Source organism: Bacillus rossius, chromosome 17 (assembly GCF_032445375.1).
Source record: "Bacillus rossius redtenbacheri isolate Brsri chromosome 17, Brsri_v3, whole genome shotgun sequence".
NCBI classification, from domain to species: domain Eukaryota; kingdom Metazoa; phylum Arthropoda; class Insecta; order Phasmatodea; family Bacillidae; genus Bacillus; species Bacillus rossius.
The window spans coordinates 4,953,452-5,025,540 of record NC_086344.1 but is presented as its reverse complement, the minus strand read 5'-3'; the positions used below and the strand labels follow the sequence as shown (position 1 = coordinate 5,025,540).

The window sequence follows — 72,089 nt, the reverse complement described above, 5'->3', positions numbered from 1 at the left end:
TATGCTTCCCTGAGCAAAGATTGGAGCGAATGTCACACCTGTCCACCAACAATTTGATGTTATTCTGAAGAACAGTCTGTTTTCAGTAAAAAAAACTTACAATTCCACTTTTTGTTTTTTTAAATATTTCCTCACATTTACATTTCCTTAAAATCATACTTTCAGAACATTCTATTACACCTTATGAACCTACACAAATATTAGTGTAAATGGTGAGATGAGTTGGTTACATTGGCCATGTCAACAAATCATGAATACAAGTGAACAGTTGGTTAGCTATGTTAACAATGCTATACATTAGAAAGAATGGATAGTATGAGGTTTAAGTTCTGTATCACATAACCAAGTTTTTCCTTTGATCCTGATGGCAGGATCCTGTATGTGTATACATTGGTCCTCAGATAATTGAAGTTTGCTGTTTTAAATTACTATGTCACTAGGTAATGGACAAAAAAAAACACTTGTCATGTAACAATTAATTATGATCTATTTTACATATATATATGTGTGTGTGTGTATGTATCAACACACATAAAAAAGGCATTTCCACAAGACCAGAGACATAATTTGTTTGTATAGCAAAATTCTAGGTTTAATGTCAAGGATCTTTTGACAGTAAAACAGCATTATGTACCACATGATGAATTCAGAGCCAAGGAATGAACTTGGTAAGGTGATATGGAATAATTACCATGTAGGTGACCTAACCAATAACTATTTCCAGGTTATTTACATGTACCTAACCTTGCAAAACAGACCTTTTTCTTAATATCATACACACATCCTTACAACTTGTAAAAGCTATAAAATACTCAAAGCTACTTAAGGTATCAATTTAATTCGATAATACAAAAATGTCAGTTAATTGACACAATAATTTGAGGATTTTAATTTTACATAATAAAGGGTGGCTTTTAGAATTACCAGATTCAAGAAAACTCTCTTGACAAATTGAAATACATTACAATCAAGCTACATGAAAGAACTATGTGCTAACATGAATATTGTATTAAATATTGAAATAAATACAAACTAGACAAATTATTACAATTTATCTCACAGTTCACATATCATATTAAGGTCTGTCACGAAACATGTTTCAAAATGCCTTAACAATGTTTACCTACCTACCTGTATACTTCCCCCCGAGCACCGCCGGGGGTCTTGATTTTAATGTGGGTGCAGTCACTCCTGTAACACCGGGAAAGTGTTAAAATCGTAGCTTGTTCAATCGAAATTCATCGCCAGTGGGAAACCGTATCAGATGTCGTGCATGTTGCGCTAAACCGACAGAGATACGTCTGATCATTCGGGAAACTGTGGACTCGCTACCGTCTGTCACCATCTGTAAATAGTATTTCACATTGCACCGATATGTGCCTATGCAAACCACAAATTAAACACCACATACTAAAGTGCACAATAGGCTAACCTAGGCAAAGAGTGAGAGATGGTATTATTGTAAACAAAAGGTATTGGTTAGTAACTATAATTTCTACTGCTTACCTGGAAACTGCCTGTTGCGTAAAATCGCAAGGCAATTAGCAGCTGCAGGAAAGGCGGTAGCGGTAATCCTCGACGACTCCGTGGTTCTTCAAACACTAGCAAAGGCAGAATGTGATGCCGAACAACATCCTTGGTAAAACGATATCGTCGTTTGAACTGCACGTCACTAAACCACTCTCGTGAATTTTCAAAATCCCTCAAATACCGACGTGGATCCCTGGCAACGTTTCTTTCTTCATTTTCTGGAAATACTTCATCAATTAAATCAAGAAATTCCACAACAATTGGTTCTAATAACGCAGCCATCTTGAATTTTTTTCCATATTTCACTCCGAGGGCCCTCGGAGTGTGGCTGAGCGTACACTCCAATATTCCTTCGTTTTTACTCGGTTTCATTCGGATATTACTTCGTTTTTACTCCGTTCTCGACTGTGCAATGAAAATTCCTCCACTCAAACTCCACTCGCACTCGGAGAATTCTCGGAACGACTCTGCAAGCCGCCCTGAATGTTGGTGAAAATGACTCGTAATCCTGCACTGGGGTGCTGAGGTATTAGAAACAGCCTGCACTGAGAGCTTGTAGGACATAGCAGTTCTTGTCACGGCTCGGAGGCGAATTACAGGCGACATTCGTGCGCCAAGGTGGGAATAAAAGGATACACCGACTGACTGGCAGAAGTCTCGGAAAAATTGGATCGAGGGCTGGGAAAACTTGGGGAGACAGGTCTGACAAAGATTGAACGGGAGTATACAGACGGTGGAAAAAATTTAAGATCTTGCAGAAAACAAGTAAACTGACTGGCGACAAAAATATGCAAATATTTAAATTTAGAATTGTGCCAAAAAAAATACTGATAGGCGGCTCAGAAGCACGGAAGAAAAGCACATAAAACATAATTTTTGTGATATCATTATTTCTAAACCATTCCTATACTCGTTATACCTATATTTAAATATGAATTCATATAGATCACAAAAGTGTAGTATGCAGAATAAATATGCATTATCTACTATGAAATTGAAATTTCTTGGATTCACAGATAGTTCTATTTGTAGTAATTTTTTTTTGTGTAATTAACTATCGCTGTTTTCCAGCCTAGGAATCAAATGGAGATAAACATCCAGAATAAAAAGACCAAAAAATTGACACGAGCAGCACAGAAACAGCTCAATTTAGATGAGCGAAAAAAGAAAAGAATGAAAAACATAAAGTCTCCTCTCCTCAAGTGCTCAATAAGTGAGAGTGAAGAAAATCAAGATGACGATGCGGAGTGCCTGTACTGCAATGACTTTTATTCTAAGTCAAATGAAGAATGTATAAATTGTTCAAGATGTTTAAAGTTGGCTCACAATTCGTGTGCTGGTGTTGACAGTGATGATGACGAAGTGGTTCACATCTGTGAATCCTGTGCACACAAACTGCAATAAATTTTTGTCTTTTCATTCAACATAATTGTATGCTCATATTCAATGCTTAATGTTAACTATATATTAAACTTATTTAGAAAATTCAAATTATTGGTTTCAAAATTTATTATAACTATACCCCATTTTGCCCCATACTAGGGGCAAAATGGGGTAAAATGCACTTTCTTATTTAAATGCTGGTTATTAAAATCAATATTAATTTTTAATTTTCAATTTATGATTTAGTTATTCTTCATAGACTAAAGTATCCTTTTTACATCAAATTTATCAATTTGTAACATTTCTAACTACTTATATTACCTTCCAACCATTAGATACCCCATTTTGCCCCAGGTTCCCCTACGTTGAAGTTTAGAAATGAGTAAAGCTAAGGTGTTGGAGCAACAAATTTTGTTGTGAGCTTTAAGAGTTATATGGAGATTAGTCCAGTTATGACACATTTGCAAACAATATATTATATGTATTTCACATTATTTAGTTTAATCACACTTGCAGCTTTAAAAATACTGTTAATGTTATTATGAAATATGTCATACCTCTGCTCTGCATCTGTACGTGAACAGGTATGGCAACTGTGGGTAAACACTGTCTTCCAGCAGCAGTCCCTGCACAAGCCCATCTTCGAATTTGGCTTTCACCCCACTGTTGTTAAATATTCGACTATCATGTGCGCTGCCAGGCCAGCGACACACGATATCGAATATTTCCATGGAAGCCTCTGCAACAACTTGCACATTAAGAGAGAAGTATCCTTTTCTATTCCTAAAACTTGTTTAAAAAACAGACAGTTTATTTCATTACATACATTAAAGTCAAGTAGCATATAATATATATTCAAAATATTTATTTAAAATCTCAAAGTGTTCTTTATAGTTTTTTCATTCATTCCCTGATGTGATTTGGACAATTATAAAATATATCAAAAAACGTTAATTTTTACTAGTGTATTTAGTTATTTTTTTAAGAATGTTCATATTTTTGACGAAAGTTTTTATTTTCATAACAAGTTGTGTATTTCTTTACGTTTAATTTATTGATTGAATGTTGTGTACTGTACAAAGTTAACACTGGATCCTAGTGAAAGCATTTTAACTAGGATGGACGCATAACCTAGATGCACACATTACAGGGGCAAAATGTAGAACTATCTGAAACACACTACCTAATATCAATAATTATGTTTCAGCATTATGTACCACATGATGAATTCAGAGCCAAGGAAGTAACTTGGTAAGGTGATATGGAATAATTACCATGTAGGTGACATAACCAATAACACTATATTTCCAGGTTATTTACATGTACCTAACCTTGCAAAACAGACCTTTTGATTTTAATGTGAGTGCAGTCACTCCTGTAACACCGGGAAAGTGTTAAAATCCTAGTTTGTTCAATCGAAATTCATCGCCAGTGGGAAACCGTATCAGATGTGTACGTTGCGCTAAACCGACAGAGATAGGTCTGATAATTCGGAAAACTGTGGACTCGCTACCGCCTGTCACCATCCGTAAATATTATTTCACATTGCACCGATATGTGCATATGCAAACCACAAATTAAACACCACATACTGAAGTGCACAATAGGCTAACCTAGGCAAAGAGTGAGAGATGGTATTATTGTAAACAAAAGGTATTGGTTAGTAACTATGATTTTTGACTGCTTACCTGGAAACTGCCTGTTGCGTAAAATCGCAAGGCAATTAGCAGCTGCAGGACAGGCGGTAGCGGTAATCCTCGACGACTCCGTGGTTCTTCAAACACTAGCAAAGGCAGAATGTGATGCCGAACAACATCCTTGGTAAAACGATATCGTCATTTGAACTGCACGTCACTAAACCACTCCAGTGTATTTTTAAAATCCCTCAAATACCGACGTGGGTCCCAGGCATACTTCATCAATTAAATCAAGAAATTCCACAACAATTGGTTCTAATAACGCAGCCATCTTGAATTTTTTTTTCCATATTTCACTCCGAGGGCCCTCGGAGTGTGGCTGAGCGTACACTCCAATATTCCTTCGTTTTTACTCGGTTTCATTCGGATATTACTTCGATTTTACTCCGTTCTCGACTGTGCAATGAAAATTCCTCGGCTCAAACTCCACTCGCACTCGGAGAATTCTCGGAACGACTCTGCAAGCCGCCCTTAAGCTGATGTTTGAGCTTGTCTCGGGTCGTTCGGTTGTGGTCGGAAGTAGTATAGGAAAGTATTTCCGGGCGCACGGGTTCTGGGTGAGGAGCCGAGGAGACGGTCCGCCATATTGGATTGTGACGTCACGGCGGCCATCTTGGAAGGTTGTGACCTTGACCTTTGACCTTGACCTTGAATTTGATCCTCAAAATGTGTCAAAATCCGCCAAAATTGGGCAAAATTTGCCCAAAAATCCTCAAAATTTCCATTTCTGTGGAAAAACATTCCGCCAAAAAATCTCAAAAAATTCCACAATTCAAAAATTCCCGTTTTCGAGAGAAAAATTCCCGTTTCGAGGGAAAATTTCCCGTTTTTAGTCCTTAAAAATCCCAGCGGCTAGAAATGTCCATATGTAGGCTTAAGCATCCATGTCTACAGCCTACGATAAGCCTCTGACGTCATCATGGATTATGACGTCACCGTTGCAATTTCCGTTACGGCCGCCATCTTTAACTTTTTTATTTATTATCCGATTTTAATGAAATTTTTTTTAAAAATTAATAAAAAATTTACTTAATAAAATTTTAATAAAATACTTATAAAAAACAAACATTTACGACACGGAGTTCGAAGTCCTCGGTTCGAACCCGACGAGTGCAAAAAAAAATTAAAAATGGCGACCGATCCTTCCCCCGTGGTGGGTGCTAGCAGACTGACTCCCACCACTTTTTTTCAAAGCATATATATCGTCACCTAGTATGACGTCATGTCCGCCATCTTGTCTTCGATGCTGGAAGCCATCATCAATGTATCGTCGGCTAGAGTGCGCTGACGCCATGTTAGTTTAACTCTTACCCGCTAGAGTGCAGTAATCATTTATTATTGCTGTGACACCCGCCATCTTGTCATTTGGCCGCCATCTTGGAATCGTGTAATTATTTAGCTAGAAATTCGGGAAAAGTTCCAAAATTCATTAAATAAATCACTCATTAATTTACATATTGATTCGATCGATTCCTGTCCTCGGTTCGATACCCGATCGATGCAAATAATCTTAATTTTTATGTAAAAATACCTAAAAAATGACAGGTTCGAAAATAAAAACACTGCAAGTTCTTTTACAAACATAATATTTATTACATAATTTCTATTTTACTACAGGATCACCTGCGAAGGTTAGCAATCTTACAAACATTTAGGTCCGCATAGGCGTGAAATGACTAATTCTTAGCTCCAATCGGTTTATACAAGACAGAGTCCAGCCAGATCCTTTACAGACATAGTCCTCCTCTTCTTGACAGAGTTTCTGGATACCTTGTTTAACAGTTTGCTCGATATCGTTAGAACTGTAAATTACTGCAGCCGATGTCTTGAATGCACACTTCTTCACTTTGTCATCGAACGGATAAGGCTTTCCATATATACAGTCCAACCACAAGTTATATTTCAAAGGTCCGTTTGTTGCTACGTCATCAGTAAGCTGATTGATTATGTCCTGTCTGATATCATAAAGAAAATTACAAATGTCCTTTGACTCACTTAACGTACTTGGATAATAGTAGTCTTTCAATGTTCCACGAAATGCAGACTGCGCCAAGTAGAAGCCATTATCGTTCACTTGTAATGCTCCGATCACAGTCTTATGTTTATTTTCATGTTCAGATGCCACAACAATCGGTTGCTGCACATCAGTTTTTTTACTTGTACGCTCACGAGTCACCAATCTAAACTCAGGAGTCGTAATTGCTGCAGGTAGTTCAGCAGTAGGCGCACGGACTTCACCTTTACAGTATATCGAATGTTGGCGCAAATTATCAATTCGAGTAAACCATTTATGACACTCGTCACAGCGAAACGTCATGCGAGAAGGACTCTTCGTACATTTACTCCTCTCATGTCTCCGTACATCATGTGCAAATGCAAACGTCATGTCGCAGTAGCCACAAGGATGCCTAGTTGAAGACAAACCCGAACCAGATGTCGCTGTAACTACAACTGAATCATTTCCAGGCATACTCTTATGCACATCAATGCATCGTTGTTGTATAGAAACCTTTACTTTCTGCCGCACTGCAGGTCCTTTACATGTCTCCAAGTGATGCTTCAAATTAGCATTTCTTGTAAATTGCTTGCGACACTTAATACAACCAAACATTTTACGATAAGGGTTCTTGGCACATTCTCTCTTCTCGTGTCGACGAGCATTGCTGATGTTTGAGAAAATCTTGTCACAGTAACGACATCGATGTTCGTTAGTTGACGATTCGCCATCCATTGAAGTCTCCATCGAGGGCGAAACAGCGTTCGTCGAGGTTTCCTGTACAGTCAGCACTACCGGCATTAAAGTCTCTTCTGCTGGTGGTATCACATCTGTTGAAATCCCCTCCAATGTTGACGTCATCGTTACCAACGGGATCTGCTCCTTCTCCATCGTAGCTGTCGATAAGGTTCCCGTAGTCGATGGTACAACCTCCGAGTTCAACGTTAAAGACGGTAAAGATGCCATCGAGTTCGCAAGAACAGGTAATTACGCGATTTATGCACCAGATTAAACAATCTAGGTGATCCTTACACCGCCGTCGTCAGAAACAAACTGAGCGTCCTGCTGTCTAGGACTCGCTTATATACATGCACCGTATGGAATAATACGCTAGTCAAATCAAGAACAATTTATTATAATACTAGAGTCAAAACAACATTTAAAAAATAGAAGCTCCATCAAAAAAAAAAAAAAAAAAAAAGGAAGCACACTTGGAAGCACCGACAACGAAAAGGCAGCACATTTGGAAGCACCGACAACGAAAAAGGCAGCACCATCATCGAAAAGACCGCACATTTGTCATTGGCTCCAATATTCATTGGCTCCAATATTCATTGGTTCCATCAGTCTATTGATTCTATCAGTCTAGTGACTCCAACAGTCATTGACAACAACGGCCTTTTTCTTCATCAGCTCCAATTATATTTGGCTAGAATGCTACGAGTCTAAGAGACCATGAGGCTACAATTCTACGAGTGTACAAGACTCCTCCAACTACCTTCAAGTGTATAAAGCTCCAAATGCTCCAACAGCTCCAACACGCAATGTACGCGCAATACATGTAATTTACACACAATAAATGTAATGATTACACAGTACACACAGGAAACGGAACGTACACACAGTACACACAGGAAACGGAACGTACACACAGTACACACAGGAAACGGAACGTACACACAGTACACACAGGAAACGGAACGTACACACAGTACACACAGGAAACGGAACGTACACACAGTACACACACAGGGAACGGAACGTACACACAGTACACACAGGAAACGGAACGTACACACAGTACACACAGGGAACGGAACGTACACACAGTACACACAGGAAACGGAACGTACACACAGTACACACAGGAAACGGAACGTACACACAGTACACACAGGAAACGGAACGAACACGTAATATTCACGCAATTGACACACAGTACACGCAGAGTACACGCAATTTACGCAAAGTACACCCAATGTACGCAATGTACGCAATATATATGTAATGTACACACAATGACTACGCTTCGTTCGCGCAGGACAAGCATTTAATGAAAACGAAGCACGTTTGGACGGAAATTTTATAAAACGAAAGCTCATTTAACGAAAAGGAGGTGCATTCTCTCGTTCATTCAACTTGGTAGGATACGATCTTCAATGATAAGTTAGGATATAATCTCTCCATCAGTCTATGAATCCAACAGTTTATATTTCCATTAGCCATCGACTCCAACAGTCATTGACTCCAACAGTCATTGGTTCCAACAGTCATTGCCTCCAACAGTCATTGTCTCCAACGTCCTTTTGGTTCATCAGCTCCAATGATATTTGGTTAGAATGCTACGACTCTAAGAGACTATGAGACTACAATTCTACGAGGGTACAAGACTCCTCCAACTACCTTCAAGCGTACAAAGCTCCAACTACTTCAGCAGCATTATGTTATAATAGTACAAGGCTACTTGACTACGAAGCTACAAGTCTACATGGTTCCAATTGCGGCATCTGTCTTCGTCTGAATTTTCTCTTTGACTCCAACTCCGCCCGCCAGCATCTCTTCGATCTGCACCTCAATTATGTTATAATAGTACAAGGCTACTTGACTACGAAGCTACAAGTCTACATGGCTCCAATTACGGCATCTGTCTTCGGCTGAATTTTCTCTTTGGCTCCAACTGCTACAGCAGCATTATGTTATAATAGTACAAGGCTACTTGACTACGAAGCTACACATCTACAAGGCTCCAATTATCATATCTGTCTTCGTCAGCATTTTCTCTTTTGCTCCCACTGCTCCAACAGCATTATGTTATATGATTCCATGGATACTTTGTTACGTAGCTACAGGTCTACGAGGTTCCAATGCATCATGTTTACGAAGCTTCCAGAACACAGGGTTACGAGACTGCGAGGCTACAGGACTACGAAGCTTCCAGGACACGAGACTACATGGCTACGAGACTACATGACTCTAACTGATTACAATAGCACCACTCAGTGGTGAGAGTTAGGTTATCTCATGCAAAAGTACTTTATGCATGTAGTTCTGCTTTTCAACAACAGATGTCGCCACATGTTGCTTGCAGGTAAATAATATTTAGTTCTTTTATGCGGGATGCGGGATGCTCACTAACGATCGCAAAAGAAGGATGGCTTCGCTAGACTCCAAGGAAAAGGAAGTTCGTCTTGCATGTTGGTGTTCCACAGATGTCTCAAGGCGTAATATTAATTTGACTGAGTAATGATATTTGTCAATTCCACCTGATAAAAATATTGCAAGTTTTGATTTAGTAGCAGAAATTATCGAATTAAATGTAACTCCAATTAAAATGACATGTCTCAATAGACAAAAAAAAATCCATGCAGAGAGTGGTTCCTCAGAATAGTCAGAAACACTTGAAGAAACCACAGGAATGATTGCAAGAACACGGGAAAAACCATCAAATTATTGACATTAATAATCAGGAGCACACGGAGAAAACCATCATAATATTGGCAAGAATAATCAGGAGCACACGGAGAAAACCATCATAATATTGACCAGATTAATCAGAAGTACTCGGAGAAAACCACCACATGTTTTCCTTGATATCATAAAATAACAGGAAAAAAATATTTAAAAACAAAAATAAATTAATTAAAAAATAAAAAAAATTGCATAAACAGTTTCTGCTAGCTTGTAAACTTATCATTGTTGAGCAAAAGTACTTTATGCATGTAGTTCTGCTTTTCAACAACAGATGTCGCCACATGTTGCTTGCAGGTAAATAATATTTAGTTCTTTTATGCGGGATGCGGGATGCTCACTAACGATCGCAAAAGAAGGATGGCTTCGCTAGACTCCAAGGAAAAGGAAGTTCGTCTTGCATGTTGGTGCTCCACAGATGTCTCATGGCGTAATATTAATTTGACTGAGTAATGATATTTGTCAATTCCACCTGATAAAAATATTGCAAGTTTTGATTTAGTAGCAGAAATTATCGAATTAAATGTAACTCCAATTAAAATGACATGTCTCAATAGACAAAAAAAAATCCATGCAGAGAGTGGTTCCTCAGAATAGTCAGAAACACTTGAAGAAACCACAGGAATGATTGCAAGAACACGGGAAAAACCATCAAATTATTGACATTAATAATCAGGAGCACACGGAGAAAACCATCATAATATTGGCAAGAATAATCAGGAGCACACGGAGAAAACCATCATAATATTGACCAGATTAATCAGAAGTACTCGGAGAAAACCACCACATGTTTTCCTTGATATCATAAAATTACAGGAAAAAAATATTTAAAAACAAAAATAAATTAATAAAAAAATAAAAAAATTGCATAAATTTCTGGCTTGTACAAGAACTCTATCTTTGCTCAACAATGATAAGTTTACAAGCTAGCAGAAACTGTTTATGCAATTTTTTTATTTTTTTATTAATTTATTTTTGTTTTTACATATTTTTTTCCTGTAATTTTATGATATCAAGGAAAACATGTGGTGGTTTTCTCCGAGTACTTCTGATTAATCTGGTCAATATTATGATGGTTTTCTCCGTGTGCTCCTGATTATTCTTGCCAATATTATGATGGTTTTCTCCGTGTGCTCCTGATTATTAATGTCAATAATTTGATGGTTTTTCCCGTGTTCTTGCAATCATTCCTGTGGTTTCTTCAAGTGTTTCTGACTATTCTGAGGAACCACTCTCTGCATGGATTTTTTTTTGTCTATTGAGACATGTCATTTTAATTGGAGTTACATTTAATTCGATAATTTCTGCTACTAAATCAAAACTTGCAATATTTTTATCAGGTGGAATTGACAAATATCATTACTCAGTCAAATTAATATTACGCCATGAGACATCTGTGGAACACCAACATGCAAGACGAACTTCCTTTTCCTTGGAGTCTAGCGAAGCCATCCTTCTTTTGCGATCGTTAGTGAGCATCCCGCATCCCGCATAAAAGAACTAAATATTATTTACCTGCAAGCAACATGTGGCGACATCTGTTGTTGAAAAGCAGAACTACATGCATAAAGTACTTTTGCATGAGATAACCTAACTCTCACCACTGAGTGGTGCTATTGTAATCAGTTAGAGTCATGTAGTCTCGTAGCCATGTAGTCTCGTGTCCTGGAAGCTTCGTAGTCCTGTAGCCTCGCAGTCTCGTAACCCTGTGTTCTGGAAGCTTCGTAAACATGATGCATTGGAACCTCGTAGACCTGTAGCTACGTAACAAAGTATCCATGGAATCATATAACATAATGCTGTTGGAGCAGTGGGAGCAAAAGAGAAAATGCTGACGAAGACAGATATGATAATTGGAGCCTTGTAGATGTGTAGCTTCGTAGTCAAGTAGCCTTGTACTATTATAACATAATGCTGCTGTAGCAGTTGGAGCCAAAGAGAAAATTCAGCCGAAGACAGATGCCGTAATTGGAGCCATGTAGACTTGTAGCTTCGTAGTCAAGTAGCCTTGTACTATTATAACATAATCGAGGTGCAGATCGAAGAGATGCTGGCGGGCGGAGTTGGAGTCAAAGAGAAAATTCAGACGAAGACAGATGCCGCAATTGGAACCATGTAGACTTGTAGCTTCGTAGTCAAGTAGCCTTGTACTATTATAACATAATGCTGCTGAAGTAGTTGGAGCTTTGTACGCTTGAAGGTAGTTGGAGGAGTCTTGTACCCTCGTAGAATTGTAGTCTCATAGTCTCTTAGAGTCGTAGCATTCTAACCAAATATCATTGGAGCTGATGAACCAAAAGGACGTTGGAGACAATGACTGTTGGAGGCAATGACTGTTGGAACCAATGACTGTTGGAGTCAATGACTGTTGGAGTCGATGGCTAATGGAAATATAAACTGTTGGATTCATAGACTGATGGAGAGATTATATCCTAACTTATCATTGAAGATCGTATCCTACCAAGTTGAATGAACGAGAGAATGCACCTCCTTTTCGTTAAATGAGCTTTCGTTTTATAGAATTTCCGTCCAAACGTGCTTCGTTTTCATTAAATGCTTGACCTGCGCGAACAAAGCGTAGTCATTGTGTGTACATTACATATATATTGCGTACATTGCGTACATTGGGTGTACTTTGTGTAAATTGCGTGTACTCTGCGTGTACTGTGTGTCAATTGCGTGAATATTACGTGTTCGTTCCGTTTCCTGTGTGTACTGTGTGTACGTTCCGTTCCCTGTGTGTACTGTGTGTACGTTCCGTTTCCTGTGTGTACTGTGTGTACGTTCCGTTCCCTGTGTGTGTACTGTGTGTACGTTCCGTTTCCTGTGTGTACTGTGTGTACGTTCCGTTTCCTGTGTGTACTGTGTGTACGTTCCGTTTCCTGTGTGTACTGTGTGTACGTTCCGTTTCCTGTGTGTACTGTGTGTACGTTCCGTTTCCTGTGTGTACTGTGTAATCATTACATTTATTGTGTGTAAATTACATGTATTGCGCGTACATTGCGTGTTGGAGCTGTTGGAGCATTTGGAGCTTTATACACTTGAAGGTAGTTGGAGGAGTCTTGTACACTCGTAGAATTGTAGCCTCATGGTCTCTTAGACTCGTAGCATTCTAGCCAAATATCATTGGAGCTGATGAAGAAAAAGGCCGTTGGTGTCAATGACTGTTGGAGTCACTAGACTGATAGAATCAATAGACTGATGGAACCAATGAATATTGGAGCCAATGAATATTGGAGCCAATGACAAATGTGCGGTCTTTTCGATGATGGTGCTGCCTTTTTCGTTGTCGGTGCTTCCAAATGTGCTGCCTTTTCGTTGTCGGTGCTTCCAAGTGTGCTTCCTTTTTTTTTTTTTTTTTTTGATGGAGCTTCTATTTTTTAAATGTTGTTTTGACTCTAGTATTATAATAAATTGTTCTTGATTTGACTAGCGTATTATTCCATACGGTGCATGTATATAAGCGAGTCCTAGACAGCAGGACGCTCAGTTTGTTTCTGACGACGGCGGTGTAAGGATCACCTAGATTGTTTAATCTGGTGCATAAATCGCGTAATTACCTGTTCTTGCGAACTCGATGGCATCTTTACCGTCTTTAACGTTGAACTCGGAGGTTGTACCATCGACTACGGGAACCTTATCGACAGCTACGATGGAGAAGGAGCAGATCCCGTTGGTAACGATGACGTCAACATTGGAGGGGATTTCAACAGATGTGATACCACCAGCAGAAGAGACTTTAATGCCGGTAGTGCTGACTGTACAGGAAACCTCGACGAACGCTGTTTCGCCCTCGATGGAGACTTCAATGGATGGCGAATCGTCAACTAACGAACATCGATGTCGTTACTGTGACAAGATTTTCTCAAACATCAGCAATGCTCGTCGACACGAGAAGAGAGAATGTGCCAAGAACCCTTATCGTAAAATGTTTGGTTGTATTAAGTGTCGCAAGCAATTTACAAGAAATGCTAATTTGAAGCATCACTTGGAGACATGTAAAGGACCTGCAGTGCGGCAGAAAGTAAAGGTTTCTATACAACAACGATGCATTGATGTGCATAAGAGTATGCCTGGAAATGATTCAGTTGTAGTAACAGCGACATCTGGTTCGGGTTTGTCTTCAACTAGGCATCCTTGTGGCTACTGCGACATGACGTTTGCATTTGCACATGATGTACGGAGACATGAGAGGAGTAAATGTACGAAGAGTCCTTCTCGCATGACGTTTCGCTGTGACGAGTGTCATAAATGGTTTACTCGAATTGATAATTTGCGCCAACATTCGATATACTGTAAAGGTGAAGTCCGTGCGCCTACTGCTGAACTACCTGCAGCAATTACGACTCCTGAGTTTAGATTGGTGACTCGTGAGCGTACAAGTAAAAAAACTGATGTGCAGCAACCGATTGTTGTGGCATCTGAACATGAAAATAAACATAAGACTGTGATCGGAGCATTACAAGTGAACGATAATGGCTTCTACTTGGCGCAGTCTGCATTTCGTGGAACATTGAAAGACTACTATTATCCAAGTACGTTAAGTGAGTCAAAGGACATTTGTAATTTTCTTTATGATATCAGACAGGACATAATCAATCAGCTTACTGATGACGTAGCAACAAACGGACCTTTGAAATATAACTTGTGGTTGGACTGTATATATGGAAAGCCTTATCCGTTCGATGACAAAGTGAAGAAGTGTGCATTCAAGACATCGGCTGCAGTAATTTACAGTTCTAACGATATCGAGCAAACTGTTAAACAAGGTATCCAGAAACTCTGTCAAGAAGAGGAGGACTATGTCTGTAAAGGATCTGGCTGGACTCTGTCTTGTATAAACCGATTGGAGCTAAGAATTAGTCATTTCACGCCTATGCGGACCTAAATGTTTGTAAGATTGCTAACCTTCGCAGGTGATCCTGTAGTAAAATAGAAATTATGTAATAAATATTATGTTTGTAAAAGAACTTGCAGTGTTTTTATTTTCGAACCTGTCATTTTTTAGGTATTTTTACATAAAAATTAAGATTATTTGCATCGATCGGGTATCGAACCGAGGACAGGAATCGATCGAATCAATATGTAAATTAATGAGTGATTTATTTAATGAATTTTGGAACTTTTCCCGAATTTCTAGCTAAATAATTACACGATTCCAAGATGGCGGCCAAATGACAAGATGGCGGGTGTCACAGCAATAATAAATGATTACTGCACTCTAGCGGGTAAGAGTTAAACTAACATGGCGTCAGCGCACTCTAGCCGACGATACATTGATGATGGCTTCCAGCATCGAAGACAAGATGGCGGACATGACGTCATACTAGGTGACGATATATATGCTTTGAAAAAAAGTGGTGGGAGTCAGTCTGCTAGCACCCACCACGGGGGAAGGATCGGTCGCCATTTTTAATTTTTTTTTGCACTCGTCGGGTTCGAACCGAGGACTTCGAACTCCGTGTCGTAAATGTTTGTTTTTTATAAGTATTTTATTAAAATTTTATTAAGTAAATTTTTTATTAATTTTTAAAAAAAATTTCATTAAAATCGGATAATAAATAAAAAAGTTAAAGATGGCGGCCGTAACGGAAATTGCAACGGTGACGTCATAATCCATGATGACGTCAGAGGCTTATCGTAGGCTGTAGACATGGATGCTTAAGCCTACATATGGACATTTCTAGCCGCTGGGATTTTTAAGGACTAAAAACGGGAAATTTTCCCTCGAAACGGGAATTTTTCTCTCGAAAACGGGAATTTTTGAATTGTGGAATTTTTTGAGATTTTATGGCGGAATGTTTTTCCACAGAAATGGAAATTTTGAGGAATTTTAGGCAAATTTTGCCCAATTTTGGCGGATTTTGACACATTTTGAGGATCAAATTCAAGGTCAAGGTTGTAACGCCCCTCGTGCCTCAAAGTTGAATGATTTTAAATTAATTAAAAGGAGCCTTGGAAACTTGCTGGGTAAGAAAAATGAGACAATTAAGTAATTGACCAGAGGTGGCACGAGGTGGAGAACAAGATAATTTGGATCTCCCTGACACAAGCAACTTGGGAGGAGTATGGATCTTTTAAGGGAAGAAGGTATATCTTAATAAATTAACACTACACAAGTAGCTTGGTCTATAGGTTCCCTGGTTTATTATTAAGGAATTTTGTGTTCGTATTATTCAAACCTGACAATAAAAATCTTAGTAAATAACAAAGTTAAAGGGGGCGCCCCAGGAGTAATTAAAACAGTACATGTTACACCTTAGCAAAAATTATTACATAATTAAAATTTAAAAATTGCACCAAATTTGAATGTCCCAACAATTACATCGCTGATTAGTTTTGTTGATTCTACATATTCTTGAGGAAAGCACTGTTCGCTGGTAGGCTATTCATTTGATTTATGTAGTTCGTAGCTAGAAAGTGGGGGGGGGGGGGGGGATGTTGATTTCACATTACCACCCGGGTCTTCAAAAAATAACGTCGGGTCGCGGAAACCTCTCTTCTAACGTGACCCGCAGTGGAGGTGCGGGACCACGAGCTGGGAGCGATTTCTCTCTCCAGCACTTCGACCCTGTCTGAAACCCAAATCAAATCCAAAACGAATTAGACTTGCTTCCAGACAGTCCTATACCGTCGGCGCAAAAGGCCAACAAACGGGAATGGGGGGGGGGGAAAGGAAAAAAAAATTACTCACCAACCAGGGTGTAGAGTTCGGAGCTCACTAGGTGTCTCGCGCCGACATCAGGATGCCGCGGACCGAGAAATCAGGATGCGCGGACGAAACCGGAATTTTTAGAATTAAATAAGAATAAATAAAAATTTAACTACGCATGACTTTTCTAAAAACTACCTCTGCCTGGCTACTGTACAAACGGGATCACATCCCTTAAGCAAACTGACTACATTCTCGTGCACGCGAAAATCACCGTTCCCGCAAAAAGCCTCTTAGCGCAGAGGACGTAGGTGAGACGAGGTCAGTAGCCGAGGTCAGAGGGCTGAGTGCCCCGCAATCGGCCAAAACCCCTAATTAAATCGGGCGGTAAGGCCCCGGGTCAAAGGAGGGGGTAGGTTCGGTTCTAAGCCGAAAATTTCCGAAGGAGTCCGAGGCGGTCGTGGCAACAACACGACATGCGCGCTCTCTACCGGACCGAAACGAAAACAAAGAACAATCGACTTCTCCGGGCCGCGAGAGGAAAGCATAGTGCCTTATGGCACCGCGACGCTGCCTTCTAGCGGCGTAAGGGGGAACTACTTGAGGTGGTGAGCAGACTTGCCACCAGGTGTCATGAGGGTAAGCTCTGCACGCTGGCGACCAGGCCCGCGGTTACTTTTTTTGCCGCTAGATGTCAGGGATGTGTCTGTCGGACCCGGGAGAAGGTTTTTGCATCAGGTCATCGTCCCGTCCGGTCACTGCTCTTAGCTTAATTTCTCAGAACTAAAGTGAGGAGGAGAGAGAGGAAGGGGGGGCAGAAATAGCCACTAAGGTGGGAACGCAGCTCCACTGGAGACTGCTTCGTGACGAGACATGCTTTTCTCAGCAGGCCTCTACAAGGTAGCAGCTTGCAGCCCAGGAGCTGCTCAAAGCAGTTTTGGTCATGCAGGGAATTAAAATTACAAACTCGGGGCGTGACTGCAGGCGAGAGAAATTTCAACCGGGCTGACCATGTCCACATTAGACAGCAAAATATCAGATTGGTCCCCTGGGAAGGGGCTTCGGTCCACTGGCACCAAGTTTAAATCGGTGGCGTACACCGGCCTAACAAAAAGTAAATCACCCCCATTAACCACCAGACAAATTAAAAAAATGGAAACCCCAAAAAAAAATTTAAAATTATAGAATAAATTAAAAAAGTGACGAAATGCCTAATTTCCGGCACATACTCCCCCGCTTGAATGCGGAGCATATAGGGAAGAAAAAAAAACAACACTTACACTGCTCAGTAAAACTAGTACCAGGTTCGCCTGTATCCTACTACTTATATTCTAACACCTTTGAGACGCGTCCGCCTCTCAGGCACAACATATCGATAACCCTTAAACAAACTTATTAACTAAGAGCTTATTAACTAAGTGGCCACTTAAAACTAATACAACGTAAAGCTAGCATTCTTATTTCTAGTAACATGGATTTTTAAGACCTCGAGGATTTCTGGCATGCCTAATATTAGAGAGTTCCCTATGTTAGGGTAAAGAAATTAAACACATCTACTTTAAGTCAGCATGTGTTTTCTTTAGATGGGAGATGTGCGCTCTGGTCACGAATTCTCCTGAACTGGGGTCAGCTAGGCTAACCGTCACTGGCGTTAAAAATCGCTGTATTTGAAAAGGACCTCTCCAGCGGTACGCCAGCTTGGCGGAAAACTTATCCACTGCCTTGCTGAGTGGGTGTGCCTTACAAAGCACAAAATCGCCTACCCTGTAAGGGTTAGGAGATCGGTTTTCGTTGTATTTCTTTTTTCTGCTCTCATGAGCCAGGTTGAGATTTTTACGAGCTCGTCTCCAAATCTCCCTGATGTCTCTCGGATCATCGGGCAATAGGTCATTCAAAGACCAAAGATTTGAAAGAGGGGTATTAGGTCGGTAAGTGAACATGAGTTCGAAAGGAGTACTTTTGTGTCCTTCATGATGTGCATAATTAAAGGCCATTTGCAGCCACACCAAATTCGAATCCCATTTATCCTGCTCCTGCGCATGGTAAGCTATTAGAGCAGACCGGAGATTGCGGTTGAATCTCTCAGCATGCGAGGGCTGTGGATAATAAGGCGAGGTTGTGACGTGCAGAATGCCATGCGAGAAGCACATGTTCTTAAAAATCCTAGCCGTGAACTGGGTTGCATTATCTGACACTACTATAGACGGGACTCCCGACGTCTTGAAGATCTGATTACGTAGCGCAGATACAGTGTTTTCTGCGGTGGCTTTTCGCATGGGGATGAGCCAGACAAATTTTGTGAAGGCGTCAATACACACCAGCAGCATAGTGTTTCCTGTCTTTGAGCGCGGGAAAGGTCCGACAAAATCTATAAACATCTTTTGCATGGGGCGCTCGGCCACATCTGAAGTTAAATAACCGAAACGAGTATTCTGCGCTGGCTTACTCAGCGCACAGATTTTGCATAGTTTAACCTGCTCGGTGATGTCCTTGTGCATGCCGTCCCACACGAAATGACGTCGGATAGCCTGAATGGTCTTATATATACCGAGGTGTGCGCCCACCGGCGAGGTGTGATAATAATGGAAAATCATATTACGCAGATTTTGTGGGAGCAAAATTTTGTATGTTTTTGATTGGGGGGTGCGTTTTTGCAACAGCCCCTTAGACATCCTAAAGTATTTTGGCGCCGTTCCTAAATTAAAAAGTTTAATAATACTGGAAATGTGGGGATCAGCTTCCTGCTGGCTCTGTAAATCCTGAAATGCCAACGGAAACTCTGTCAATAGGGCTTGACATAAGATTGGTGTTCCTTCGGGCGGAGCCTGAGTTGGACTTTCGAACATGCGCGACAGTGTGTCCGCTACTATGTTCTGTGTGCCACGAATGTGTTGGATTTTGAACTTTAAAGAGGAAATTTTTGCAATCCATCGCCCGAGTTTCCCTAATTGTTTCGGGTGTGCCAAAAGCCAGGCTAATGCCTGATTATCTGTCTCTAACAGGAATTCCCTGTGTTCTATAAATTGGCGGAATTTGTCGATGCCAAATACCACGGCGAGGCATTCTAATTCGTAGATCGAGGAGGCTTTCCTCTCGGCGTGGGTAAGTGTCCGCGACGCAAACGCAATGGGCTGTCTGCAGCCTTCGACTTCCTGTGACAGTACTGCGCCTATAGCCACACTGGACGCATCAGTCTGTAAAATGAAAGGTTTGGTGAAGTCTGCCATGCGGAGTACAGGCGGGGAAGAAATCGCCTGTTTCAGGAAATTAAAAGCTTTTTCTTGTTCCGGACCCCATGTGAAAGGTGTGTTTTTCTTACGCAACGTATTTAGTGGTGCTGCGTGCTCAGCGAAATTAGGAATATATTTTGAGTAAAAATTTGCCATACCAATAAAACGTGAAATACCCTTAGGGTTTGTGGGAGGCGGAAAATCACGAATAGCTTGAGTACGTGAAGGATCAATGGTGACTCCCTTGCTAGAAACCAGGTGTCCTAGAAAAGACAGTTCTTGGACTGCAAACTTAACCTTTTTTGTGTTGACAGTTAACCCTGCTTTACGAAATCTACTTAGGACTTCCTCTAAATGTTTGATGTGTTCTTCAAATGTTTCTGAATATACGACGACATCGTCTAGGTAGTTGTACACTGTTTTGAATTTTAGATCTCCTAGTATCTGATCCAGGAGTCGAGTTAGTACTTGGGCTCCCGTGGCAAGTCCGAAAGGTACTACTGTGTATTGGTACAAGTTCCAAGGGACACAGAAGGCTGTGATGGGTTTTGAATCCGCAGTAAGGGGAATTTGGTGGTAGGCAGAATTTAGATCAAACACACTAAAATATTTGGCTTTACTGAACCAATGAAAAGCAGTGTTTAGGTCTGGCAAAGGTATGTTTTGTATCACTATTTTCTCATTAACTTTTCTATAATCAATTACACATCGTTGTTGATCCTTGCCCTTAGGCACCAGGAAAGCTGGGGAACTGTAGGCGGAGGTCGAGGGTTCGATTACCCCTTTTTCCAAAAGCTCCTGAACATGATTGCGCATCGTCTGCATCTTAGGGCCTAAAAATTGATAAGGGTGAGATTTCACTGGTATTTTATCCGCTAACTCAATTTGGTACTCGACTAATTTTGTGCGACCTAATTTACTAGTCAAGACATCTGGAAAAGTTCTGCATAATTTATCAATGGCGGCCCGCTGCTGTGTATTAAGGTGCTCGTGTGAAGTGGTGTTACCCTGATCCAAGATGGCTGCCGTTGGCTCGGCCGGAGCTGAAACTATTTGTTCAGGGGTCCCACAAGGAATAGGATTACCCATGTTGAATTTGAAAACGAAATTCTTCGCCTGAAGATTAATGATTAGACCTGTCTTGGCAATGAAATCAGACCCGTAGATTAGGTCTGTGGCAAGTTGATCAGACACCAAAAATGGGAAATTCCATGAATATAAATCAATCTTCACCTTGATCACAACTGCTAACGTAATATTTAATGGCTGCTCTGAAGCTGTGAAACATTGTAACTTAGTGGTCTCAGTCTTTAGAATTAATTTGCTCTGTTTTAACTTGTTAAATAACTGCCCAGAAATCAGGCTGCGCGCTGATCCTGTATCAATTAGTCCCGGTACAGTGTGTTCGCCAATCGTTGTTACTGCATACGGAATTACTGTAGGAATATTACCAAAAATTTGGTGGCACTTTCTCTTGCCCTTATTTGTAGGATCAACACACGTTTTACATGAGTACGTGTGCGTTGAATTACCATATCCCTTATTTTTGTTATTTCTCCTGCTATTGTGCTTTCTTTCTTTATGTTTGTGACCTCGCTTGTTACTTTTATTCCTGGACTCCTTGTTGTTAGGATTATTGTTTTTGTGTAATAGTGTTTCTTGTGTACTGCCATTACTTGGCGCAAGTTGAACTTCCCACTTATAAGAAAAATTTTTAACACTTGAATTTTTCGGTGGCCCTGAATAAGGTTGTTCAGGCCACCGCGTTATGCGTTTTTTGGAGTGTCGCCATTTTGTTTGTTGTTTTTGTGGTAACACTGGGACAGGGAATGTCCGTCTCTTTTACAGAAAGTACAATGTGCATTTTGTTGATATCTCCCTTGTGGCCTTGAAGAGAAAAATGTATTGCCCTGATGTTTCTGTGCTGCATTCTTATGTTGCGAATTACTGCGCTCCGTTCCCGCGCTGCTACCTTGTTGACTAGCGAATGTGGCTTGTTTATTTCGCTGAAAATCAGCGTATTCTATGTTTGTGGCGTGTACGCAAAGTTTGTCAAGCTCAGCATAATTTTGGGGGCGCGCCTGGAACACTGAGCGCGAGCGCTCCGCTGGGTTCAAACCGTCTAGGATCGTACTCACGACCTCTCTCTCTGGAACCTTTAGCCTGAGTACCTGGTTGGCTTCGCGTATGTCAGCCACGTAATTTGGCAAGGCTTCATTACGCTGCTGCAGGCGGTTAAACCACTCCAACCGGATGTTTGTGAGTAGCCTACTCGGTATACAAAAATTTAACACGTCTTCATGAAACTCATCGAAAGTGAGGTCATTCTCAATGGCTGCCCTGATCCTCTCACTTAGGGGAGCTTGGGTGTACGGGTAAACAATTACAAAAATTTGTTTGTCGGGAATCCCTCCCTTTTGTCGTAGCTTTAACAAGACTCGAAGGAAATCAATCAGTTTGTGTGCGTCCAGACCCGACGCCTCTGGCAATTCCTTGAGTAGCCTTTCTACAGGATGGGTGATTTTTCCGTATAAACTGTAGCCAGTTTCTGGGGTTGTCGTGCTCCTCAATACTGAGTCGTGGGGCTGAGCCGCGGCTCCTGCCGGCTGAGGTGAAGGCTGGTGTGACACCGGGTGCGACTGAGTCTGTTCCCGAGTCGCACCCAAGGGGCTGATTTGTGGTGGGGTGAGCTGGGGCGTTGTGAGTGGCGGCTGCAGAATACCAGCACTCGGAAGTGGGGTGGTTTGCCATGAAGGAAACTGTGGCTGAAATTGAGCATAAGGGTTAAAATAGCCCTGAGCGATCGGATACGGGAAAAACATGTTTGGTGGGTATGGTTGCGTCATTTGGTGTGCCAAGGTTGGTAATCCCTGTGAAAATGTCACGCTAGTGACGGGGTGGGTTGTCACATGACTCGTTGTAATGTTTGTCGCCGCTGTCGTCGACTGTACAAGCGGCTCTGAATGAGTGGTAGATACGTGTATCGGTTGGTTTGGAAGCGACGTTAGTGGCTGTGAGTCAGGGGCTGCGTCTGGTAATCTGCTCGTTTCCGTCTCCTGTCTGTTTACCGTCGCCCGTACTTCTGATTGTCGCGTGTCGGGTTGCTCTACTCCCAGGGGCAAGCTAGGAGCGTCCCCTTCCGGGAAGGCGGGACAATCGATGCCTAAAGCCTGTGCCCCAGCCACATAATGCTGACTGCGTCGTGTGTCTTCCAAAACGGCTGCTCTCGCCGCCAATTTTGAATGGAAACCTGCCGTCTGTTGCAAACATCGTTCTACCTCTTTTATATAAATTCCATGGAGAAGGTCTGCCGAAAGCTGTTTCAGGTTTTGCAAACGTCGGGTAACATGTTTTAGCCTGACTATATGTCGCTCGACATTGGGTAAATTTTCCTCCACATCTAGATAGCTTACGAAAGCCGATATATCATAAAACTTGGCGCAAGCAAGGTTGAATTCTCCAGTTACATCTAAATCCAAATTCGCTACACTAGTGGGCACACCATCATGAAGGGCGGCCCTGAGCCTCTTCCTGAGGACTTGGACATTGCCACTGGAGGGCAAATTGCGTAGCTGTAACTCATAGGTCAGCTCATCTGACAGCAATAACTCCGGCTTAAACATACTGCTCGGACGTAAATTACTGCTAATTAAAACAAAAATTTAACACACATGTACGATTCAAACGTACACCATAAATACTCCTCTCTTAACAACTATCTTAATTTTAAATACCTCCTAAGGCTTCCTATATTAATATAAACTACCAACTAACCCCAATGCGCGGGGAGTAAGTCACACTTTCAAGGTGGGGGGGTATGTGCCCAAACTTATTTGCGTAAAGAGTCGCCGTACTACTCAGACAACTGCGCGAACGTCCCCTGTCAGGTTGACCTGCACCACCTGTATATGTCCACAAGGGGATTGACCTGCCGCTCGCAAGGTCGTCTCCCACGATGGACAAGGGAGAGGGGTGTGCGGGAGGAACAGGGCCGTGTCGTCGCCCTCAGATAACGGGCGTGTCGCTGGCTCAAGCGGGGTGATGGGGAGGGGGGGGGGGGACGCCAGCTGAGGCGAGAGATAAGACACGTCTCGCTGCCGGCCTGCTAGCGGACCGGACGCCGCGACTTATTGCGCTGCGCGCAGACTAAGTCCGCACGGGACTTTAAAACTCAATCATAACTTTAAAATAGAAAAGCAATATAACTACCGGGTGTACCAGCGATCAGTTCACAATGGTATTATTACAAAATTGCTATCACAAAAATTAATTAATTTAATTTTTAAATTTTTTTTTATATTTTATTTTAGGTATGCCTACTTTATTTAGGTATGCCTATAGACCAAACCACGCTCTGCTACCAATTGTAACGCCCCTCGTGCCTCAAAGTTGAATGATTTTAAATTAATTAAAAGGAGCCTTGGAAACTTGCTGGGTAAGAAAAATGAGACAATTAAGTAATTGACCCGAGGTGGCACGAGGTGGAGAACAAGATAATTTGGAACTCCCTGACACAAGCAACTGGGGAGCTGGTGGATCTTTTAAGGGAACAAGGTATATCATAAATAAATTAACACTACACAAGTAGCTTGGTCTATAGGTTCCCTGGTTTATTATTAAGGAATTTTGTGTTCGTATTATTCAAACCTGACAATAAAAATCTTAGTAAATAACAAAGTTAAAGGGGGCGCCCCAGGAGTAATTAAAACAGTACATGTTACACCTTAGCAAAAATTATTACATAATTAAAATTTAAAAATTGCACCAAATTTGAATGTCCCAACAATTACATCGCTGATTAGTTTTGTTGATTCTACATATTCTTGAGGAAAGCACTGTTCGCTGGTAGGCTATTCATTTGATTTATGTAGTTCGTAGCTAGAAAGTTGGGGGGGGGGGGGATGTTGATTTCACATTACCACCCGGGTCTTCAAAAAATAACGTCGGGTCGCGGAAACCTCTCTTCTAACGTGACCCGCAGTGGAGGTGCGGGACCACGAGCTGGGAGCGATTTCTCTCTCCAGCACTTCGACCCTGTCTGAAACCCAAATCAAATCCAAAACGAATTAGACTTGCTTCCAGACAGTCCTATACCGTCGGCGCAAAAGGCCAACAAACGGGAATGGGGGGGGGGGGGGAAAGGAAAAAAAAATTACTCACCAACCAGGGTGTAGAGTTCGGAGCTCACTAGGTGTCTCGCGCCGACATCAGGATGCCGCGGACCGAGAAATCAGGATGCGCGGACGAAACCGGAATTTTTAGAATTAAATAAGAATAAATAAAAATTTAACTACGCATGACTTTTCTAAAAACTACCTCTGCCTGGCTACTGTACAAACGGGATCACATCCCTTAAGCAAACTGACTACATTCTCGTGCACGCGAAAATCACCGTTCCCGCAAAAAGCCTCTTAGCGCAGAGGACGTAGGTGAGACGAGGTCAGTAGCCGAGGTCAGAGGGCTGAGTGCCCCGCAATCGGCCAAAACCCCTAATTAAATCGGGCGGTAAGGCCCCGGGTCAAAGGAGGGGGTAGGTTCGGTTCTAAGCCGAAAATTTCCGAAGGAGTCCGAGGCGGTCGTGGCAACAACACGACATGCGCGCTGTCTACCGGACCGAAACGAAAACAAAGAACAATCGACTTCTCCGGGCCGCGAGAGGAAAGCATAGTGCCTTATGGCACCGCGACGCTGCCTTCTAGCGGCGTAAGGGGGAACTACTTGAGGTGGTGAGCAGACTTGCCACCAGGTGTCATGAGGGTAAGCTCTGCACGCTGGCGACCAGGCCCGCGGTTACTTTTTTTGCCGCTAGATGTCAGGGATGTGTCTGTCGGACCCGGGAGAAGGTTTTTGCATCAGGTCATCGTCCCGTCCGGTCACTGCTCTTAGCTTAATTTCTCAGAACTAAAGTGAGGAGGAGAGAGAGGAAGGGGGGGCAGAAATAGCCACTAAGGTGGGAACGCAGCTCCACTGGAGACTGCTTCGTGACGAGACATGCTTTTCTCAGCAGGCCTCTACAAGGTAGCAGCTTGCAGCCCAGGAGCTGCTCAAAGCAGTTTTGGTCATGCAGGGAATTAAAATTACAAACTCGGGGCGTGACTGCAGGCGAGAGAAATTTCAACCGGGCTGACCATGTCCACATTAGACAGCAAAATATCAGATTGGTCCCCTGGGAAGGGGCTTCGGTCCACTGGCACCAAGTTTAAATCGGTGGCGTACACCGGCCTAACAAAAAGTAAATCACCCCCATTAACCACCAGACAAATTAAAAAAATGGAAACCCCAAAAAAAAATTTAAAATTATAGAATAAATTAAAAAAGTGACGAAATGCCTAATTTCCGGCACAAGGTCAAAGGTCAAGGTCACAACCATCCAAGATGGCCGCCGTGACGTCACAATCCAATATGGCGGACCGTCTCCTCGGCTCCTCACCCAGAACCCGTGCGCTTGAAATACTTTCCTATACTACTGTCGGAGATGGAGGACGGGTCAGTATCGGCGGTGCCGTTGAGCGAAAACTGTAGATTGTAAGAGTATGCACGATATGGTCGTGCTTTTAATTGGCTATTTTTCATTGCCCGTAGATGTCTTAACGTAATTCGCCATAGCGGTTTGATGCTATTGGGCTGTAAATTCTTGCGCCCCGCCGATCTACCTGCTGTTTTGTTGTGTGGCTTGCATTGCCACTTGTTCGTCTTCCCTTTATAGCATTTCATGCTTTTAATATAATGCGTCCGCAGTTGTATAGGACGCCTAGTTTTTCTGTTGGGCAGTATTGTTAAAATTGTTTTCCTAGTTCTTCTGCCCTGTAATGTTTTCATGTCATGTGCAGCGGGCCGTATACCATGGGCTAGTTTAAGACAACCTACGTCCGCACCGAACCACCATCCCTGTTGTCGACGCGTCGTCAAACTCTATGTAACTTGTAATTAGATTTGGGCATTTGGCCAGCAATGCATGCTACAGTAATTGGACCTTGGTTTCGAGCATGCGTGTGTTCTTTGTTGCTAAATATTTATTTTATGTGGGCTAGGCTTTGGGCTATTTACTCATGCTTGTGCTCAATACTCGTGAACGTTTTCGCATCAAAAATTAGGCCCCTATATTTATTTGTACGCCTGCAATTGGGCAGGTCTTAGCCGTCTTTGTTGTCGGAACGTCGTTTGTGTAAATTGTACATTTGTTACCGGAGATTTGTGTCATCACGTTGTCTGTTAATAATACATATTTTGATGAGATATTTTGTCGGTAATTATTTGGCACAGTTTTAACATACTCTAGGTCACACTCTGTTGATCCCTACCGGAAGGGATTGCCTCTCCTTGTTATCCTCTCACGCGTGAGAGATTGTAGTGTGTTTGAACCTTGATTCAAGCACGCTGCAGGAATTTTAAAGTACACAAAAACAGGGGTCATTATTGTGAATGTGAAAAATACAACAGTTCTCTTCTTGGTGCAGATCACTGCAAGTGAAACTATTGGATCTGGGTCTGACCAAGTATATATACCAGAGCTGTGATATTTCGAACTATTGAGATTTTTTGATGAAAAGGCAAGTGTTACCGAAGGAACAGAGACTTTAGAAGACGAATCAGCACAAGACAATGAAGAGAATGTAAGTAACTGGTTATTGTTTTTATTGTAGAACTATAACCATTTTTTCTTGGAAGGGCACACTCCCCTCATTACTGAAGTAGTTAGTTAAGATTTGGCGCACTTCCTTTCCTTCTTCATACCAATCCCTGGAATTAGACTGAGAAAGTGACACCTTTGGTTCCATTTCTCGCCAATTGCCCGTATGAAATGTACAGTTGTCAGTATCATCTCGATGAAATGATGACTAAGACACATAGAAATTGTTTTTCTTTATCAAGAAATTATTTAAAACACAGCAGGCTATAATTATGTCAACTTTTCCCACGTTTAACGAGATTGTGGTATGGAACACCATAAACCTCGTAGCCAAAATGCCGAAGGCATTCTCTACGTATCTTCTCGCACTAGAGAGTATGTAATTATAAATAAGCTCTTCATAAGAGAGGTTTTTCAACGGATAGGGATTAAGACAATTTTTATTTGAGGCCAAACGCACTGTCGCCCAGGAATACATAGGAAACGTGGTTATACCTTCCCTATGTAGTGAGATAGGAGGCGGTAAGCCTAGTTTTGTTTAAATATTTCCTTGTAGAAAATTGTGTTTTGGATGACTGCTACATCGGAAACACACCCATTAGTATCTGCATGTACATAAAGGAACCCGTATTTTGCGTTGAGAAATTCAAACAGTATTTTACTGAAAAGTTTATTGTTATTGTAGTACAATATTCCGCTTCTTGTTGGCTTTACAATAACAAAATGCTTTCCATGTGCAGCGCCAATAGCAGGACTGAAGTTCCATCTGTTTGAACATGTTCGTTCTATATCTTTCCAACCCATTTTCAGACGATGGTCTCTGAAATTTAATAAAAGAATAACAACAAGGTGTCAATATTTTTTTATGAATATGAATATGAATTGGCAACTAAATATTTTTAACAAGCCCTTTAAAAATGGCAAACCACAACTCAAGCCCAGCTTAATCTAACAGTCATTTTTTTTCTGATTAATAATAATTATATGTTTCGGGTAACTGTTGAGCCAGGTGAAAGGGAAGCTTCCACACCGACATCAACTTATATAACTCCTTTGCAGGAACGAAAAATGCTTCGAAATTCATTGGAAAGAAAGAAAGAGAACCTAGTGCACACGGCTCAAGCTTTGCTAGCTTCCAGAGATGATAAGTAGGAGGTTCCGGCAAGTCTTTAGATGTGCTGTTGAAGGAACTAAGTACCGATCAACAAGACATAGCCCAAAAGTTGATGGAAAAACTAATATTTTATGGGAAACGTGGTCGTTTGACTGATTAAACTTATATTAATTTAAAATCCCTATCATTTAAATAATTTACCCCAACACTTTCCTTCACCTTCCCTTTCTAACAATCAGTACCCGTATTCATCTATGATGACACCATCATATGGAACAGCAGCAACATAACAAACATCTAACGATTCAAACCCCACAGTGGATAAACTATCATTCGGTTATTATTAATTAATTTGATACCTTGGAACACTTTGTACTTATTTCTTAATTCAATTGTGCTAACTATTTAACAACATTCCTACTGTCTGATTTCATAACACATACGTATCAAGGTATTTGTATATATATTTTATTTTAGCTGTAATATTTTTGCATAGCCTTCGTTTTTTGAATAATGTAGCGATTTAATAATGTTGTGAGAACTGAGTTCGTAAGTTATAGCCCAAAGTTTTCCAATTACAGTTTTATTGATTACAAATATTTACACAAATAATAAATAATCTTACTTAAAAAATCCTAATCACCAATTACTCGCACTTAAAAGATATTTATTCTCAGGGTATTTAATATCTGTCAAGATCTGCATTTTGCACTCCTCACTGGAGCTAGGCTCAACAGTGGTTCGCTCCTACCTCGCGCCTGTCCACAGTCGATGCACTGTGCCGACTCACTGATGTGTTCAAGTTATTGTTGCAAATGAAAAAAAACAGCAAGGTTTTTTTTCAAAATACATAATTCTTTTTAGAAAAAAAAATTTGGCCCTAGTTTTTTTTAAATTTTCAGGTTTTTTTTTTATTTTAAAAATAAGTTCCTTTACATCCTTTCTAATAGTCAACGAGACATTAATTAAATATTTAAACATAAGTTTATGTGTGATATAAAGTTTAGACTAAGTAGGCACATGTTTGTTTTATTTAAAAACATAACAATAAAAATAAAAGTGTAATTCTCGAGAAACACACTAATGCATTGTTTAGTATCTATAGTTTCACTGTTTCACAGCACAGAAAACAAAGCAAATAGAATAAGAGTAAGTTCAAACACTATAATTAAATGTTATATGATTGGCAAAAAAAAATCTATCCGCCAATAGTCGTCATAGCCAAAGGTCAGAAAACATTCACAAAATATTTTTTCCAAAACTACAAATAAAAAAACCACAGTCCACAACACAAGACAATAAGGCATACAAGTCCACTCCGTATCCGCAACACACATTTAAAATTCCATCTCTTCTGATTCAGACGCATCCTCCCGAGTATCAGATTCACTCGGTCGCACTCTCTCTCGATCCAGTCGCTCCGCATCTCACTCTCTTCCGAAGTCGCAATTTCCTTCGCTCGCGGAACTTTCAAAACTTCGTGAAAGTCGCCGAACTCGTCGCGGTGCAACCCCGCAACTCTGTCGCCAAACTCACGCGGCAGCCAGCGCGGAACTCTCGCCGCACTCGCGCCACTCACTGATCCTCGCCGTCACGAGACTCGCGCGCCCAAAAAACTCATGCGCCAAAAAAAAAACTGTTGCGGAGGCCAGCGTCGTTGCTTAAGTAGTCTGTGGCGTCCTTCTCGAACAGACGAGAGCAGCAGTGTAGAGTCGCGTCATCCAGGGCCGACCCGACACCGAAGGGTCGAGAATAGAATCGCTTGCTCACGTTAGCGGTCCGCGGAATTCCCAAGGCCGCTCAGCGATAGAAAACGGCACCGAGGCAGGACGAAGTGTCAGGAGCGGGGAGTGTGGGGGTGATAGCGACGACCCTTGTAATCCGGCCAGGCACATGTGGCAAGCGTTACATCAGCGGACCGCATGTGGCCGCCGTGTGGGGCCGCCAGCCAGCTCCAAACCCGGCATCGCAGTCTGGTCTCTCGCGTTCGTAACAATATACCATGTCAAATAACCATATGTGGGTTATTTTTCCATAATACACTACCAGTAAAACTTGACATAATTTACATTACTTTATTATTTCTTTATCATTCGGAAATAGATGTGTTACTGTATATCATTACCTTAATGCATTTCTTTAAGGTGTTGTATATGGATTGGCAAGTTTCGGGAATGATAGATGATATTAGTTCTGGAGATATTGCAGCACTAAACAACAGTCCTTCTAGTGATCTTCCCGTAGATAAATAATGGAGCATTAAAACAAGCCTCTCCTCAGCAGATACGGATTCTCTCATGACCGTATTTTTCTTTTCGATTAAGGGCCTGGCTTTACCATGGAGCTTCATAAACAGTCTTCATCCATCCTCATAAAATTAACGGTAATCGTCTGCATCTAACTCCTTCACAAGTTTCATATGGGTGAAACACTTCATCTTCAGCAACCAGGTCTAAGACCAAACACTTCTCTTCTTTCTAAGTACTTTATCTGTAAGAATCACAACACATAATGCTAAACCTATTTTTTGATGTTTAGATGGATAAGGGGCCATTCAATACCTGAAGCACTTGTTCTAGACTGGTCTGGTGGTAATAGTCGACCCGAGTCACCTTGTCTGGTGGATGCGTGAGTGGCGGAGTCCCCACACGATGGGCGGGACCACTGGTCGCGTCGTGCCGTGTGTAGCCTGCTTAAGGCAACTCGTCCCCCACCAATAATTATCCTAGCCCGGGAGGGGGGGGGGGGGGGAGGTTTGTGTTTGTTTGTCACAACCATATTTTTCCTAGAGTTAGAAGCGTGGATGGACGTTGCCTCCCAGAATCATTCCATCAATACTCCACTCCCACATCGCCATCAGCTACGCGATGTGTGGATGACCTCTAATATGGCGCACAAAGGCAAACAGACTGAAATTGCACACAGAAAAAAAAATATTCTCAACTTTTACATAAAATTCCATTTGGAAATAAGCTGCCAAGAAAGAGCTTGTAATACCACAAGTAAATATTATTACTATGTACAACACGTATACTTGGTTATTAGTAGTATAGGATAGTATTTTCTGGCACAGGCGTCAGGCGGTGGAGCGTGGAGCCGGTCAATGACCGACCAAACTGACGTCACAGCGGCCATCTTGGATGACCTTGACCTTGACCTTTGACCTTGACCTGGAATTTGATCCTCAAAAATCGCCAAAAATGACCAAAATTGGGCAAAAATTGCCCAAAATTCCTCAAAAATAGCCAAAATTTCAATTTTTTTGAAAAACATTTCCGCCAAAAAATCTCAAATAATTCCACAGTTCAAAAATTAGGATTTCGAAATTCCTCAAAAGTCGCTTTGCCCTAGAAAAAACGAAAACTCCTAAAAGCGGCTTAAAACTCCTAAGAGCTAGCCGCTTATAAGCCGCCGACCTTGAAAATAAGGATGTCATGGCAGCCATATTGGATGATGTCACCGTTGCAAATTTTGTTACGGCCGCCATCTTTAACTTTTTTATTTATTATCCGATTTTAATGAAAAAAATTTTAAAAATTATAAAAAATCCATTTAATAAAACTTTAATAAAATATTTAAAAAAAACATACATTTACGACACGGAGTTCGGAGTCCTCGGTTCGAACCCGACGAGCGCAAAAAAAAAATAAAAATGGCGACCGATCCTTCTCCCCGTGGTGACTTTTGGCAGACTGACTCCCACCACTTTTCTTAAAGCATATATATCGTCACCCAGTATGACGTCATGTCCGACATCTTGTCTTCGTTGCTGGAGACCACCATCTTGTATTCGTCGGCGAGAGTGCGCTGATAACATGTTAGTTTAGTTCTTATCCGCTAGAGTGCAGTAATCATTTATTACTGTGACACCTGCCATCTTGAAATTCGGCCGCCATCTTGGAAATCCGTAATTATTTAGCTAGGAATTCGGGAAAAGTTCCAAAACTCATTAAATAAATAGCTCATTAATTTACATATTGATTCGATCCGCTCCTGTCCTTGGTTCGATACCCGATCGATGCAATAATGTTTAATTTTATGTAAAAAATAATAATTGCAATAAACCATGTTCAACATATATTTAAAGAACCTCTAAATCCTCTACGACCACCATCCTATCAGACATCAAGACCACCATATTGGAAATTCGTAATTTTAATGCTAGAGATTCGGGAAAAAATTCAAAATTCATTTAATAAATTTGTAATCTATATACTGATTGATTAGATCGAATAAGGTCCTTGGTTCGATCCCTGGCCGATACAAAAAAAATTTTATTTTAAAAAATACCACAAAAGCGACAGGTTTGAGAAAATAAAAACACCACAAGTTCTTTTAAAAAAATTTATTACATAAATTCAATACACTACTACAAGTACAAAAAAAAACACTGACAAATTACCAAAGCCTTTTGGATTCCTCGTTTCAAACAGTCTTCTTATTGTACGGACTAAGCCTTTAACATGACTTTAAATGTCTATCCGATCCGTTCATTACCTCAGCCAGAGACGGACTGAAGTCCATATCACCAGGGTCTCACTTATATAGACTCATCAGTCGGTACAACACATGAGTCAAAACAAGAACCATGTTCATTATACTCACACTTAACTTTCTCGGAGCATTTTACATAATGAAGATGTAAGCTATCAAGACGTGAAATTAGTTTTTTGCACTTATTGCACTGAAATTGTATTCTTTTAACATTATTAGAACAACTGCTTCTTTCATGTCTGCGAGCATTTGAGGTGATAGTAAATGATGCGTCACAGTATTTGCACTGACGCAATGTACGCTCTTCATTAGTTGAAGAATCCATTGCTGACGATGAAACTTCGGATGATGGTGGTATCACGTCTGTTGAAATCTCCTCCAATGTTGACATCGTCGGTGCACACGGGATCTGCTCCTTCTCCGTCGTAGCTGTCGTCAAGGTTCCCGTAGTCGATGGTACAACCTCCGAGTTCAACGTTAAAGACGGTAAAGATGCCATCGAGGTCTCAAGAACAGCTAATTGACACGACTTATGCACCAGAAGAAACAAACTAGGTGATCCTTACACCGCCGTCGTCAGAAACAAACTGAGCGTCCTGCTGTCTAGGACTCGCTTATATACATGCACCGTATGGAATAATACGCTAGTCAAATCAAGAACCATGTACAATAATTCTAGAGTCAAATCTACAAATTAAAAAAGAGGATCATTTGATCGAAAAAAAATTCGATCTCTCCAATATACGCCAGGCTCCAAGAGCTACAATTCACGTCATCAGATCCATCTACATTTTGCTCCTATGCTTCAATTGACCATTAGCTGCAAGTGCTCCAACAGCTCCATCAGCTCCAACACGTAATGTACGCAATGTACGCGCAATACATGCAATTTACACGCAATAAATGTAATGATTACACAGTACACACAGGAAATGGAACGTACACACAGTACACACAGGAAACTGAACGTACACACAGTACACACAGGAAACGGAACGTACACACAGTACACACACACAGGAAACGGAACGTACACACAGTACACACAGGAAACTGAACGTACACACAGTACACACAGGAAACTGAACGTACACACAGTACACACAGGAAACGGAACGTACACACAGTACACACAGGAAACTAAACGTACACACACACAGTTAACACAGGAAACTAAACGTACACACAGTACACACAGGAAATGGAACGTACACACAGTACACACAGGAAACTGAACGTACACACAGTACACACAGGAAACGGAACGTACACACAGAACACACAGGAAACGGAACGTACACATAGTACACACAGGAAACGGAACGCACACACAGTACACACAGGAAACGGAACGTACACACAGTACACACAGAAAACGGAACGTACACACAGTACACACAGGAAACGGAACGTACACACAGTACACACAGGAAACGGAACGTACACACAGTACACACAGGAAACGTAATGATCACACATACAGTAGCAGAAACACACACAGGCTTAGTTGGAAATCAGAATACAAGAAATAAAAACATTAAATTTTTACTTTCAATATTTTATTACTTCTCAACATTACACAAATACAAGTAAAAGAAGCCATTATTGTATGTAGCCAGCTTTCCTCAGTTCTTTGAGTATGAAGGATATTTCTTTGATGCACGGATAGTTTCCTGCACAAAGCGAGCCATGTAGAAGTCTTAGCCGGTCAACCAATATGTTTGGATCTTTCCATGATGTGTAATCAATCTCTTCTACCACCATCTTACTTGCTTGTTTATTATAAATACTTTTAATATCACAATCGTCCCAGTGATCGTAATAAGCATTATCAGATTTATTTATTATAACACGACGTTTCCATCGTTTCGGTCTCAGGACATCGCCACATTCTTCGATCTTGTCAGCTCTAGGTGCTTCATCACAGTCTATGCCTTTGTCAACAGCCTCAGAGTCACTGTAACAATCACTGTAGAAGACATCCTCTTCACCCAGATTACCGTATGAATTCGCTATCGATGATGTCGAAGTGTCTTCATCGTCTTCATGCTTCCTTTTTAGGAGTCCATCATTTTTACAAAGAATGGAGGATCTACTGAATATAGGCTTGAATGTATTCTCACTTTTCACGGTGTTGATACTTCCATTAGTTTCAGTCTTCCCGAAGCCATTAGCATCCTTCAATTTATGTTCTTCCTCACGATCGGGTGAGCTAATTCCATCACGCTCAGGACAAGGAAAATTATTGTCATAATGCAGATCACTCTTCTTTAGTCTAGTGGATCCATCGGTGTCCTCTATGCCGTAAGTAGTCTTGACTTTACATGTTCTACCATGTCTTTTTAAGCTGTCAATTCGTGTTAACAACCTGCTACAACGATTACAGCTTAACATGTTGCGTAGTGGGTTTCTAGCACAATCATTCTTCTCATGTCGTCTAGCATTCCTTCTCATGACAAAATCCTTGCCACAGTATCTACAGCGGCTTCCTTCCGATTCAGCTATAGATAACAAACCACGATCCATGGTAGCTTCTGTGGCTAATGTTAGATACAAACTGTCAGTTTTCTCCAATTGGAACCATTTCTTAAATAGAGTTTTTGAAATATTACATCAGCGAGAGTTAAGTTATCTAATGCAAAGCAAATTGATGCAAGTAGTTCCGGCTGTCGTCAACAGATGACGCCACGTGTTGCTTGCAGGTAAATAATATATATTTCATAATGTGGGATGCGGAACGCTCACTATCGATCGCAAAGGGAGGTTGGCTTCGATAGTAGCCAAGGAGAAAAAAGTTCGTCCTTCCTGCTAGTGCTTCTCAGATTTCTCACGGTCCGCCATCTTGGATTACGACGTCACAGCGGGCATCTTGGATTGGTGTGACCTTGACCTTTGACCGAAACCGCAGGAATGATCGCAAGCACACGGATTAACCATCAAAATATTGATAAGAATAATCAGGAGCACACGGAGAAAACCATCATAATATTGGCAAGAATAATCAGGAGCACACAGAGAAAACCGCAACAAGTTTTCTTAGATATAATTAAAATACAAAAAAATTAATAAAAAATTAAAAATAAAAAGGAAAAAAAAATTCAAACATTCTGGCTTGTACTAGAACTATATCTTTGCTCAACAATGAGAAGTTCACAAGCTAGCGGTTTCGGTCAAAGGTCAAGGTCACACCCATCCAAGATGCCCGCTGTGACGTCGTAATCCAAGATGGCGGACCGTGAGAAATCTGAGAAGCACTAGCAGGAAGGACGAACTTTTTTCTCCTTGGCTACTATCGAAGCCAACCTCCCTTTGCGATCGATAGTGAGCGTTCCGCATCCCACATTATGAAATATATATTATTTACCTGCAAGCAACACGTGGCGTCATCTGTTGACGACAGCCGGAACTACTTGCATCAATTTGCTTTGCATTAGATAACTTAACTCTCGCTGATGTAATATTTCAAAAACTCTATTTAAGAAATGGTTCCAATTGGAGAAAACTGACAGTTTGTATCTAACATTAGTCACAGAAGCTACCATGGATCGTGGTTTGTTATCTATAGCTGAATCGGAAGGAAGCCGCTGTAGATACTGTGGCAAGGATTTTGTCATGAGAAGGAATGCTAGACGACATGAGAAGAATGATTGTGCTAGAAACCCACTACGCAACATGTTAAGCTGTTATCGTTGTAGCAGGTTGTTAACACGAATTGACAGCTTAAAAAGACATGGTAGAACATGTAAAGTCAAGACTACTTACGGCATAGAGGACACCGATGGATCCACTAGACTAAAGAAGAGTGATCTGCATTATGACAATAATTTTCCTTGTCCTGAGCGTGATGGAATTAGCTCACCCGATCGTGAGGAAGAACATAAATTGAAGGATGCTAATGGCTTCGGGAAGACTGAAACTAATGGAAGTATCAACACCGTGAAAAGTGAGAATACATTCAAGCCTATATTCAGTAGATCCTCCATTCTTTGTAAAAATGATGGACTCCTAAAAAGGAAGCATGAAGACGATGAAGACACTTCGACATCATCGATAGCGAATTCATACGGTAATCTGGGTGAAGAGGATGTCTTCTACAGTGATTGTTACAGTGACTCTGAGGCTGTTGACAAAGGCATAGACTGTGATGAAGCACCTAGAGCTGACAAGATCGAAGAATGTGGCGATGTCCTGAGACCGAAACGATGGAAACGTCGTGTTATAATAAATAAATCTGATAATGCTTATTATGATCACTGGGACGATTGTGATATTAAAAGTATTTATAATAAACAAGCAAGTAAGATGGTGGTAGAAGAGATTGATTACACATCATGGAAAGATCCAAACATATTGGTTGACCGGCTAAGACTTCTACATGGCTCGCTTTGTGCAGGAAACTATCCGTGCATCAAAGAAATATCCTTCATACTCAAAGAACTGAGGAAAGCTGGCTACATACAATAATGGCTTCTTTTACTTGTATTTGTGTAATGTTGAGAAGTAATAAAATATTGAAAGTAAAAATTTAATGTTTTTATTTCTTGTATTCTGATTTCCAACTAAGCCTGTGTGTGTTTCTGCTACTGTATGTGTGATCATTACGTTTCCTGTGTGTACTGTGTGTACGTTCCGTTTCCTGTGTGTACTGTGTGTACGTTCCGTTTCCTGTGTGTACTGTGTGTACGTTCCGTTTCCTGTGTGTACTGTGTGTACGTTCCGTTTTCTGTGTGTACTGTGTGTACGTTCCGTTTCCTGTGTGTACTGTGTGTGCGTTCCGTTTCCTGTGTGTACTATGTGTACGTTCCGTTTCCTGTGTGTACTGTGTGTACGTTCCGTTTCCTGTGTGTACTGTGTGTACGTTCAGTTTCCTGTGTGTACTGTGTGTACGTTCCATTTCCTGTGTGTACTGTGTGTACGTTTAGTTTCCTGTGTTAACTGTGTGTGTGTACGTTTAGTTTCCTGTGTGTACTGTGTGTACGTTCCGTTTCCTGTGTGTACTGTGTGTACGTTCAGTTTCCTGTGTGTACTGTGTGTACGTTCAGTTTCCTGTGTGTACTGTGTGTACGTTCCGTTTCCTGTGTGTGTGTACTGTGTGTACGTTCCGTTTCCTGTGTGTACTGTGTGTACGTTCAGTTTCCTGTGTGTACTGTGTGTACGTTCCATTTCCTGTGTGTACTGTGTAATCATTACATTTATTGCGTGTAAATTGCATGTATTGCGCGTACATTGCGTACATTACGTGTTGGAGCTGATGGAGCTGTTGGAGCACTTGCAGCTAATGGTCAATTGAAGCATAGGAGCAAAATGTAGATGGATCTGATGACGTGAATTGTAGCTCTTGGAGCCTGGCGTATATTGGAGAGATCGAATTTTTTTTCGATCAAATGATCCTCTTTTTTAATTTGTAGATTTGACTCTAGAATTATTGTACATGGTTCTTGATTTGACTAGCGTATTATTCCATACGGTGCATGTATATAAGCGAGTCCTAGACAGCAGGACGCTCAGTTTGTTTCTGACGACGGCGGTGTAAGGATCACCTAGTTTGTTTCTTCTGGTGCATAAGTCGTGTCAATTAGCTGTTCTTGAGACCTCGATGGCATCTTTACCGTCTTTAACGTTGAACTCGGAGGTTGTACCATCGACTACGGGAACCTTGACGACAGCTACGACGGAGAAGGAGCAGATCCCGTGTGCACCGACGATGTCAACATTGGAGGAGATTTCAACAGACGTGATACCACCATCATCCGAAGTTTCATCGTCAGCAATGGATTCTTCAACTAATGAAGAGCGTACATTGCGTCAGTGCAAATACTGTGACGCATCATTTACTATCACCTCAAATGCTCGCAGACATGAAAGAAGCAGTTGTTCTAATAATGTTAAAAGAATACAATTTCAGTGCAATAAGTGCAAAAAACTAATTTCACGTCTTGATAGCTTACATCTTCATTATGTAAAATGCTCCGAGAAAGTTAAGTGTGAGTATAATGAACATGGTTCTTGTTTTGACTCATGTGTTGTACCAACTGATGAGTCTATATAAGTGAGACCCTGGTGATATGGACTTCAGTCCGTCTCTGGCTGAGGTAATGAACGGATCGGATAGACATTTAAAGTCATGTTAAAGGCTTAGTCCGTACAATAAGAAGACTGTTTGAAACGAGGAATCCAAAAGGCTTTGGTAATTTGTCAGTGTTTTTTTTTTTGCACTTGTAGTAGTGTATTGAATTTATGTAATAAATTTTTTTAAAAGAACTTGTGGTGTTTTTATTTTCTCAAACCTGTCGCTTTTGTGGTATTTTTTAAAATAAAATTTTTTTTGTATCGGCCAGGGATCGAACCAAGGACCTTATTCGATCTAATCAATCAGTATATAGATTACAAATTTATTAAATGAATTTTGAATTTTTTCCCGAATCTCTAGCATTAAAATTACGAATTTCCAATATGGTGGTCTTGATGTCTGATAGGATGGTGGTCGTAGAGGATTTAGAGGTTCTTTAAATATATGTTGAACATGGTTTATTGCAATTATTATTTTTTACATAAAATTAAACATTATTGCATCGATCGGGTATCGAACCAAGGACAGGAGCGGATCGAATCAATATGTAAATTAATGAGCTATTTATTTAATGAGTTTTGGAACTTTTCCCGAATTCCTAGCTAAATAATTACGGATTTCCAAGATGGCGGCCGAATTTCAAGATGGCAGGTGTCACAGTAATAAATGATTACTGCACTCTAGCGGATAAGAACTAAACTAACATGTTATCAGCGCACTCTCGCCGACGAATACAAGATGGTGGTCTCCAGCAACGAAGACAAGATGTCGGACATGACGTCATACTGGGTGACGATATATATGCTTTAAGAAAAGTGGTGGGAGTCAGTCTGCCAAAAGTCACCACGGGGGGAAGGATCGGTCGCCATTTTTATTTTTTTTTGCGCTCGTCGGGTTCGATCCGAGGACTCCGAACTCCGTGTCGTAAATGTATGTTTTTTTTAAATATTTTATTAAAGTTTTATTAAATGGATTTTTTATAATTTTTAAAATTTTTTTCATTAAAATCGGATAATAAATAAAAAAGTTAAAGATGGCGGCCGTAACAAAATTTGCAACGGTGACATCATCCAATATGGCTGCCATGACATCCTTATTTTCAAGGTCGGCGGCTTATAAGCGGCTAGCTCTTAGGAGTTTTAAGCCGCTTTTAGGAGTTTTCGTTTTTTCTAGGGCAAAGCGACTTTTGAGGAATTTCGAAATTCTAATTTTTGAACTGTGGAATTATTTGAGATTTTTTGGCGGAAATGTTTTTCAAAAAAATTGAAATTTTGGCGATTTTTGAGGAATTTTGGGCAATTTTTGCCCAATTTTGGTCATTTTTGGCGATTTTTGAGGATCAAATTCCAGGTCAAGGTCAAAGGTCAAGGTCAAGGTCATCCAAGATGGCCGCTGTGACGTCAGTTTGGTCGGTCATTGACCGGCTCCACGCTCCACCGCCTGACGCCTGTGCCAGAAAATACTATCCTATACTACTGTTATTTTTGTGTACATGAAATACGTTTTTCGAGATAATACTGAGGGTTCATCAAAATCGGCGCATCATTTTATATTTTAACTGATGTTTAATTCAAGAACATTTTTAGCTATGGAAAAGTTATTCAAATATTCAATTATTGGACTTTATTTGTTTTTTTATGCTTATAATTGTGGGCAGTTTATACTGGAAAGGTATCCCTATAATGGTTTACAGACTCAATGCCTAGCCAATACTGACGGCTAACTGGAAATTTAATACGTGTTTTGACGAAGAGTTTGAGTTTTTACACGCTTTATATTAGCTTCACCTGTGTGTTTGTTTGTATGTTTGTAACCGACTCCTTTGCACTCGATTTTGACCCACTTTAACCGGACTGATTTAATCTAAACTTCGTACACTTATCGAGGACCGGTGACAATGCACTAACTTAATAAGTTTATCTCATTATCCTGATTAGGATCGACAGGATGAAATAATTTCCTCACCCAGCCTCTGTGTGAGAGCAAGTGAGACAACCATGCAGTCGGCGCATGCGTACCGTCTACCTACTTTCCAGCTCGAGCACTCGGGGTATTAGTATTATTATTACAATATACATTGACAGTTGGTTTGTTGGCCGAGCGTATCAAGGCGCGGGTCACCGGTCGTGGGTTCTAATCCTGTCCACGGCTGAAAAAATAATTCTTTTTTGTTTTATTTTCAACAATTTTTGGGATTGGTGCCGTAAATCGAACTGTAATTCGTCTGGGACTTCACCAATCCTTCTATTCAAACTAGAAAGTGAAAAATAAATATAGTTTAAAAAAAACTAATAAACACGCTTTTAAAGCACATCGAACTAAAAAGTGAAAAATATTTTTAAAATAAGCTTAAAACAATAATGAATGAAAAATACTAGTATTATTGTGAAAAAAGCGTGGGGCACTTTGTTCCATATTTATCGTACATCGAGCGCCCGATGGTAGAGCATCCGACATGTCATTGGAAGGCTCTGGGTTCGAATCCCAGTCCGGGCTATCCGAATTTTTCTCACATATTCTATACACTCTCATTGAGAAGGTCCTTTCCTCATCCTTTCTCAATCCTTATCCTTCCCAAAATTCCTGTTACGTAAATGTGGAACGCTTCACGTAATAACTAATCCGTAACTTACATCCTTTCCTGCTTCACAGCATTAATTTCGTACAGTATGTAAGACTGGTCGATATCACTTGTTCGTCAATAACCTTATACCATTAAGTCTCACTGTATATAATGATAACGTTAAAATCTTTGAATGGCTTCTAAAATCAAAATTTGACTATCAATATAACTGTACACATTAATAATTTGGAAAATAATTATAGTTACTTACAGTTAAAGACCTGAAAAATTCGCAGGTTGATTTCGTGTTATGCTAAAATTCAAATAATTATACCTTAGTTCTGCTTCTGTCACTGGTTCACTGTTAATCTGGATGGCTGAGGGCCAATTAGGGACCCTCACTCATAGAAGCGTCGAATCATAGGCCACCCAGTCGAGACGACTCACAAGTCAGCAGCCAATGAACAGTTGGCATTTTCCCGAATGTGTAGAGGATATTGGAGTCTATCCTGGAGGTCATTGAACCCGCGAATTTTTCCGGTCTATACTTATAGTTATCACGGAATTAATAGTAGATTAAAACAAATAACAGTTTAAAAATTAAAAAAAAACACGCTTTTATAAATAAACCAAACCAAAAATTAGAAAATAAATAATAGTTTAAAAAACAAAAAAAACACGCTATTATAGAAAATCCAACTAAAAAATAGAAAATAAATTTTAATAAATTTGAATAAAAATAATGCAAAAAAAAAGTATGTAATTAAAAAAAAGCATGGGGTGCTTTTTAAGATATTATCATATCTGTTAGTAAAATTATTATAACTATTGACACCATGCACCCATACTTTTTTTTAAATAACATACTTTTTTATTTTACACTATTTTTAATTAAAATTTATTACAATTTATTTTCTATTTTTTAGTTGGATTTTCTATAAAAGCATGTTTTTTAGTTTTTGTAAACTATTATTTATTTCAAATACATAATGTGACTGTGGGACGATTTGTTCCGTTTCTCTGCTTTCTGATAATTATTTAAATCGAAAAAACCGAAAGTAGTCCACGCTATTTTTTTTTTTTTAAAGTAAGCACGGACAAGAAATAATGTTTTGTCAGTTTCTTGCAGCCACATGTCCGGGGTATATGCTTGTAAGTGCGTGGTCAAAAATGCCGAGTGAATGTTTTTATTTTGGACACCAGAAGCAAAGGAGGTTTTTTAGGCCTGCCACTGAGGATATTTTCTTTATTTTTTGTTCAAAACTGAAAGCACTCTTGTTTATTAGTTTTCATATAATCAGTTACAATTACTAATTTAATAATTTCTCTGAATCCAACAAATACAGCGTTACCTGACAACCGAGGTATAAGGTTCCTCGCTGCTCGCCGTTATACTGGCGGGGAAGCTCTCTTTACATCAGCGCTGTATAGCCCGCCACGCTACACAGGAATTTATTGTATGTTAAAGAAAACGTGTATGGTTTATTTATAGATCAAAACTGTTCACTTTAACCAAAGAAAACGTTTAAGCATATTTTAAGAGACTCGAAAATCATTACGTTACATTAAAACATTTTTTTTTTCTTTAGATTTTACACGCGGTTATTAGATAACTGGAAGCTGCAAGCGAAACAGCTTCCAGGCCAACGGAACTTTTGCAAGGCTAGTTCGTAGTTTCTTATATTAACCCCCGTAACGTGTGAATCTGTGTTATATCTCTGTTGCTTCGTAACTCTGGAATGAACCTGTTTTCTGGAAAGGGTTTGGGAAGAGGTGGGGGGTGGGAAGGTGACTTGATCGAGAGTGTTCTTAACTATAATTCAAGAAAAAATCTGTTTAGCCATTTGAAATTCGCCAGCTCTTTTCCTAGTTGATGAAGGGATGTGAGCAACTTTCATAGTTCTTATCGATTAAAAATTTGGTAATCTTTTACTTCAATGATATTGCAATAACACTGTAACCTTGACATGATGCAGTAACGTATGGATGGTGTAGTATGATACAGACTTCAAAAACAAAACAGCTATAAAATGCAATGATAGTGTTTAATGAATTTTAATTACTAATATTAGCTGCAAGTGAGAATTGTAAAGTCGGGGATAATTTAGATTTCTAATTTAAGTATTATCCTTCCAGGACAGAGACACCAGACCCGCTGCGCGCGCAGTTTCTGGGGAAGGCCGTGGAAGGCGGACTGCTCGTAGCGCTAGTGCGACACGCATCTACACTGCTGAAGTTATTTTTGTTGCTCATTACATTTTCTAGCTGATATAAAAATGAAGTGTTTTATTGTTATGCCACTTCGCCTCTGCAAGTCATAGATCGACTTTGTTTGCATGGGCAGTGCCTAATGCGATTCATACAACCAGACTGAGCCAAACAGTAACGTGGTGTTCTTGTAATAGTAGAGATGCATCTTTAACGCTCTGCTGGTGTTTACAGCTAGGTACAACGTCTGCTCCTCGTTGCTGTAGTTCTGCACCGTTCCGAAGTTGGTGTCAAAGGTGTAGACAATGTTATAAACATTTAATACCAGGTTTCATAATGCTACAAGTGGGAATTATCACGTTAATCCAGTATTTGTTAATTCAAGAAGTTATCAACCTGCTTAACATTAACTTAAGTTAACTTAAAAAAAGGTTAACACTCTTGTTAACTTACGTTAAATATAACTTTCGTAAACTTTAGACCATTATATAAGTTATTTGTTGACATGTTGTCATTTAGTTTGTTAGGTACGGTAGTTGTTTAGTTTCGAGCACTAGAATAGTCTGCGTTCGTTTTATACCCAAACACAAACAATAAAAGATAAATGATAATATTTGGTACATAAATCAAATTCTTTCTTTCATCTAGGTAATCGTTAAATAAAGAAATAGGATAAGTCGGGTAAGAGTACGCACTTAAACTTTTTGTAGATATATATAATAAACTACTATAATTTTGTGATATGTGCACATTGTGAACTATTCTCTGCATATTCAAAAAAAGGTTAACACTAAGCAGTAATATAATGAAAGTGTCCTAATTTTTGTAAATAAATTTAAATAAAACAATGTAAATGCGTACTCTTAGACTCAGGTTCGGGTAAGAGTACGCAAAGCATCGGGAAAGAGTACTCACTAACAGTAGTCACAAACAAACATACTTATTCCTTCATAACTTGTGCAATCTTCATGCCACCACTCCGAGCAAGCGTTACACTGAATCCAGTCTTCAGCAATCCGTTCTTCATACATATCCTTACAACCTGGATAATTGATTGACAGTTGAGAAGAAAGTGATATTTTAGAAGCAGGAAGAACTTGAGATGAGGGTCTAGCATTGTTTGCGATCTCCTGCTGGAAAGTCTGTTCATTTTTTTTGTTCACTGGCAGTAAGTTGTGATGGAGCGAAATGTATTCCAGTTGAGCGGAAAACGTTTTTAGCCTTCTCAAGTGTAGCTATTCTTGAGTATGCAGCCCTGAATAATCCAGCAACTTGCATTTGTGTTATACATTTCCCTGGATTGTCTACCATAAACTGGTCATCTTATGTCTGTAAGCAGTTTCCAGAGGCCCAAAGAATCCTTTGTCGAGTGGTTGCAACATGTGACTCGTATGTGGAGAAAGGGAAAGTAGAGTGATATGATGATCTCTGCAGAAAAGAACACCTTGAAGTGTGCAATGAGATGCGTGATTATCCAGAAATAACAAAACTGGTTACTTTTCAGTAGGCTTGGAATGTTGCACAAAATGTTTTAGCCACTCCACTGTTCATAAAACCTAGGGCCTCAATCAGGCAATTTAATACAGTTAAAGGCAAAACTCTACTTACGAGAATTGATTTCAAGCTTGGATATATTTTATTGTACCTTGATTTAACAATATCATAGGCCTATGTATTTAACGATAAAACTGAATAGGCCTACTTACTGCTTTAAGCCTTTTCCTCAGTGTAAACTAATTTCTTCCCAGTGCTATTGCAACCTTCCTTTTACTTTCACTTTTTTCTAGTCGTCTCTTAGCTTCCTCTAGGTTTTCGTTAGTGAACTCCAGCTTGAGGTCTGTTTTTCTTTTGTATTTACCCATACGTAACTGTATCTTCCAGATCCCCAAAATAAAAACTACATTGTTTAGTGTACCACTGAAAGAAATACGGACAATATGGGGATAAGAGTACGCACAATATGTGGGTAAGAGTATGCGCATATTCTTAGCCTCACCTGCTGTGCGTACACTTAGCCTCATTTTCCTTAGTTGAAAAAATCCGCTGGTAGTTAGCATCACATGCCAGACATTTGGCTCGCACCTAGTGTATAATAATTCACACATTTCAAGCTTTAATTTCATGTATAATAAAATTACATTCTTAATCGCTAGCTTATGCTGATGCTTAGAGTGTAGAGTCAGAAAATTAGAATATTTATGAAAGAAACACAGTTTTGCCTGCAACGTTGAAGAGAATACACGAAGATCTCGTATAAAAGCTTGAAAATGATAGACAACTGATACACAATATGGTTCTTGCTGCCTCTTAACGATTACTGTTGCCAACTACTGAAAAATGACACTTCGTACTCTTAGCCGATGCGTACTTTTACCCGACTTTACCCTAGTTGGATTAGATAAGCGATATTTTAAAAACTCTAAAATCGTGAGGTGTTTCATTTTATTCCGAACTCTAAGTTACAAGAGCAAGCAGAAAAACTTGGGATGTATACAGAGGGACTGGTCGGGGTCAATGAATCGCAGACTTCCCGGGCTACCTAGACGCTAGTCGGTCCGTGCTGTAACAGTGACGTGGTCGGAGCGAAGAATATCGTCCTGGCCGGAAGGATTGTGGAGGGGAGGACGGGGCAGCACCTCGAGGCGCGCGGCTGAATCACGCGCCGGCATATAAGCTGTCGGAGCGAGGTCGCCGGGACAGGCAGACGGGCAGACTGGCAGCATGCACACAGCGCTACTGGTGCTGCTCCTGGCGGCGGCCGCGGGCAGCTCCCCGCCGGGCAAGCGCGACGTGGCGGCGCACATAGCGCGCGTGCGCCAGTTCCCGTGCGGCCAGCCGCAGCCGCGCCTCGTGCCTCTGGAGCAGCTGCTGAGCTCCGGCCCGCAGCCCGACGAGCAGTTCACCCCGCAGGCCTCGGTGCTGCACCGCTGCGACCGCAGCTGCGGCTTCTGCAGCGGCCGCGCCGTGTGCTCGCCCGTCGAGCTGGAGGTGCAAGAGGTGCGGCTGGCCTTCGAGGTGCGCCACCTGGTGGACCGCGCGCGCCGGCCGCACTTCGAGGTGGTGCGCGCGCTCAACCACACGCGCTGCGAGTGTCAGCTCAAGGACGACAGGCCGCGGTGACCTCTGCTCTCCTGTCCTGTGGTGCCCAGGACAACTCGTGGATCCTTCTACGGCCTCCGTGGTCGACCAACATCCAGGATGAACTACGCTGGCGACGAGGAGAGTCTCCTGGTGGAGCTCGACCAAGAGGTTCCCCCCGCTAGCCGGTGACCTCCGAGGGCGACCCAGGATCGTGTCGGGAGCGGCTGTCCTCGGCTGGTGGTTCCTGGCGGCTGCTGACCTCGAGTTCCTCGCGAGGAGATACACCCGCCACCGGTCACGTGGGAGTGAGGCAGTCTGGTCGACAACTACCCGTGGTGTCTCAAGGTTTGCCTGAAGATATGTCCAACTAGTGTTCTGAAAAAAAAAACAACAATCATCGCGTTTGTGTCCATTTTTGTATTATGCAACAGAACGGCCCTCCAAGTTTAAATTAAATTAGTAATGTTTGATGGTACCAGCGAAATTCATACGAATTATCACGTATTAAAAATAATATTTCTGACCAATTTGCCAAATATGAATATTTATATTTTTGCAAATGATATATTTAAAAATAAATGTTTTGTAATTTAATTATTCTGAAACAGATGCAGTGTTCACGTATTTTTAATAACTGGCTGCCCTTCAAACTCGGACGTTAGTACATTAAATGCCGCAAAAAAAAAAATGTGCATACGCATAACTCGTAGTTTTGACCGTTCTTTGGGTAAACAAATAATAAATTTGCGTAGCTTCGGGGAATTTGATAATACGCATCGGACCATGGCTGATTGCCCTAAAACTTTCTCTTGGTTGCTTGCGGCAGCGATGTTAATGACCTTGTTCGACATCTCGCTGAATTTTACTTTAAGAACTCTCTCGTTGATTTTATCACGTCCTAATCATGAGCCTTCAACTCTATGCGATCCCTTCGCAATATCTGTAACTCAGGGCTAAACGAGCATAAGTCGGAATTAGAGTAATTATTGTTTTTACTGCTTCTCAATAATGTCGTAAACCTTTCAATCTTTTCGTCCACTGCTTATTATTTCTTAAACTTTGTCTTTTTGTTCACTAAAAGTTCACAATAAAATTTTGATCAGCTCCATGTGTGATTGATATATATCATATATCATATATATATATAATAGGCCTATAGGTATATCAATGACACATGGAGCCTATCAAACTTTTATTGTGTGGGGCATTCCATACTTTCTATCGACATCATAATTTATTGCTGTGGTAAAAATATTTATTTTATATATTATAATACATTTATTTTAAATCAACATAGTTATAGATTATTAAAACTTAATAAAATATTTAAAAAAATCGTTTAATTAAAAAAAATTATATCTTAGGAATTGACAAAGTGTGACTAAAAGGATTAAAGTTTTTTTTTTATATCGAATCATAACATCGTTACTGACTGAAAATTTGTATGAGTAACTATGAGTAGTTGAGCCAGTGACTGTTGGAAGAAATTCATGATAATTTCCTTCTTGCTGGCCACACGAATATGGAGGTTGAAGGAAAATGCAGTATCACTTGGCAGTTTCATTACTTTTCTGTAGACTTGATGTAAGTTTTTGGACATACGCCATTGCTAAAAACTTACATCAAGTCATGAACTCCCATTGCACAAATCTTTCAAAGATAATATTTTCTGTAGAGTTGCATATAACAAATAATATATTTTACAAGAGTGCATAGTCCACAAGCAGCGTAATGTGTGTAGTGCCCACCAGTAGCTAAATATAAACTTTACAGGCGTCAAAAAAAAAAAAAAAAAAAAAAAGATGTGAAACATTATACAGACGATTGTATTTATAATAGATGCGATCTATTATTTAAATAAGTATTATTGCTAAGACTTATAAAAATTCTTATTTTTTTTATTATATGTTATTTTGATAATATTTAAGCCCATAATCATAAAAAGTGTGAGTATAAGATATTAGTAAATTATTTCGCTATTTATTTTATTTATTTTATTGAAATGCTCAATTTTTTTTAAGTGTAGGTACTGAATATATATTAATTATTTGCTGTGATGTATTTTTTAAGCCAATTTTTGTACCAAAGATTACTTTTTAAGGACTTGCACACATTTTTAGTTAGTGTGTGAAATATATTTGATAACGATTCTTGTGTATGTTTTTGGAGTGTTTTATACCGTTGTGCAATTTCTACATTTTGTATTAAAAATATTTACATAATGAATTTTATTTATTGTGTTGTATAAAAAGCATTTAACGAAGCATTTTTGTAGTGCATTTGCTAAATTTTCAAAGGTTTGACATCATTTTAGTATAATTAAGGCACCTATTATAAACATATTTGGAGTTGCTTAAAATAATTATCTTACAGCGGTAGACAAAAATTATTATATATGTCTAAATGCTTCAAATGGAAAACAAAATTTAATGCAAAATTTACTGTGTTGAAGTTAGCTCTATCCGCTGGCTATATTGGGCCGCCTGGGTGTTTCATCGCTCGGTGAGCTTGGGATAACAACGGACTAAGTGATTACACGCAAGTGAGGCAAAGTCGAAGTCCATCCCGGTTTTCATTTTATCAAAACAAAATAAGCAGTGATGCGGATAGATCTGATACACAAGGGCCTTCCTAGAGGTGTCTACTATCAGTAAAAATTATATTTATAGAGGTTAACAAAGTAGGGGGTTGCACTCAGGGGCATAGCCAGGGGGGGGGGGGGTTATGGGTTAACCCCCCCCCCCCCCCTTTAGCACCAAATCTTTAATTAATTTCTTATTCATCACTCAAACAAATTTCATATTAAAATTAATATTTTTTTATCATTACAATATTTAAATTTAAGAACCGAAAACTGCTAAAATAGCACTTAAAATCCAAATTTTCCTGGGGGAGGACCCCCGAACCCCCCGCTTTAATATGGGGGGCATGCTTCTTAACACCCCCCATACACAAATCCTGGCTACACCACTGGTTGCACTAGGGCCTTTTGAAGTCTTCGTAAGTGTGATTTCCTTGGTATCTTTCACAAACATAATTTTTCCCACCCACTTCGCAAACTGGTACCGATATATCTGATACACGGGGACCTTCCATTAACTGTCTTCTATAAATAAATAAAAATTGGGAGTGCAAACACCGTATGGAATGCACCCAGGTCTTTGAGACCCTGGAATGTGTAGTTCTCAGGCTGTCCAACTTTATTTGTTATGCCCCAGAAACCGAACTTAACTGATACTAACATTAATCCAGCTAATTAAGCACAATAAAACTTTCTGTTTGCAGCTTACGGTTTTATCGCTTACAAAAACCGTAAATAAAAAGACAAATCAATTAAATAAAAATTTGTGAGCGAAGTCTACTTGCGACAGAAGTGAATTTATGTATAATAGAGATAATTACTAATATTTTTTAATGGAACAAGGGTTAATAATTGAGTAGGGACGCAGGTATGATCTCAAATGAAATAACTCCTTTTCATACAAATAAATACCTACATTGTTGATTCTTTGAATAAAAAAAAAATTGGTTGTCTGTAAAGTCGGTTTACGGACGTTTAACGTGACGTCATAACACAACATTGATGAAATGATTGCATACTTTTATGAATAAAATTGAATCATTTTTATTAATAATAAATACTTGAAATTATACTAGTAATCAGATTTTTAAAATGCAAGAATAATTAACCTTTATTGCCGAAATTGACTTTTCACTTCACTTTATAAACAGTCGACGAAACATTTCATGTGTAGATGACTTGTAATTATTTTTCAAAACTGTCGTTTAGCTATAAAGTTTAAATAAAATTATGAACAAGTTTTCATATAAATAATCTGTAATCAAATATCTATCATCAATTATATGAATCACCATAATTTTTTAGTCAATTGTAACATAACCTTATAGGTATTACTGCACTCGCTGACAGCGTAACAGAACAATGAGCGTAATGGGACACAGCGCAACGGAACAATGAGCGTAACGGGACACAGCGCAACGGAACAATATGCGTATCGGGACACTTTTTCGTGCGTGCAGCCGGCGTTCATCGATTTATTAGATGTTGTCACGTCTAATATTATTTCTCGTACGTACATTAAAAAAAAAGCTTTGAATTAAAATAATTCTTAAACATGAAGTTTGTTCATCTCTAGTTGCTACCTGCGTTTAATGGTGGCGAGAAACGTTTATGATTCAGGCGGAGAATTCTAGCGGCAGCGCAGAAACTAAGTATTTGAATTGCATCCAAAGATTTTGGTATTTGAAAAGCTGCTATTAAATTTATCAGTTTATTTATCATGCTTGGCATTATTTTAAAGATTACTGTCAGAGTTTCATATTTATAGTTTATTTGCAACATGAACAATATGAAAACACATGGTTTTGCTCGTTACCGAGGTTAGATGTTTAACACACACTGGCATGTACTGAAAGATTTGCTCCATATTTTTTTTCTCTTTAAATATACCTCACCTGATGAGCAGTGTCTGTGAAGAACTATGGAATGAGACACCAATTACAACTGCGCTGTGCTGATGCACTTTACACCCGAGTATACATATGAGGAGACACTGAAAACCCTGTTTCTATTTATTTTTTTCTTTGCTTCAAGCAGAGCTATATTTCTCTCTCTTATATTTTTCACCACATGCAATATTCAGTAGCGACATTAAAACAATCTCTGTTTCTTCTGTTTCCGTTTCACTGTTGCCGGCATGTGAACCTCCTCTGTCTCAACTAGCTTGCCAAGATTTGTGTTTGATGCAAGCCATCCAATAGCATGAAGTCTAGCCATTAAATAAATACAATTTAAAAAAAGGTGTTACATATACATTCCAAACAACATGCCTTTTGTTAAACTACACATTCATGTCCTGGTATAGTCTCCCGAGTTCAAAATTGTGTTGACTGTAGGCAGTACTACGGTGGACAATATTTTAACCTATAGGATTACATATTATTATTTAAATAAATAAATATATATATTTAATTAATAAGTTGAGACCCTGCTAAACTCAACAGCTGTATTTTAAAATAACATGATTAGCAACTCGTTAGTAACCTGTTGAGACATGCAAAGTTCGTACTGTTACTGGCACTAGAGAATAATCTATATTACTGTTCATAATCAGGGTAGCTGAGGTCTTTAAGACTGAAAGATAATTGAATTTTATAACTTCATAAAGTTCCAAGTAACACATGATCCAGTGACAGATGGTATCAAAAAGTACAACCGTTTGAGACCTTGCCTTTTGTCAAATAATAACATAAATTTTGCAGGTCCTTAGTAATATTTTTGACAAACAAAGTATTTTTTTTATATTTTAATCAATTTTTAAGCTGTTAAAAAATTTTTGTATGTCTTAGTTATTAGAAGTTACATACACCCAAGATTGTACTTTTGCTTCCACCCATTATAGGGTAAAACAGTTAAGACAAGTTCATAAATAATTTTATATAAGATTGTTTTCTCAAAAATGTTCTTTGTTATATCTATATCTCCCACAGAATTGCAAAGAAGTATTTCAAACATTAACCTACTATAAGAAATTTTAAAAACAAAAAAAAAATCTTATAAATAAAAAACCAATAAATTAAATACAGAAATAGTATTCAAAGGAAAAGTACAAAAGATTTATCAAGAATATCAAAACCTCACAAAATCAATAATCAAAGAAAATGTTATAACTAATGCATTGGAATTAATTAAAACAAGAAATTTACAAACATTAAAATTTTTTTGGTATAAGCAATTATGACTATCAAAGAGAGTTAAGGGTAATTTTTTTTTGATAAAATGACTGAAATTTAAGAAAAAACTATATAAAAATTGTATGTTGTTAGATTTTCAATTTACAAAAAATTATTTACTAAAATAATACAAAATAAATACAATTAATAAATTTATTGCTACTTACTATCTTCAAAGTACATAATACAAACCAAATGTTTCTTAAATTAAAATTAAATAAATATTTGTTTGGCAGTGTGTGTGAATTAATATTAAAACATATTACCAAAAAATAACACTATAATAAAGAATACAATAACGACAACATGTTTGCAGCCAATATTGAACCACAAAATATAGTTAAGCTGCCACATGTATAGTCTGTGTTATATCAGGTTTTTTTTCTTCCATATTTGAGAGTTTTCAAACTCAAAAATATTACCAATGATCTAAGCATCTTTCTGCCTTTTACTTGTCCAATCGAGAGGTTTCTCCAAGACATACAACGTAAACCAGCAATGACGCAAGTAAAAAAACTAAACATAAATAAATAAATATCAGTCAAAGAATGTATCGGTTTTTGAACAAAGCAATTTCTAATGATTTGTTTTATTTATTGATTTTAAACAAACAGCCAATACTTTCTTCATGTAGTCTCACAGAGCGTATGTAAATGAAGTGCTGTTCATATACAGAAGAACCCCCCGTTATGTTTTTCACAGACACAAACAGGGGGAAAAAAAACATAAGCATAACAACATTATAATCAGGAAAAATCAACACTTGTCAGTGTTAAAACCACTGCTGGGTCCACTCTATGCTCAAATTAGCTTAAACCAAGCCAACAATTTTCTTTTAACTTCATGAAGCTTTCAGCAGACACACTGCCATATTTATGTAAAATTGTCTCACAATTCACAACAAACGCATTACAGTGGAAATGCCCATGTCCCAATTCCTTCACCACTTGTACATGTGTGTTCTGTGGATTCGTATCTATGAATGAAATGAATTACAGAAGTTTGTCAGTAATAATCAATACAGACATTATTTTACATCTTACAATGCCAGACAATAAAAATAATGGACCAAAAATTTTACCAATGCCAGAGTCCTTGAAGCCTTTTTATCCAACATGCTGGAATCACAAAAGCATAACGGATGAAACACGATGGATGTGGTGTGAATGAAATAATTTCCTAGCCAACGGCGTTCGACACATCTGTGACAATAGTGCCGCAAAATTTGCAGGTTAGTCACAATTTCAGATAAGAAAGCTTTTCTAATTCTACTGTGTCACGGCTGAATTGGCTCAATGTTAATATTATCATTAGTATATTTCTAAAGGTTTAGTTTCCTAAATTTATATGAGAAAACTTTTAAATGTGCTTATACACAATTATTTTTCAGAATGAATGTTAAATTTGAATTAAACATATTTTTTTCTCAAACACACGTTTCTAAAACACATATTACACAAAAACTTGAAAACATTGAAGTCTGTCATACAATATGTGTGGTGCCTACATAATGTGCAGAAACATTTAAAGTATAATCATTATTTTTTTTGCATTTGTGTTGTGGGTAAAAATAGGTGTTAACAATAATAACATATTTTGCTGTTTCATTGTGTTCTTCACACTATTATGATTCCGGCATCAGATTCTGAATAGGTAAAATTTAAATTGATTAAATCGTTTTAGCAGTCCTTCACATACTACAGTGCATTCTGGACAATCAAAACACTTTTGAAACTATTCTTCCGTCAATAACTTCACAGCAGAGTTAAACTTGAACATAGCCTGTCTAACACAAGACCAATATTATCTCATTCAGCTAAGCTGGAATGTACTATAACTTTTTTTACTATGTACAAAATAAACTGCTTTCACTATCATCTAAAATTTAAGTGTTTCCAGCCAATAAAATATAATTCTCTCATTTTTAATTATTATAAAATATAATTTTTAAAAAAACCTTTTCATACTGCTAAATACTGGTACAACCCAAAAAAAATACTTAATAAACAGGCACATTAAAAAAAGCAACAAAAAAGTTTAAAATATGCTTATACACCAATCCCTCACTTAGTACAACTAATGTGTTCCTAAAAATGTTCGTGTTATTAGAAATCATGTATTCTGAAGCATTAATCTTCATAAATAGCAAGGCTAATTTACTTAATTTGTTCCAAAATGTGTAGGGAAGTATTATTTATGTAATATAAATGTGTAAAATAATACTCACGATAAATATGTCACACCATTTACCTTTATAAGCCTACCATCAAAAACTTTGTAAGACCGAAACAACACCACGTAACAGGAGATAGGTGGTCGTGTACTTATCGTCAGTTGGTTGGTTGGCTGGTTGCACCTTCAACTCACATCGCATAACTCACCACGAACGTTCCAAACCATCCTTTACTGGCAGTGAAACCGATATTACTGGCAGGATATTTACATTTTAATTTTTTAAAAATTAAAGTGCTTATTCACGTATCACCGCTTGGTTCACACCAATCCTGTCAGGCCCTAAATTTGTTTTTTCATTGCACCATTCAATTAACAACCTTTTCCATGTGAATCATCTGTTCATTCTGTTCTTTATCTAATATCAAATATATTCCCGCTAGTACAAACAAAAGCATCAGACTTATATAATCGTTTGATAGTCCTTATTTCATACCATTATTCACACACTTGACTTGCTTCAAACTGAAGTGTGATCAACATAAGTGTGGCCTTCATGACATTCTGGACGGTGTAATACTTCTAGTTTTGTCTGAAATACTTTAATAAGATGCATTATGCTCCTTCTTGGAAGCCATGATTCCAATATGATTCCAACTGCAGGTGCTTGCGCATGTACAGTGACCGGCAGATAAATGTGCAGACGTTGGTTTGTTTTTGTACATGCGAGTTGCCTGCCACTGGCTAGACTGAAGTTCATTACGGCCCGGTCCGTAGTCTGGCGACAATGGTACGGTCCCAAGGCATACACGCGGACATAAAAACATTCTGTTCTTTACATTCCATAGCCGCAACTGAACTTGACATAGCTGACGTTTGTACGACACCCGATAGCGCAGTCAGATATCTGCACGCGCATCTCTTCCTTCCTCGTACGACTAACTGTGTTCCATGGCAGATCTGTTGTTTACCGAGTTGAAGTAGACTTTGTCGCTTCATGCCCGACTTTTTTTTTGTAGTGATTTTATGCCAACTGAAATTTACAAACGTGCTATTCAAGACTGGGGCAGTAAAATTAACATCGCCCTAAATAAATTCACGCAATTTAAAAATGTGCTAAGCGAGGGATTGATGTAGGCAAAAATTTATGAAAAGAAAACAAGTATATGCATTCAAATTAGTGGGTTGTAGGAAATCTCTTTAATAATGGAACAAGTGAATTCATAGAGAAATAGTATTAATACGAGGGTTATTTTTTTTTCAACCTCCGATCGGCTGTAATAAAAAAACGGGAATGAATTGGGAAATTATTTTAATGTCAAAAGAAACGTACATCTTTACTCTATTTTTCCACATAATCACCATGCAGATTGAGGCATTTGTCGTACCGATGCACCAGCTTTCCAATACCCTCTGCATAAAATGATGCCTCCTGCCTATTCAGCCACGTTTTAACAGTGCTCTGCAGTTCATCATTGGTGTGCCCTTCTGCCTGTAAGAAACGGATGACTCCACGCAGCTCGCATTTCGCCGTACAGTTTATCGTTGCAGCCATGTTGACATTCCCATAACCAAGCTTCAACTGAGGTGTGAGTTGGCTGCTCCACATGGTTGGTGGAAGGGGGTAAACACTACAAGACGTGTCGATTCGTGTACGAGCGATTAGGGTATCGATTAATGGGCATGCCATGGAGAAATGAAACTGTAATCACACTGCAGGGCACTGTTAAAACGTGGCTGAATAGGCAGGAGGCATCATTTTATGCAGAGGGTATTGGAAAGCTGGTGCATCGGTACGACAAATGCCTCAATCTGCACGGTGATTATGTGGAAAAATAGAGTAAAGATGTACGTTTCTTTTGACATACATATGTTTAATGAAAATGTAATCACATACACTTCATAGTTCCACAAAATTTCATGACCTACACAATAATGCAGTCAAGATTTCTTGTTATGAACAATAAAACGAGCCAATATATCTCAGCAAAAAATATTTCTGCTTTAAAGACTCACAACACTTGAAAACTGAAATACTTTCAGCACATTAATATTTTATTAAAACACAGCACATTTTGAGCAGGAAATTATGCAATTTTCTGAGCACAGAACAGAATAAAAAAAGTTAAGCCAAGCTTAACATGCATTAACATTTACAAATTACTTCACATTTCCCCCGCAAGAAAGATGCTAGTACAGTAAATCGCTGAAAAATGGTAGAGCATTAACAATTAAATTCCTGAAAAAGCTATCGTAAAATAGCATATGTATTTTTAGAATTATATTTATTCTAATTCCACGGGATATCTTTCTCCAGCCATTATTTCAACAAATTTTAAGTCCACGTTCCTATTTGAGAATTCTTTCTTTATTTCCGCAATACAGTTCAGCACAAAGCACACGTGAACAACGTACTTGAAGAACCTCAACTTTGGGCAGCGACATATCGCTCGAATGCCGTCGGACCCCATGATGCAGTCGATGAAAACGCAGAGAAGCTCCGGCATCGGGTTCGCCTCCAATATCTGCAAGAACATTCGGTCCAAATAGCCGTAGTCCTTGTGGCACAGGAAAGAGAGGCTTTGCAAGCGTTTGGCATGAGTCAGCAGTATCGGCAGCAACGTCAGCGGGTTCCACTGCATTCCGTACACTTGCAAACACTCGAGGTGAACGAACATGCACCTAAACCCACCGCGTCCCCTCGTCGGAACGTCCACCAGCGGGGTGTCACTCTGGCGCAAGTTCTCCCTCAGCGTCAGGTGCTGGAGATTCACGCACGACTGCCCGATGTTCGACAACAGGTCAAACGTGATGTTGCAGATTTTCAAGCAGAGCCTGGTCAGAAACACGCCTTTCGCCCTGACCAAGCACAGCAAGGAATCGCACGCGGGGAAGTTGACCAGCTCGAGGTCGCTGACCTCCAGGTCGCTCCCGCGCAGTGCGTCCATGACGTCGACGGTGTTGGTCCGGTTGAAGGCGGCCGTCAGGACCAGCGAGCGCAGCCTCGGGCACAGACGCGACATCGCCCGGATGTGCCTCGCCTGCGGGTGGCTGTCGTCCACGCGGACGAGCGGCAGGCTGTCCACGTCGTCCATCTCCTCCGAGATCACGACCCCCATGTCGCTGTACGACACGTACTGGATGCACGGCAGGCTCCTGACGAGCTGCCTGATCCCGGCCACCGACATGGTCCGCCCGCCCCCGTGGCTGCGGATCAAAGGGCTCATCGTCACGACCCTCAGACTCTTGCACCTCGAGATGTGCCTCAAGCCCTCGTCGGAGACAAACAAGTTCAGCTTCATCGCGTTGAAAGGGAACGTCAGCGACGTGCTAGTCGTGTCCTTCTCCACCTTCGACGCTATGTATATTTTGGTCAGCTTCTGGCAACAACCGCCGACAACTTCAAGTATTTCGTCGGTGCACACGAGACGGAGGTTCAGTTCGACGAGGTTGCTGAGGTAGGACAAGTTCCTGATCCAGAACGAGTCGTCGGCTTTGTTCTCGCGGGGACTCACCAGCACCTTGAACTCCTTCATGTTCCTGTGCATGAAGATGGCGAACCAGATCCTGTTGTCCGAGTTGCAGCATCTCTGCTGCTCGCACCTGTTGAACACTTGCTCCAACACCACGGACGGAATGTAGGACAAGAGGTGCTGCTGGAACTCTTCGATGCAAGCCTTGCACTCTGTGTTGTCGTAGGAACCGTGAAGATCCTGAATGGCAGCAGCAGCTCGAATGATCAGATCATCCACCAGTTTCAGTGACATCTTCAACAAACTTTTTGGTGACTTGAAACGAGGCATACTGCCAAAAGGTAATGTACCTGGAACAAAAGAAGATATACCACTAACTTCAACATGCAAAAAGACCATTTTGATTCAATGTATTATAACATGTAACGTTGCACTTATTTAATCTCTTAGATGGCATACTGCCAAAAGGTAATGTACCTGGAACAAAAGAAGATATACCACTAACTTCAACATGAAAAAAGACCATTTTGATTCAATGTATTATAACATGTAACGTTGCACTTATTTAATCTCTTAGATATTATTTTTTTTCTTATAGAATATCTACAAATACATGGCCAACCAATTTCAGAACTTTCGCAGGACCTTTAAATAAAATTTTATTGATTAGAACTTTTTTTATATCATAGGTTCATTTTATATCTGTGTGCACAAAATAAAACATAATACAAAAACGATCTAGGTACTATCTAAAGGAACATGATGATTTTTATTTTAGAAAGCTAAAATGTATTCAAAGATAATTTTCCACACTATTTACGTGGTCAGTTTCCAGCTATATTTATACTTAATGTGAGACTATAAACTGAAGTGAGGAACTGAAAAATAAAATTCAAGTTAGAAAAAGTCTACCATCAATTAAATTTTTGTGTCATCCAGAACCATTACTGTTTATAATCAGGACTTTGTCATACCTTTCGTGACTAGCCCCTAGTTTCATTACCTTTTTACTATTTTGTGGCTTTAGAGATATTCTTGACCGTGCTGTAGGAAAACTTTTATAAAAATAGGCTATAGTGGTGGCAGACATGGGAAAATTATGAAAAAAATATGAAGGATATCGGTAACTAAGGCATTATGTTATTTTGGATAATGCAAGGTGAACTGTTACAACACCTGTAATCACAAACCATGAAGGCAGTGATGCTCACTGAGAAATATAATTTAACTATCCAATTCCCTTGTTGCTGTTAGTTTTTTTTAATAAAAAAATTCTTATATTATTACCCTTTTTTCAAATACCTCCCAAAATAAAAACTTGTATCCGTCATTGGGCTACAGCATAAAGGAAGATATGATCAGTGTTGGCCAAAAATATAAATGTGCAATAACTAGGTACTCAATAGTGCAACACGTACCTCATATGACAACAGATAACACGTTATTTATGTGCAAAACACTTACTAGCTTAAACCGGCATTTCACATCTGTATCATTATTTTTTTGAGTGGTCCAAGTACGATAAAAAATGAGATATCAAAATGTACAACCACAAATTTATTCTTAATTTCATTTATAGCACATTTCATTTACTACCAGGAGAGCTTGAAAAGTTGTTTGGAAGCCGAAAATAGTCGAATCATTCAAGCCTGCACATTAGGAATAAAGTTTCACAGCTTAGATTTTTAACAAATATGTTAAATATGTTAATTTTTAACAAATATTTTAAAACAAATATGTGATTATGCTACTGCACTTGAGCACCATTTAAAACCAAAAGGTAAAAGTTTTAACTACCGATCTCGAAACCTGGCTGGCACACACAGTGGTTATTCCGCAAAGTACCAGGAATCCTAGACATGTGTTATGTGGTTATTTCACTAAAACAAAAAGCAATGAATGGTAACTTTTTTTAAACCTTTTTAAAAATATGTTCAAAGTGTTATCAAATAATCCAAAGTCTTACCACTGTGTATGCTTTAACTCCAACCAAATCCTAGAAATCTTGCTAGTTGTCATATGCTCTACAAAGAGGGAAAGTGCATTGTTGCAGTTAAAAAATTCTTTGAATTACTATAGTAAAAATTCTTTTACAAAATATCATGTAGGAAGGTTAAGAAATTCAAATGAAGGATTATAGAAAAAATAAAGTATCTAAATTTCTGTGTAAGCACAATTCTGTGCTACTCTGCTTCCTGGAGTACTAGCAGGTCCAGCACAGAGAGCATGGCTGCTAATCCACTGGTTTTATATCACGTTTTGTCTCTTTCATTTGGCAAATAATTCAACAAACCATATTAAAGGCTACACGTAGTTGGGTGTGCCTCATGCGCTCACTACGCTGGGAAACAGACTGATGCAGATTTGTAAAAACCCAAAAGTTAGAATAGCTACAGTAGAGTCCCGATAATCCAAACATCAGAAATTCAAAAGTATGCTTAATCCAAAACCGAAAGTCAATTACAACTAAGGTTACAAAACAAAAGAGAAGGCACATTTTTGGTCTGTGCCTAGATTTTTCGTGAAACCTTTGAGATAAAATCATAGCAAGTGTTTCATATTCAATTACTGTTTTTTTGTACTTCCTTCCAATGACGCCTGTACCTGATCCGTTGACTTTAGGACTGTCGCTAACCGTTGTAAACCCGATGGGCCAGCTAAGTAATTCCTTTCATTTCCTTTTAGGCACTGGACTTTTTAGGTTTTTAGCTTTCTTTCAACGTAAGCTTTCCTCTGACTTGTGTTTTCTATAATTCCGAGCATATTTACAAGTCATATGAGACGAAATCTCTAATTATAATATAATTTTTGATTTCATATGATATTCACTTATATTTCAGCCAATAATTGTATTGCCTCACTTGGGTTCTAGCAACACTATGACACCCAAATCAATGTCTTAGCTAGCATTTACACTCTACATCAATTTATAACTTCACGCAAAGCTAGCTCGTAACAATCACACATGTGTGCCTACACTGGTACGATGACATCACAGACAAAAAAAATTGTTTGTCAGTAAAGTCGGTTTACGGACGATAGTTTAACATGACAACGTCATAACAAAACATTGATGAAATGATTGCGTACTTTATGAATAAAATTGAATCATTTTTATTTTAATAATAAAAGAATAAATACTTGTAATTATACTAGTAATCAGATTTTTAAAATGCAAGAATAATTAACCTTTATTGCCAAAATTTTTGTTGTAATAAGAAATAAAAACCACATTAATTTTTCACTTCACTTTATAAACATTCGAGTGTAAGAGAGATAGATGCAGCGCAAGCGTACAATGAGCGTAATGGGACACAGCGTAACGGAAAAATGTGCGTAACGGGACACAGCGTAACGGAACAATGTGCGCAACGGGACACTTTTTCGTGCGTGCAGCCGGAGTTTATCGATTTATTAGACGTCACGTCAAAACTGCACGGCAAACACGTTCGGACATGATGTATACGTCGTCGGCTTAACCATTGTTCACTGTTGACGCATTATTAATCTCAAAGTTATTAGCTATTCAAATCTGACTGTATTTTGTAACACAAGAAAGTTCAACCAACTATCACTGTAATGAACGAATAGACATATTCACATTCAATAAGACCAACAATGCCCAAAATAGAATTGTTGTTTGGGTTCAATATTTTTGCGCTGTCATCATTTGTGGGTTTTTTTTGTTCTGTTAGTCCATTTTCTTTGTTTTTCTTTGTTTGTTGACCATATTCCTGTTATGGAATATTATGTGGTGTTTATATCCTGTTGACAACAGCAATTTTTTTGCTTAATTTGTGTTTTTGTCTTTTGTGTTTTTTGTAGTTTTCTTCTACAGACATACATGTGCTTTAGCAATGGCATATGTCCAAAAGCTTACATCAAGTCATGCACTCCCATTGCACAAATCTTTCAAAGATAATGTTGTTCAGTCAGTTGTTCCCCTTCCTCCAACAGGCCACACCTCTCCAAATGTCAGGCAATTTGACCAGTCATTAGAACAACTTGCACTAAGCTTGTACTAAGCAGTGTTCCACTCTCTCATCACACATTTCATCCCAAAATTTGATTATGTTTGAAAAAACCTTATAAAATGAACTGTGTAATCACACGTAATAATACAAATATTCTAATCATTTTGTATTACGTAAATTAAGTTTACTTTAAGCAGAGCTGGGCAGTATCGAAAATACATGTATTTGAAATACGTATTTTCGATACTTTTGGGTATTTTGTATTTTGTATCAGTAGAAAGTTATGTCTCAGTATTTTATATTTTGTATCGAAAATACTTTCGAAGTGTATTTACTGTATTTTATAATTTATAAAATACAAAATACATTATGTACTTGCATTTATAAAATATCTAATTTATTTGCTGGATATTTTAATTTTGGAAATTAAGATTAGCTATTTATTTGCAATCTGGCACTCGTGAGTGATATCATTGTAAAGGTACATATTAGTTGAACAGAAACGGTATCACAGATTTTACAAATTACTGTCTTATCACATATGTTCATGAAGCTGAGTTAATGTTCATTTATGTCGATGACAGTCTTACGACATCTAAACATCCACTGATTCTTCCTCAACATTTGAGATGCGCACCTCATACACTAAATCTCGTTGCAACAACAGATATCAATAAGGTTATTGAAAGCAATCCATCAATTTCGAGGATTCGTGACCCAACACTGGCCAAGTGTTCTACTTTATGGAATGCCCCAGGCCGACCAAAATCGGCTGAAATAATATTTTCTATACTAGGACATAAACTTAGTTATCCTTGTGTTACCAGATGGAATTCTATGTACGATTCTATATGCTAGATTATACAATTTCAAGAAAAATTACCAGAAGTTTTTGAATCACTAAAATTGAAATGCACGATTAAAGAAACTGAGCTTGAATATCTAAGAGAGTATATATACATATTTAGCCCTCTTGCTGCTGCTCTTGACTGCCTACAGGGAGATGGCTGCTATTATGACCAATTACTACCAACGCTTTTTACGTTGGTTAAAAAGTTTGAAGAACTAGAACTCCAAAATTTCAGATTTGGTGCACCTCTTTTGCAAGCTATGAAGACATCAGTTTTGAAAAGATTTGAGAAATATTCTGAATTAACTTCAGAGGTAAATGAAGCCATTATTGCAACATGTGCACATCCATACTACAAATTGCGTTGGTTATCTGCAACTGCAACTAATGAAAGCACGAGGAAACGGATCCAAGAGGTTCTAACAGTGACTGCAAAGGACATAAACCCACTGAGAGATGACAAGAAGAACAGTTACACATCAGCAGAAGATGATTGGTTTGCATTCGATGTCAATACAAATAATGAATCAAGTGTTGCACTAAACAAACAAAATTGAACTTGAGTTATTACAATACTTACAAGATAAGGCTACCCACACGAGTATGCTAGATGGTTATCCAGTGGTGCGAAAGCTTTTCTTACGATATAATACAAGTTTAACCTCTAGTGGTCCTGTTGAAAGGTTGTTTTCATTTGCAGGTATAATACACAACCATAAACGCCACAGCTTGAGTGACGCAATGTTTGAGAGACTGGTTTGTTTTAAAGGTAATTCGTCCTTCGTTGCTCACAAAAATGTTGCATGTATTTTGTAATTTCATCTGTATTTTAAAATACTATTTTGTATTTTGTATCTAAACTACATTTTATTTTGAGTATTTTGTAACTGTATTTTTAATAAATGTACACAGGTATTTTGTAATTTGTATTTCAAATACATTTTCAAAGTATTTTGCCCAGCTCTGACTTTAAGAATGATTTCGAAATCCTAAAAAATTTTTAATCCAAAAAGGGCTCCCAATCATTTTGAATTATTGGGAATCCAATGTACTTAATTCTCATTTCAGTAACTTTTACAGATTCATAGTCTTTCTTAATTTATTTCACTGTGTGATGGGCTAATATTATGTATTATAATTGTATCAGGCTCTTTTCCATTTAAGATTTTCACTATTTTCCTGGTATTCAAAGTACTCCATCTATAAAGTTCCTTATGCAAGGTTCATAAACTATGCAGGAAATGCAGGATGCAAAAATATCAAACTGATACTTTCAACTACATGTTTCTGAACTACGCCCGATGCAAAACTGCAACACAAGCATTCACCAATTTTTAAATTCTTGGTTTTGGCTTGAGTTTCTGCTTGCCACATTGGAACTGAAATGTTCCAAAAACTTGTAAAGACGCAGACATTATGTGCACAGAAAGAAAAAATATAGTTTTTTTTATTATAAACATCTTCTTTAAACTTCTTAAACTTATGCAGTTAAATAAAATAACCAAATTAAAAAAAAATTAAAATTTTACATGTATTCATTTTAAACATAAATTTTAAAGGAAACCCAGGGAAACAATTTTCTACATTCCAAGTTGTAAAGATGGTGATGTCTTGCGACTTAGTTGACTTATAATGACCGAGAGTTACATGCATTCAGGTGCCGGAGGGGGGAAGGGGGGGTCTTATTTTGCAGAATAATTTTATTTACCTGAATATCGTAGTGTTACAAAGCCAAATATTTTTAAGTGCACTGCAATAGTTAGTATCAACTAAAAATTTCTCCTTGACATGTATTTTTGTAAATCAAATCATTACGTAAGTTAAAAAACTTACTTTTCCCATGTCTCAAATTTTTTTTGCACCAAAAATTCTCCTGTTTCTAAAAAACTGGTTCTCTGGGCAAATGCCTGGTTGAACTGTTTTCAAATCAAGGTCTGACCACGTGTGTTACAATGCTGAGAGCTTATTTTATGTAGTAAAGAGTTTTAAAATTTTTATTTTGGAAATTTCATTCAGAAAAATATTATCACTGCTAAAAGTCTGGTAATTATTGAGGTGAGAATTCATTTCAAAAGACGTTTTGTCAACCATTGAAACTATCATAGTAGAATTCATTTTAATTACCTGAAAATGGATTATATTCAGTAGCATGTATATGAATGGTTACAATAGCTGCCATGTTGAATATTTTAAAACAAGTTGTTGTAAGCAGTTATAAATCATTGCAAAGGTGAATTATTACGTTACTTTGTGTTTCGTAGTATTGGTGTTAGTTTTTATTTTTTATTGACATATTTTTCCAGTGTTAGGTAGATTTATCACGTACTGCCAATTCTTAGGAAAAACAAAGGTTAATTGGGTTTTATCAGATAAATTAATAAAACATATTTAATAGGTAATGAATACATAATGTGTAATTAACATGACACTTCAAACTTTTTTACATTTTTTATTTTTAATGAAGCTAAAGTAACCTAATTTAACCAATCATCAACAACAGTCAATAACAGGGTAATTCTGAAAGTGAGCCTCATTTATGAAAAAAATAAAAATCCTGATATGATTTTGAACCGTTCTCCAAGAGTGTTTCATAATAGTACACATAGTCTTCCAGTAGTTAACCATTTGAATGCGAGGAGAGGTTAGTAGGGGGTAATACAGGAAGTTTTACATATTACAGAGCGTAAATTAAACGGGTGGTAGGGAATGGTAAAAGCAATTCTTTTTTGGAAAACTTACTTCTGAAAATGCAATTCTAAAAAGTTGCACGCTGTGAAAGGTAACGCGCAAATTTGAATTTGGCAGGCTTCAGAAGACTACAGTAAACTCTCTATTATCCGCGGGCGGATGCTCCGCAGTGCGGATTATCCACGCATGCTATGAAAAATACAACACATATGTAAATCTGTATTTTATTACAGGTGTGCAAATTTGAACTCTACTGACGAGTGTATTGTGTGCAGTATGCAGTAAAACGCCACAGGCCCTCTCGGAACTCACGCAGTAGGCTGGCATGTGTTGCTATTTTTGTCTCTGTCGCACTTTGTTTCTAGTCGTACGGTTGAGCACTTATATTGTATGTTAATTATTCAGTAAAATCCTACAATTTTAGCATCATTTAAAAATTTTTACTGTTAATTGTAAATTTTACTGTACATAAATTTTTAGATTTTTAAGTTTAAATTAACGTTTCCTTTTTTTGTTTCCCATTTTTGGCTCTTTTGTGGATGATCCGCGATTTTCACTATCCGCGGTGGCCCTGCCACTTAATTTCGCGGATAATCGGGAGTGTACTGTAGGTATTTCTTTGGCTGAGAACAGCGTTCAAACGCTCCGCGCGAATCAGACGTTTAGAGTTAGCCATACAAAGTTTGGTGCACACAATGCTTCGTATGAAATTCCAGTTTCAGGCAGTCGTCGGTCAAGTTGTACAAAAGTTCTCCCTGTTCAATACACGTCTGTCAGGAAAGCACCCTTGGTAAATCAACACTGCTCCGGCTGCAATTTTTTTACATCTGCCATTATACTGACAACTAGGGACAAGATTTTACTGTGATTTGTGATAAAACTGAAACAACACTAGAAAGCATATCAGTAAACCATATAAAACCAAAATTAAAGTTAATACACCACACAGCACAGAAATGCAATTAAAATCAAAATAATAATCAGTATTTTCAATCAAAACCTAACTTTAATTACTAATATCCCAATTTTTTAAATATTAATTCAATGGAAGTAATTTATTTAGCATGACATTCGAACCACATTCTAATAAAAAAAGATTGGAAGAAGTTTACTTTTTGAATCTTGCTAAGTGTTATTAGTTACTCAATTTTACATTTCGACCTTAGTAAATTTTTCAAACACAGAAATACTTAACAGATTTATTTTATATGTTATACATGTTAGCTAGACATACGTATTAAAAATCATTATTTTGAAAAAGTGCATAATGTATCAGTCAAAATAACACTGTTTAGGAGAAATAAGTACCATGAAACATTTAAGCAATTTTTTTTTCTTCAGAAATGTGGTATTTTTTTTAGTCAAAAGAGGTCATAAAACATAAAAAAAAACAAAAAAAAACAGTACCACTGAAATCTCCTGTTTTAGAAACGAAATTGACCTGAAAATAAAACCATCAAATCTTGTCACTACCAATAACGTATAGGCCATCTCTGCTAACGTCCGTAGTGCTAATCCGTAGTCTCAGCTCTGAGCTCACTAACAGCGACACTCAACACTGCGCTAATCGCACACAGCTGGACGTGCAAACGTACCACAACCGACCATCCACGACGCTGCGCACGACTGCTGATATCTAGTGCAGCTGTTCCCAACCGGTGGGTCGCGACTCGATCCTAAAACTACCAGAAACAATTGAATAAACCATCAGAAGGAAAATTGAAACAAATCGAATTGTGTGCAAACACATATCTGTTGTTAAATAAATAACTGTTTTGCTACAAAGTCGTTATAGTTTGTCAACCATTTTCAAATCAGAACACAAATTGTTTATCAATAATCAATAAGTAGAGACCTGTAAAATTCCCGGATAAATTTCGCGATAGGATAGAGTCCAAATACTTTTGACATTATTTTGCTTCAGTGATTGGGCCAGTTTATCTGAAGGACTCTGAGCCAATGAAAAATCTTTAACAAAAGAATTAGCGAATCACGATCATTCCAGTCAACAGGTGTTACGAGTCGGTAACCAATCAGCAGATGTAATTTGCACGAGTGCATAGAGGATCATGGAGTCTATCCTTTAGGGATTTGAAATCGCGAATTTTACAGGTCTCTATCAATAAGTATCTAAAAAAAATATATTTATATTTGCAATATTTGATGGTAAGGGAAGGGATATGATACAAATAAGGTTTTTTTACTCTGCCATGGACCGATAGACTGTGGAGGTATTCCTACAAGGAAAGGTGGGTTGCCAGCTGAAAGAGTTTGGGAACCACTGAGCTAGTGTGTACAAACGTCTCAACCCAGAACGTCGCCTGCCTCCCGCGGAGCGTTCGAACGTCATTGCTGTGCGATTGCGCGTCATCTCATCGGCCATCACGTGTTCCCTGAAGACCACCAAATTCAAATTCGTGAGCATCTGTTCACGCGCTCTAACCATGCAATGGTTCATTTCCTGACATGTGTTCCTTCAAAAAAATATAAAAAAAAAATTGCTTATCTTGGGATTCCCTGACACTCATTAAATGTATACCATGCAATGAACATTCTGTATACCTACTACAAATACCGTGTAATTGTGAGAATTCAAAACCTAAACATGATACCGTACATTAAGTACCACTGGTTTTTATTTGATAGAAAAAAAAAATTTAAGAGAAAATGTCATGAAAGTAGGCCAATGAAGTAATGTAAAGTTTGAAATACTGATATTAATGGAAGTGTGTTTCCTTGTTATTCCTGTTAATATTTGTTGTGGAAGGTAAAGAACGGCCATTTGATAAGTTGTAGTGAAATAACTAACAGAATTAAAACAGAAAAATAATTTAATTAAAATAAGTATATTTTTGCGTTAGCGATGTTAGACCTGGTGTTTTATTGATGGGACAGTAACAAATATATGGATCTAAAATAATGTCCTCCATCACTGTAAAAAAATTGTTTGTTTAAGTTTAAACATTTCTCGTGTGTAAATGAAACAAGAAATTGTAACATTAATTGAAATAAAATTTGTCATCTGTTGTGTGAGTGGTTCAAGAAGAGTAAAGCGAACCGATAATGCTACAAAGTTAGGAGATACAGAAAATTTGTGATTATGTTCAAGCGTGTTCAGTGTAAATATTAAAAATTTGTGATATCATGAGAATGGTTAATATTGTGGGCAGTTGGATGGGTTAGTATAGCTACATTAAAAAATACTGTAAAAATATTTTAAATGGTTAATTAGTAATTAACTAGTTAACAAATCATCAAACCTTTTCACTTTATTTTTATTGCAACTAACCAAACCTAATCAACCATCCACACAATTTTTAAGTATTTTAGATGTAGTGCAACATTTCTCCAAATACTCCGTAACAGTTATGATACAATAACAGTTTTTTTACGTTGCTGGGTCTCTGATGATCCGTTATCGCATAAAGAGAATTTAATTCTCGAATGTGTGGTAGCACACATCGCCTGATCTAGCGAGAAAATAAAATACTGTAACTTCAACTCTTGTGCTGCCCTTAGGTATCACATTTTTTGCATTTCATTAGCAAAGGACAGGTTCTTGCTATTCAGAGTATTAATTCTCAAACAGCAAAAATGATTTTGTGAATGAAACTCTGTACATATATTGTGCATTCCATTCACAGTTCTCAGTTATAAAATAATAGTTTAGCAGTTGACATCTTTAAGTAATTAAGCAGTTTTTAAATTCACGTAACAGCAAATCTTCAAAGGAACAATTTATACTAGTTATCAGCTAGCGATAGACAACAGTTCTGTGCTCACGATCGACCAAACAGATGCCTGCTCGCGATCCGACATAAACTGTTCTGTTCTCGAATCAACATTTTAACCAATTCTCAGTAATTTAACAACTATCAGGAAGTGGCAGTTATTCATTATTTTGTAATTGTTTTTTTTTTTTTGTTTTAACACATTAACAGAGTACCTATAGCTGCACATCAGAGTTAAGAGGAATATGAGCTAAAATATATAAAAATTTGTAATTCATTCAGTCAGTAGAAATTTAGTTGAAATTATGCAAATAAATAAGGTGCTTGGATCAAATTATATTATACATCTGCAAGAGCGACAAAATATGCTTTTCTTCTGAATAAAAAAAAAAAAGGAAATTATATTACCAGTATTAAAATTACACCATAATATTGATGGCTTTAATGATTTTCTAGACACTATTTGCAACTGGAATAGTGAATGATTGAAAAAAGACCTTCATGCCCATCTAAATAACCAGTTTTTCAATCAGAACCATAACTGGTATTGGAAAATAACCATTTCGCTCATTCCCTAAAGTCTATGAAAGACTATATTGACATATATCTATATGTACTACCAAAGTTGCAAGTGTGAGCGGCAAATATACACCAACAAACTTCAAAATTTAATTGTTATGCTAAAGCACATGGTGATGGCTACTTCACTGCATATAAACTGTAATTTCTCAGAAATCAGTAAGAATTTAGAAATGCAGTTTTCAGGGTACATAGAGGAAAAGTTTTTAGTGTTCAAAAAAGTCATTTTGGAATTTTATTATTTTATTTATGGAATATCCGCGACGTGAGGTTTCGCCCATTGTTTGACTGCGCCCCTCTGATAAACTAGCATTAGTTTCTATGTTCATGCATTTATTGTATTTTAAATTTCGTGTTTACATTACACTCTTTACCGAAAAATAAATCAAAGAAAATAGTAAGTCGAGTTATTTCACTTAAATGAAGATTATTTTTAGTAAATTCCTAAGAATATTAGCGTAAACGCCTATTTGCGCACGTAAATTGACAACGCAGGTTTGTCAGTTTAAACTAAAATTCATTAATACAGTATTAACGTAAATCGAAATATAAAATAGATATAAAAAGAGAACTATTTATTAAAATTTCAAGCTATGACATCATACTTAAACCTTACCTCACAAACTCAAATTCAAATTGTTTAGCATTGTTTGTTATTGTGGGAACTCAACAGGCGACAGCCCCATTATTAACTCATGGCCTTCGGTAAAAGAAAAAAAACATTAAAAGAAATATAATTTTGTTATTTCAACTATAATAAAAATTTCCATAAGTTATGATATAATTTAATTTTTATTATCTTCTTAACACAAACAAGTTAAATCTCCACAGCAATTATATGCCTGAAATAAATGAGATAATATTTCCTATGTGAATTAAGGAATATTCCTTATGTATGTAATTATTACTGAACTACAATTAACAAGTGTAAAATGCTAGAATTTCTTAAGCCAAGGAGGCTTTGAGCATATGGTCATCAGCCGTGGTCTCGGGTTTGGGAGCCGGGGTGATCCTAGTGATCTGCTAAGTGTAATTAAGGAATTAATTCTCTAGGGGGCTCCAGGATTGTTTTGCTAGGTTGTCGCGGCCTCGTCTCTGATGAATATGTGGAGACGGGGTGGACATCGCTCGGTCGTTCGGTAGTCGTGGTGTTTGCCCGGCGCCAGCTCTTGGGTAGAGCAGCCTCACACTCTGAGGCGGGAGTGGACCATTCGCCCCAGTGCAGCTGACCGAGTACTTGCTGACAAGGAAGGTGCCCGCGGTCTCGCAAGGAGTCACTAGCGGAAAGTCTGGGAGCAGGAAAGAGGATTGCCCGCGGTCTAACGAAGAGTCGCTAGTGGATGGGTAGGAAGGGAGAAGTGGGATGAGAGAGAGAGAGAAGGAAGCCCGCGGTCGCACTAAGAGTCGCTAGCTGAAGAGAAGGAGAGAGAGATGAGAGAGGTTTTTAAAAAATTCCACTGTTTACTGTGTTGGAATTTATTCTCCTAAATTGGCTGGGAGGGAGAAGTGCTTATAATTATGTTTCTCATCATCTCCCATATTGGCTTGGAGAGGAGAGCTTACAATCGCATTTCTTTTCCCAGATTGGATGGGAGAGGAGAGCTGTCTAAGCAATATATATATATATATATATATATATATATATATATATATATAGACGTCGACCCAAGTGTCTCCTCGGCTCCTTCAGGCCGTTATGCCTCGTCAACGTCCTCCATTGTGTCCCCAGTGGAGTGCGACGGCCAGGGACGC

General features: G+C 38.7%; 1 protein-coding gene and 1 long non-coding RNA gene across 2 annotated transcripts in view; both read right to left on the bottom strand.

Annotated features, from left to right (window-relative positions):
- LOC134540768 (uncharacterized) overlaps nucleotides 1–1,847 on the bottom strand; it is a 10,013-nt gene extending 8,166 nt beyond the window's left edge. The window contains exons 1-2 of the long non-coding RNA XR_010076502.1: nucleotides 1,507–1,847; nucleotides 1,132–1,345 (exon numbers count right to left, since the gene is read on the bottom strand). This is a non-coding gene — a long non-coding RNA (uncharacterized LOC134540768). The remainder of the gene's footprint in view (nucleotides 1–1,131; nucleotides 1,346–1,506) is intronic.
- A 55,036-nt stretch (nucleotides 1,848–56,883) lies between these two features.
- LOC134540591 (uncharacterized) lies at nucleotides 56,884–71,027 on the bottom strand. Its single transcript, XM_063383418.1, has 3 exons — nucleotides 70,954–71,027; nucleotides 67,623–67,709; nucleotides 56,884–58,865 (listed from the first exon to the last, which is right to left on the bottom strand). Exons 2-3 carry the CDS (start codon nucleotides 67,633–67,635, stop codon nucleotides 57,328–57,330), a joined length of 1,551 nt encoding a protein of 516 aa, XP_063239488.1. The 5' UTR covers nucleotides 67,636–67,709; nucleotides 70,954–71,027; the 3' UTR covers nucleotides 56,884–57,327.
- Between the last annotated feature and the right edge of the window lie 1,062 nt (nucleotides 71,028–72,089).